The sequence below is a fragment of the Silene latifolia genome, chromosome 1, assembly GCF_048544455.1.
Source record: "Silene latifolia isolate original U9 population chromosome 1, ASM4854445v1, whole genome shotgun sequence".
NCBI lineage: Eukaryota > Viridiplantae > Streptophyta > Magnoliopsida > Caryophyllales > Caryophyllaceae > Silene > Silene latifolia.
Window position 1 is genome coordinate 158,305,419 of NC_133526.1, and position 72,089 is coordinate 158,377,507.

The 72,089-nt window shown below is 39.8% G+C and overlaps 3 protein-coding genes and 1 long non-coding RNA gene across 5 annotated transcripts; 1 reads left to right on the forward strand and 3 right to left on the reverse strand.

Annotated features, from left to right (window-relative positions):
* Nucleotides 1-13,103: 13,103 nt before the first annotated feature.
* LOC141585916 (protein FAR-RED IMPAIRED RESPONSE 1-like) lies at nt 13,104-14,156 on the reverse strand. Its single transcript, XM_074406994.1, has 2 exons — nt 13,886-14,156; nt 13,104-13,645 (listed from the first exon to the last, which is right to left on the reverse strand). Exons 1-2 carry the CDS (start codon nt 14,154-14,156, stop codon nt 13,104-13,106), a joined length of 813 nt encoding a protein of 270 aa, XP_074263095.1.
* Nucleotides 14,157-14,162: 6 nt separating this feature from the next.
* On the reverse strand, nt 14,163-14,735 carry LOC141585925 (protein FAR1-RELATED SEQUENCE 5-like). Its single transcript, XM_074407005.1, has one exon. The coding sequence runs from the start codon at nt 14,733-14,735 to the stop codon at nt 14,163-14,165; it is 573 nt and encodes a 190-aa protein (XP_074263106.1).
* An 8,970-nt stretch (nt 14,736-23,705) lies between these two features.
* LOC141607384 (uncharacterized) lies at nt 23,706-24,159 on the forward strand. The gene is made up of 3 exons (XR_012526909.1): nt 23,706-23,763; nt 23,870-23,983; nt 24,072-24,159. It is a non-coding gene; the product is annotated as an uncharacterized LOC141607384 (long non-coding RNA).
* An 8,353-nt stretch (nt 24,160-32,512) lies between these two features.
* On the reverse strand, nt 32,513-39,223 carry LOC141610936 (TORTIFOLIA1-like protein 2). 2 transcript variants are annotated; one of them, XM_074429258.1, is made up of 8 exons: nt 38,763-39,223; nt 37,528-38,339; nt 36,966-37,160; nt 36,760-36,862; nt 35,573-36,231; nt 34,243-34,953; nt 33,466-33,631; nt 32,513-32,790 (listed from the first exon to the last, which is right to left on the reverse strand). In XM_074429258.1, the coding sequence occupies exons 2-8, from the start codon at nt 38,176-38,178 to the stop codon at nt 32,765-32,767; spliced, it is 2,511 nt and encodes an 836-aa protein (XP_074285359.1). In that variant the 5' UTR covers nt 38,179-38,339; nt 38,763-39,223; the 3' UTR covers nt 32,513-32,764. The 2 variants fall into 2 exon arrangements, with proteins under 2 accessions (XP_074285359.1, XP_074285353.1); XM_074429252.1 differs by having other exon boundaries at nt 38,999-39,107.
* Between the last annotated feature and the right edge of the window lie 32,866 nt (nt 39,224-72,089).

A 72,089-nucleotide genomic window follows, 5' to 3' on the forward strand; every position in this document is an offset into this window, starting at 1 on the left:
TGCATTTAGATTATGTGGCATAATAGTGATAGAGGTATATGCATTAGGTTATATATATGATAGTTGCATCATATGGCATGTAGTTGCATATTAGGAAAAATTTTGTGAAAATGTCTAGTTGGGAAGCTTGACAAGTGTATATAAGGCCCTTGTAGATAATTTTTCTCCTTGAGACTTTGTTTGCTAGAATACTCGCAAGACACCCTAGGATGTGTCATACTAGTATCTTTTGTCCCATGGTCTAAGGCCTAGTCAAGGGTTTGTATTTGTGTCACCTATCCAACCTTATGATATGATATGGACTTGATCCACTTATCTAAGGGACATTGATTGACTTGGTGGTTTGGCAACCCAAAAACACTTTTTACTAATAAGTTTAAAGTGCTCATTTCAAAAACTTTGTGTTGTGGAATCGCTCTTAATTGCCAAAGAGACCTCATAATGTTTTAAATTGTTGATATTACCGAGAAATTTGATGAAGGAATACCACTTCAATGTGCTTTGGTGCGGGATCCATTGAATTGGGCCCCCACATGGTTGTGAATTCGGCCGCCCAGAGACAAAGTGACTATCACCCCAAAGCTATTGTCTAGACGTTAACCGGTTGCCTAATAAGCGATTGGCGAAAGCAAAGGACACTAACAAATGAGGGACAAACCCCATCTCAAAGTTTTGAAATGTGAAATGCGGAATTTGAATTGAGGTTAAGTTTTGAAAGTTAGCCAAATCCACCAAGTTTTGTTTTGATTGACTTGAGCACTCCATTCAAAAAAAATCATTTTTGTTATGTCACCTTGTCGAGCTTGGGATGATCCTTGGCCTTTACACTTGTAGAGAAACCGAGATTTGTCATGTCACATGCCACTAACGTCATAAGGATCATCATTCCACCCCCATCCGATCGCCCTTGACGAAAGCATTTAGCAAATGTGGACGAAAGTACCCTAGTTTAACACAACTGGGAGGTGATTTGTTAATATCCTTTTGGACTTAGTAACTTGCAGAAATAATATCTACAATGGAATGTGTACCCTTAGATTGCTTCCCCTTTAAATGATTTCTGCCACTTAGATGAGGAAAGTGGCTATTCTTTTTGCAGATGCATCCCTTACTTGATCTTGTGTGCTTAAATGATAGGATGCATCGCCATTTTGGCAAGCCCCACCTTGCCTTGCAAGAAGGCATCTTACCTCATAGGTGTCTTGTTGTGAGTTGAAGGGGCGGATTGAGACCTGCTAATTGTCTCACATCGGCTAGTTATTAATAAGGGTCATAGTTTTAGTCCCCTCTTTACTCGAGACGAGCAAAGGTTCGGTTTAGGGATATTTGATATGACTCATATTTGCACACATTTAGTCCCCTAACTAGCCTCGTTTCCATGCTTTTTAGTACTTATTAGGGTCATTTCTATCTTATGTTCCTTGTTTTGCACATTCTATGAGGTTTTAGTGCCCTTTGTGGGGGAGGATGCTAAACCTTGCGCTTATGGAAGCAAAAGCGGAGCTAAATTGATCGCACCTAATGACCAAGAAACAATGAGGATACTAATACTAAAGGCCTAAGTTAACAGACCAAGTAAAATGGGCAATGATGCAGACCCCCACGACTCCTCAATGATCCCCACATATCTTAAGGCAGTCAAGAAGAAGAGAAGCCAAGCTGTGCAACAATCCGGGCGTCCTGATCTCAAGTCGGGCGACCCGAGGCTAAATCCGGCCGTCTCGACGACGGGATGGGCGAATCCTCGAGCAGCACGAGCGTCCAACACAGGCGAGTCGTGAGACTCCTCATGGGACTTGCGAGGCCTTAATCTTCATCTTAGGGACTTAATCATCATTCAAGCCCTTAGTTACCCTAATACTTGTACTTAGTATAAATACTCCATTGTATTAGGAGATAAGCACCAAGTCATTAGATTAGATTAGAAATCAATTATCTTAATTACATCTTAATCCTTTCCTAATTATTATTCAAGAACTTTAGATCGAGTTGGGTAATTTGAAGATTATATTGGGAATTATTGAAGAATTGATAACTCTTCATCATCAATCAAGTTTCCTTCTATTATCCTTTACATTCTATTTGATCATGCTAAGTTGGTACCATTTCTTTACTCCTTACTTAATCTTTGTTTAGTATCTTACTCTTCTATCATGTTCAAGTTTGTTAATATGTTTGACATCATTATTAGCATGCTTTCTATGATAATGAGTGAGTAGTCCCTTAGCTAGGGTTAATGGGGGATCAGGGGAACTAAACATGGGGGTAGATCCATACTTAATCTAATATGTTTTCATAAGATTGCTTGCTTGTTGTAGTTTCAACTTATGCACATGTTAGGCTTGATGAACTGCTTGATTGACAACCTTGCACAAATATCTTACCCATTCAACAATACTTGTAAGATATAAACTAACTCAAGGCTTGCTAGACCATGCATATAGTTGAATAAGAATAAACTAAGTCGACTTGTAGGTGTTGTACAGTCTTGACCGACTCGGCTCCGGGACCCTTCCTAAGAATTGTAAGACATAAACTAACTCAATTCCACTACAACAATAATTTGCTTGTATCTATGTAAACATGTTTGTATGATCACCACCATGAATCCCCTATAAACCCATGATACCCTAGTGCCTTAATCAATTGTTTACCATCCCCTATTTGCTTACTTGCTTTGTTTTGCTTTCATTTCTTTACTTTTCATTGTTTAGTAGTTTAGATAACTATCTCAATCCAAACTAAGTTGTGACACCCGAAGACTTAGCTACTTGCAAATCGGTAACTTAACTCAATACCCATCCCTTGGGATCCGACCTTTACTTACCGCTCTACTAAGGGTAGTTTATCGAGTCTATAAATATTGTTTTGATTGGTTAGATTAGACGACAAAGTTTTAAACCGTATCATGGGTAAGGACATTATTAAAGCACTTTAAAGAATTCTTTGATAATGGCAAGCTTCTGAAACAGGTTAACTGCACCACTCTGACCTTGATTCCAAAAAAGGATAGACCTACTGGTGTGGCTGATTTTAGACCTATAGCATGTTGCAATGTCCTCTATAAGACCATTTCCAAAGTAATATGCAATAGTCTAGCTAGTATCTTGCCTAAGATAATTAGTGCAAATCAAAGTGCATTCATTAAAGGAAGGGAGATAGTATATAACATCTTAATTTGTCAGGACTTAGTGAGATTATACAATAGGAAATCATGTTCTCCTAGATGTATAATAAAGATAGATCTTAAAAAAGCATATGATTCCATGGAGTGGCAATTTATTGAACAGATGTTAACTGCTTTAAAGTTTCCTGAGAAGCGGATAAAATGGATCATGGTGTGTGTCTCTTCACCCTGGTTCACTTTGTCTATTAATGGGTCTAACTTTGGGTACTTTCAAGGGAAGAGAGGTATTATACAAGGAGACACCATGTCTCCCTTGTTATTTACTATATGCATGGAGTATCTGAGTAGAGTGCTAAGTGTTGTGACTGAAAATTTGGACTTAAATTATCATCCCCTCTGCAGGCCTATGAAGTTAAGTCATCTGTGCTTTGTAGATGACCTTCTTATGTTATGTAGGGGAGATAGAGTATCTATTAAGATACTGTTAAGGGCTTTTTCCACATTCTCCTTTGCTTCTGGAATTGAAATGAACTGTGATAAATCTGACATCTACTTCAATGGAATCTGCCAAGGAGAGGTAGATAATGTGCTGAGGATATCTGGTTTTAATGAGGGGCAATTTTCTTTCAAATATCTAGGTATTCCAATTTCTTACAAAAGAATGGTCATTGGTGATTGCACAAGACTTGTGGAGAAAGTTGTGGACAAGCTTAGAGGTTGGGGTGCAAAAAAACTCAGCTATACAGGGAGGCTAATGTTGGTCCAAGTTGTTCTTACTCAACTTCATGTTTACTGGTCAAGGATCTTTGTGATTCTTGTCACAGTCATTGATAGGATTACTACAATTTGTAGAAACTATCTTTGGTCTGAGAATGAACATTATGGGAGGGCTCCTTCTGTTGCTTGGAAAACTTTGTGTACAGAGAAAAAGTATGAGGGACTTGGAATTGTGAATTGCAGGTTGTGGAATCTTACACTGATAGAAAAGTTCACCTTGTGGTTGGCAAGGAAAAGTGACCACTTGTAGATTAAGTGGGGTGACCATGTGTACTTGAAAGGTAGGGACTAGTATGATTATGAACCTAATATAAACTCAAGCTGGACATGGAGGAAAATCTGTTGTTTCAAGGATCAGTTCAAACATGGTTATTTGAATAACCAATGGTGTGACAGTAATGAAGTTTATTCTGTTGTTGCATGGTACAAATGATTGGAGGGGCCTCAAACCAATTTGTTTTGGTATCCTCTAGTTTCGAATAGGTTACATGTGCCTAAACATTTCTTCATAGCCTGGTTAGCTGCTAAAGAGTGGTTGTTAAATAAGGATAGACTGCTATCCTTTAGTGTTCTGAATGATGGGAAATGTGAGATATGTTGCATTCACATTGAAGACCATGTGCATCTGTTTTATCAGTGTGAGTTATTCTTAGATGTTGGGATATTCAAAAGCAATGGCTTCATATTCGACTACCTACGTAGGGTATTTTGGAATGGTGTATTAAGTGCAGGTGCAAGTCGTTGCTGAAAAAAATATAGTATTTGCAGTTGGGGCTTCTTTACTGTACCAGATTTGGAACACCAGGAACATTAGCATAATTGATCATCTGGTGAAGTCCCATGTTCTGGTGATGAACGAAGTGCAGGAGGTTATTCAATCGCGTTTTATGAGTAGAAAATGGCCAACTAAATATCAGTCTTCCCTTGTATTTTGAAGGTGTTAGATCAGCTTAGTTGAGTGTTTTTCATGATTATGTAATGTAACTCAAAGAATGATGGTATCTTGTAATGGTGGTTGTGCCTTAATCTTCATATATATATATATATATATATATATATATATATATATATATATATATATATATATATATATATATATATATATATATATATATATATATATATATATATATATATATATATATATTTAGGATCCGGTGAGAACGATCATTCGGTGCAAACGGTGAGAACGACCTATAATAAGGAAATTACAACAAATATACGGTCTGACTAATTTTCTTAATTGCGCGGTTCATATATATATGTTATACTTTTTTCATTTCTTTCTCTCTCCTCTCATTTTGTAATCCACGTTCTTCTCTCTACCTTTTCCCCAAATCATTTTAAACCCTAATTTTTCCCCCAAATCATCTGTTCGTCAATTTCTGGTGAATCTATTGCCGACGACGATGATCGATTATTACTCGTCTGCCGTTTTCTCGTCTTACTTTCCTTAATCGTTCTATTTCTATGGATTCCGCAAGTAGTTTGGTATGATTTAATCTTCACCTTTTAGTTGTTCATGCCGATTTCCTCGAATTTTGCGTTAATAAGCTGAATTATCCTTTTAATAAGCTGAATCTAATTACTTCGTTGTCTTTGAACTCGTTGTTGCAGGTTCATCTGCGTTACGGTTGAGCTTTCTGGTAATTAGGTATGTATCTTACTGTAGTGATTATTTTTAGGTTTTATGTTTGTTTATGTCCGGCTTATTCTTTGATTTCAGTAGATGTTTACCTACGTTCGGTTGCATGCAGGTTGTTGTTCCGTTTCAATTGAAGAGGATCGTCGTCTTAGTGTATTCTCAAATAGGTATTAATATTTCCCTATTTTTTTGTTCGCTTTTACTTTTTCTTTTTTTTTTCCTTTTTGCTATGTTTTCAGTCTTAGCTTAACATGATTGTAGTTTATGAAGTTTCCTACCTGAAATTTGTGTTGTTTACAACAAGTTTTTGTTGTTTTTTATGTGTATTTTATTGTCGAGCTTTTTTTATGTGTGTTTCCACGTTCTGTCCTTGTGTTTGCCTTTTAGAATTTAGTCTGTGTGTGCTTTCATGTGGTATCATCTAAGTACGTCCCAACGGTTATCAGTCACACTAAGTCAGTTGCTAGGTACATTCATGTGGTATGTTTGTCGTGACGATATGTCCTATGTTTTCTGTGGCATTTTTTTGTATGCTTGGCATAAGGTGTTTTGTTGTGTGTTTCAGTGGAGGTTTTAAGGGTCTAGGTACACTTTAATACGCGTTAACCACGTTTATTTAGTCCATAAGCACGTTATTTTGAGTTTAATAAAATGAATTCATCAGTGCCTTTTTAAGAGGGTGATCGTATCTGAATGTGTTATGCAATGTTTTTGTTTTGTACTTGTAACGTATATGTGATGCCCGTGTGATGTCCGCAGAGTATTTTTTTCATGGATGGTTTGTGTGTTGATCTGGTTTTTTGTACAATATGTGCTATTTTTCTTTTCTTGCTTGAAAATCGTCTTGCATGTAACCTTATTCATGTTTTATTTCACCGCATTACAGTTTTGACTGTCATTTTGATGTGTGATTTCATGTGTTTCCTAACTTGTTAGTTTTTTGTGGTTGTTTTGCGCGTTACAGCAGTGTGTTGTGTGTTGTATAATCGTGAGTTTTTACTGATTTTTTATAAACCCAAGGGCTACATATCAGCTAGGTACGTCCCAAGGGACTGTAGTCATGTTAAATTTTCCTCTAGGTACGTCCTTATGTTATATGTGGCGTGGTGATATGTATTGATGTTATATGAAACTACCTTCCATCTGTATTCTGTTGTCCCTTTCATTTTGTAGTTCGTAGATTGTCCTTTTAAAAAATTATATACCACATTCACTATTTATTTGTACATGGAGTATTACTATTCCGTTTTTTATTTGTATCATCGTATACGTTCTTTGCATTTTACGATTATTGGGTACGCATAATTATTTTCAGTTACATCTTACATGAATGCAGGTGTAATAATGAAGCGATCTAGGCCTGAACCATCTACGTCAGATGTAGGTGGCCCAAGTAATCATCAGGAAGCCCCTAGTACAAGTATACAACAGGCTAGTTCAGATGCTACCGATGATTTCCCGGTATTAAAGACAAGAATGAGTCCCAATCTTCTCTTACAATTTATCAACAAGAGGGTCATCCGATAATCGATTTCGAGATATTCAGGATATGGGATTTGGAGGCATCTTGTGTCTTAAGACCGACATGCTTCCCGGCAGTGGCGATCGGCTTGTTTCCCGCTTTGATCCATTCACGTCTTCTCTCTTAAACGGGCAACTCCCTATTCGTGACGAAGATGTTCATCTAGCCACAGGGTTACCCATGGGTGAGATAGCAATCTCACAAGCGACCCGATTTGAGCAGACTGAAGAGTTTTTAGAGCTGGTTAATGAATGGAAATCCCAATATGAGAGAGTTGACAAAGTGACCAACAGCCATGTCTTGTCTAAGATGGCTGAACAAAGACAAGGTGGGGTAGATTTCAAGAGAAATTTTATTGTGTTTATCGTGTCGGCTTTACTTATGGGAGTTAAGGGTAACGTCCCAAGTATTCGGATACTTAAGTGTTTGAGGGATGTCTCTCTTATACCACATATGAACTGGTGCGACTTCACCCGAAGAAACTTAATTGCAAGTGTCCAATAGTGGTGGGCTGATAAAGAAAAGGAAGACAACGGTGGGTGCAAGAAGATCTTCAGAGGACGTATACTGGTTCTAATCCTCATTTATCTGGATAGGTCGGTTTTCAAAGCTAGAACAGTTGACCGCGTGTTCCCAACACTTTGCACATGGACAAAGGATGCAATATCTTTTCGTATATCAAAAGAAAAAAAGGAGGCTCGTAGGTTTGGTTCCGGGTTCATCGATAACCAGCTTGTAAAGCATCCCGGGTGCTTTGGTTCTGGGTTTAGGGAACGCAGTACCAGACCACAACCTGATGTTGTGATGGAGCAAGATGTTGTTGAGAATGAGAATGATGCGCCCAACAACAATGAGCCTGACAATCACAATGATAACGTGACACGTGTCAGTAATTGTATTGTGAGGATGGCAACTACGGCGAAAGCACTTGCTGCTGCGTTTCACAACTTTGTAGATGCAATCAACAGTGCTAAACTTGTAATGCCGGATTCTATAGTTGTCGGCCAGCTTTCTGCCATGGCAGATTCTCTGCTAGGCGGGTTCCAGTTGACACCACCTGTTATCCCTGAGGCAGGGGTTGGGGCTAATGCAGACCGCGGTAAAGTCGACCCTACTGTTGGTCCCGGTACTGCCAAGAATTCAGATGATCCCGGTACTGCCAAGAATTCAGATGTACATCCTACAGTCCATGTTGCTCACGAGACGGCCGCTCCAGTTGGTAGGTCAGAATCTGATAAACATGGTGTTCGGGCCACGTCATCAGTAGAGGGTGTTAATGATGACACATGATGGAATGACCCTGCCTTTGTGGCAGCGGCTATCGCGTTAAGTAACGCGTTCAATGAACCTGCTGCACCAAAGAGAAGACGTGTTGCTCCTGATTGTCCGACATTCAACCTTTTTCAGTCTCAAGACATATCAGATTCCTATGGTTCACAAGGACCTCCCATCAAACCTGTTGCTTCTCCCCAAACAGAACCTACTCATGGAGTCCCGTTAAACTCTTCTAAGTCGGTTCATAATGTGGCAAAACCAGATAATAAGAGGGATATCATTGTTCCACAAATATTCAAGTCACCTTATGTTCAACGGAATATATCTATGCTTGCTGAGTTGAGCCAATCTGAGAAGGATTTTTCTGACTTGGTGTATAGGGATGGATCTGATGAGAGGTACAACTCATATTGGTTCCTTGTTCTGTATTTTGCATATAATGTTGTGTTATCTGTCAAGCGTACCTATAACATTAAATATCGTATATATACCTCTGACTATTGTACCTACCTGTTATCTTTTTTGTTTCAGTGAGGTACTATTCCGGAATCACCGTTTCCAGCTAAGACGATGTGATTTTAAGACCTTTATTGCCAACACCAAGATAGCTGCAAATGTAATCAATGTATGGGCTAGTATTTTGAATAAGAGAGAGGAAATAAGAGTTGCCTCCTCCCCTTTACGATTATACGCGTTCGTTACTCACAATGTACGTTGTCTTATGCTCTTTTTTTAGATTGATCAAAGGCGTGTTTGCTTTTCCTTGTGTTTAAATTTTTACATTTTTGTTTTTTAATTAGGGAATTATATGTGAAGATAGCACCGAGTATGATAAAGTGAAACTGGTGAGCTTGCAATATATTTATTGCATCTAAAGTTAAATTAGTATGTTTGCCCATTTTTTGTGTGTTCACTAAGGTACATATATGTTTTTCCAAACCCAGATGATGTTTTCTTTCACACTTCGTGAGCCGCTCCTGATCTGTGTCAACTTTATTGCCCGTAAGATTGAGGTCATCCACCCAATGCAACCTAAATCAGTAGACTTTGCTGAATATGTCCATATGGTGGTGAGCATTTTGATTTTGCAAACCCTTTTAAGTGTTCAAACGATGATGCCTAATTAGTTCTCCAAATATGTTTGCTAATTTTTGTTTGGCTTTTTTTTAGAAGGAGTTTATTCGTTCCGTTATGATCCCTCGTTCGAGCAGATTCAAGACAGTACAGTGGTTCAAATGTGAAGAGTTCGTACCCAAGTCACATGCGCTTGATATTGTGGGTGATGGCATTTACCTGATGTGTTACATGGAGATATATAAAGGCTGTCGTCAAATGCTCAAGGCCCAAGTCATAAACGTAAGTTACATTTTTTTGTTGCCTAAATACGCTATATACTTTAGTAGTTACATTATCCATAATAAAAATGTAATATATATTGCACTTTACAAAGTTAGGCCAAAGAATGCAGCTTGGCAAGATCCTTTTAGGCGTAAGTTGAAATATTGTTTTGCTCTCCTTTCAAGTGCCCAGAATGATCTGTCACAACAAGTTTCAATAGCTGCAAGGCATCTTAATGTCAGGACTGGGTACGCAAACATTTCAAATTTAGTATAAATGTTCATGATCTGTTAGTGTTTTTCGATATCAACCAATTACGTGTTTTCATCCATCTTATAAAGGAAGCAACCGGTTGAACAACAAGTGGTATATTCTGATTCGCATCTCTTGGATTACGTGTTCCTTCCATCAGAGGGAGATGCAGCTAAATAGTAATAATATGCTTACAATATCAGCTTGAATTTTTGACTTTTTTGTTTATTCCACATAATGACTTTTTTGTATATACCGTAAATTTGATTTTGTAGTGATGCAGTAGTTGTGACAAACTTTGGGGAAGTAACAAAATAAGGCATGTCCTCTTTGAGGCCTCGGAAATGGGTCGCTGATATGGTATATTTTTATTTTATCAAGACCATATTTGTCTCTTAGTATTTTTATTTAGTACAAAACAACATTTCATTTTTTTCATTTTAGGTAATTGATATGTTCGGGATCTATTCAACCTTACTCAAGCCAGAATTGTTGTATATCCCAACAACCGCACGAGTTAGTATAATTTTTGTAGTCAAGTTTCTCAATTAACATTTTTTAACGAATAATGTGTCATAGAAATATGATGATGTTTTTTGTTCATTGCAAAGACCTTAATCCACAAATGAGATAGAACACTTGGCCGCAATTACATTAAAACATCCTATATGCCAAATGATGGGACGTGTGTTAAAGCTGTAAGTACATTATCTGTTTTCTTTGGATATCTAAAAACTGCATTTTGTCTATTTGAATATAACCCTAGTTTTAGTCATCTTACATGAATTTTTAATTTGGCTTTCAGATGTTTATACCCATTATAGAAGATAGCCACTGGTTTCTCATCGTGTGTGACATGGAGGAGAAGACGAACTATATCTTAAACTCACTACGTACCAAGGATATTCGGCCTGATACAGAGATCGTTGCGGACGTGGTACATATCATTAGTTTCTATCTTTTTGACTATATAATTTTTCTCTGTTTTCTCCATATATAGCACGTTCATTTGTTATTCTCCTTTTTCAGGTTAACAATGTCACTACGATTTTATGCCGTTCCAAAGGGTACAAACACTTTGTTGGTGTTCCCCTCTTTCCATTTGAGACTCTTAATGTTCCTCAACAGACAAACATGTAAGTTCATCATTCTTACTCCTTTCCACTATCATTATCATCAGTTATTTCCATTCAAGTCAGCCTTTAATGTTAATTATTGTCGCTATGCTTGTGAAGACACGATTGCGGTGTCTATGTACTGAAATGGTTGGAGGCTGGCCGTGACCGATCCTTGTGGACAGCTGCGAGTAATTCCAAGGGTTTGCCTTCATTCCGAAGGGCAGTTGCGTTAAGCTTGTTACGATGGCAAGAAAATCAGAGAGAGGTCTTATATTGTTTTCCTTTATTTTTTACCCTCATTTCCAGTTTTACCTTAATACAACCATTTAAATCACGGGTTATCATATTTTAATTATTGTGTGACATGCAGATGTTTTAATGGACGACAAGTGGTTGTTTGGAAGATGTGTGGCTACTAGCAATCAACCAAGGAGTATGTGTGGTTCATTTTATGAAAGGTGTAATGGTGGAAAATAGGACTTGGTATTTGTTGTGTCATGTAAAGGCAAACTGAGCCTATTCAACCGCTATGTCCATTAAACACCAGTTTATGTCATTTTGTTGGATGGCATAATTGTCTAGAATAGATTCCCATGAATGCTCAGATGTTCTTAACTCGGCAACATGTAATGGTAGGGCATGGTCCCTCTTTTTGACCGTCTTTTTCGTGTTTGTGGATTGTCTAGAGGTCTAATGAAAAATGTAATATGATCTTTTGTTCAATAGTTGTGTCAAGTGACCGACTTTTATGCCAATTTGCTAGACATCATTTTGGATAATCCATCTTTATTGTGGTTGGCAGTGTGCAAGAATGGTTGCACATTCTGTTTTTTTGGTTGATGGTTATGTTTCAAAAACTTTTTGGATATAAAAAGGTGGAACTCTGGCCTTGGTTCATTATCGAATGTTGGGCTTATAACTTGTATGCAGGAATTATGTTACTAGTTACGCCATCTTATCACTGACACACACCAATTATATTTTCAGATACGTCAAAATCATTTGCATACTCAAGTATGATATTTCACTTTTCAATTGAACACCTGACTGTTTATTAGTTTCAGGATTCCACATTTTCAACTTCGAATCATCATTTATTAACATTCATGGGTTTTTATCTACTCAGAATACTAGTAGGTACGATTTTCACGTAAAACATGTGCAACAATCATGTTAACATACACGCTTTTTTTAGTTTTCACTTAAAATCACCAATACGTGTATCCGTTTTTGTCGTTGGAAAATTAGACGTCATACAATATTAACTTTGTCTATGGAACTTAAATTCGTGAATCATCGTTTATAAATATTTACGCTATTTATTTTCATATATAATATTGCCAGGTACGCTTCTAATGTAAAAGATGTGCAACAATCGTGTTAATATACACGCGCTTTTATTTTCACATAAAACTGAAATCATAATTTAATGGAAACTAGCTGACAGTTCACGTTTATCAATTCATCATAGCTATAACAAAAATACACAATAACTCTTCCTAACAAAATCTATTAATGATCATCCATAGTATTAACATGTATAGTTTCCATTCACAACTCCGATAGATACACTTTCAGCCTTGACAGATGCACATATAATACTTGAAGATACGCTCATAAATCATAACAAAAATCAAAATAAAAAATGTTCAATAATCCCATATAACAGCTCAAAAAATGAAGTCTCAAATCTTCCCGCCGTTATTCATTATATTTGTGTATGTGATCCGCAACTCTTTTCGTTGTTCATTCCTGAAACGAAAAAAGGCTATAAAACATTAAAGGTTACATATTTGATTAGATACAGCAATACTATTCCTTAATTATGTACCAACTAAACAAATTCAATCGGCTATCAGTATTCTCTAATAATGAATGCACCAAAATTAATAGCGTACCTGTATCATGGTATCATACTCTCCCAGGACAATTTCGACTATCATGGAATCCTAATTCTCCGTAAGCATTGCATTTCCTGGGCGCTTTCTTCTGTTCTTTTGTAACTTGTTCCTTTTGGGACATCATTCTTTTTCCAAACCCTTTTGTTTTTTACTGAATAGGAGGTAAGACAACCACTTCCTTTGGTATTTTTGTTCCTAAGAGCATCTCAAGTTCCCTATTCTTGTTTCTCAGCCTATCACCCGTGTTACTACTACTACTACTACATTCTGACGTACTGGTTTGTGCGCTTATCTTGTCTTTAAAACCTTTCAAAATGCCCAGCAATTCATCAACATACTCAGGTTTTGGTTCAGCGAGCGTCACACACGAGAACACCTCGGACCATAAGGTGCCAATTTTGTGTCGTCTAACATCTAATGAGTTACAATCTTCAATTAAAGTATGTGGCACATTATTACAAATCGGCTGACATGTTGCCAATTTGCTCCACCTACTTAACAGATACTGATCTAGAACATTGTCAAGGCCTTGTTCTTTCAACACGTAAAGCGCATGACGGCACAAAATTCCATGTCTCTCGAACTTCTTACAGGTGCAGTTCACTTTCATTTCGTCAGAGATAGAGTTAACATAGTAAACCTTGTCTTTTTCACGATCAATAATGGGGATGCTGTCACTGGTAGTAACCCCTAATATTTTAACACCACAGGTGAAACAAGCAGCCACCCACTCGTTTTTAAATTCAGAAAACATCACTGGGGTGTAGAACTCAGAAGCGTGTTTTTCCAAAGAGTGGGGCGTTTCTAGATCAGGGAAGGAGTTTTTTTACTCGGCTATTAATTTGGACTGTTTCCATCGTTGAGCGTCCATAGCACTTTCAAACCTCATAAGAAACTCAACCAAAGTTAAGTTTGGGTTCATGAAATTACCAAAAAAGCTATTCTCAGACCTGGACGTGGTTCTCATTAGTCCACCTATAAATAAATCCCTGAAATATGCTGGGATCCAAGAAGCCTTTTTGTCAAACATCGTATCTAACCATTCATTGTCGGTCAGCCCGTACGAGGATATAACTGAGCACCACCGTTCCTCAAACTCAGACGGTTCGATATTTTCTGCCCAAACACAGGAGCACAACTCTTTCATGAAGTTAGTTTCTCGATATAGCGTAGTTCCGATCTTGTCTGGCAGCTTTTTCATGATATGTCACATGCAATATCTGTGCTGAGTTTTGTCCCCGAACACTGTTTTAACCCCTGCTCTTATGCCTCTATCTTGATTAGTAATTATGCACACAGGATACTTATTGCTCATTGCGCTCAGAAAATTCCGAAACAACCATACGAAATCCTCATCAGTCTCTTTCCTTATAAGTCCTGCTCCAAATGTCACACATTTTTTGTGATGGTCAACCCCCGTGAAAGGTGCAAATATCATTTTATATGTGTTCATATTAAACGTCGTGTCAAAAGACGTCATATCACCAAAGATACTGTAATTCTTTATAGCTATAGGGTCAAACCAACAAACCCTAGATAGTCGACCACGATCGTCAACATCAAAATCAAAGTAGTACGAACTACACATGGCTTTTTTGTGCATGAAATTTTCAATCATCATTTGCGCGTCATACCCTTTAATAAATTTCTTCACATCCCTCCAAAAATTTTTGAAGTCCTCGAGTGATGAACCTACATTTTGATACCCTTTCACGTACTCTTTGAACATCCTAAAGCTTTGCACAGGCCCCTTATTCACTATAGAATTCTCAACAATCATGGTTTTATGTATAAGGGTTAATTCTCGTGACTCGGTCAAATGCACCACGGTGTTTGGTGTTGAGAGGAGGTGGGTGTGACCTTCATGAAAGTCAACAATCACATATTGTCCTTTTTCATTTCTTCGAAAAAAAATCTTTGCATTACATAAAATTCTAGTTCTCTGTCTCTTTTTTACCTTCCCTCTAGGCTTACTTTCTCCAAATTTTTACCGCACACACAAAGATTAGTCATGACAACCTCGTCTATGTTTCGTTGCGTCGACTTCCTCATTTTAAAACCAGAATTAGCAGCATAAGCCTTATAGAATTCTAGCCCATCCTCTAGTTTATCAAAGATCATACCCAAAACAGGCTTCAATTCTGGCGCACATACCGGTATTCTTTCCTTCGGGGTTGTCTTGATGATTGGTGAGCCTGCATCTATGCACGCTACACAGTAGAACAGTATGGGTATAAGCAGCGAGTTCAAATAACTGATGCACAACAAATATAATTTTCAGGTACGCTAATTTAGTCAAAAGCACAAACTCAATTAGAAAACAAAAAACCACAGAAATTTGTGCCTGATCGCTGACATATCGTATTTTTCATTACTGACTACTTAACGTAGACGTCAAGATACACCAATCACGTCTAATAATTTCGACATAGGCAGAAAGTCAAATGCTTATTATGACACGAATCGGTATATCCCTTAATTATAATTCTAGATACGCTTCTGAAAAACACAAACGCATCAACTATACTAATGGATACGCTATTCATATACGCTGGTTAATTAAGGGCGGTTTCGTTATTCTACCAGGGACGTTTTCCATATAAGGCAATTACATCAATTATACTAATATACATGCTATTGAACTAAATAGAATATTGTATAGTGTGCATAAGAATCATGATCAGCAAGTGTAATAATCTAAAACAAATTGCATATCAAGCGTACCTAGAAGGAATGGTAATATTTCTTATCCATCAGACTCATCAATAATTTCTTTTGTTTAGTCTTTCGGGGTAAACATACATACTAGCCAAATATATGAACCTATTACCTATCAAGCGTACTGTTCTTATCCATCAGACTCATCAATTTATAATACCAATCAGGCTAATGAAACATGAGCAGCAAGCGTAATAATCTGTCTTCCTATGTTTAAATTAGTATGAATACGCATCAAAATGATCAATAGATACATCAATCAGACGATTTTTAATGAAATAATTTATAAAAAAGGCTATCTCAACTGATTTGCAGATGTACATACCTAGATGAGATGATGACTGCACGATATCATTGCTAACAGCTGGAACAATCGCATCAGTATGTTCCCCCAAATCGCTAGAACTCTCAACATCCATAATTTTCTACGATTAAAATAATTCTGGAATGTCAATGGAAATCACAAAATCGATTGTTCATGCATCAATCACACAAAATCAATCAGAAAAATATTATAATCGTACATCCATTAGATGATCAACGCCATTGATTATGATCAATTTCGTCAATTTTGGCGGCTGTAGTTTGGTGGTTTTCGCGGAATTTTCTATGTTGTTCGCGGAAATATTTGTTTTGATTTGGGGGAAAAGTTTTGGAAACTAGAGAGAGAAAGAGATATTTTGGTTTTTTTGTCAAAACAGTCAGGTTACTCACGTAGAAAATTGGAGGTACGTATCCCGTGTATTTTTTGTTTAAAATCCTACTATTGTAGGTCGTTCTCACCGTTTGCACCGAGTGATCGTTCTCACCGGATCCCGCCTCTATATATATATATATATATATATATATATATATATATATATATATATACCAAAAAAAAGGTAAAGTTCAGTCATTAAATATACCTGAGTGGAAGTGGGAGAGCATTTTGATGGATTTCATTGGGGGGCTGCCTAGGACTCAGAAGGAGAATAATATCATATGGGTTATAGTGGATCGATTGACCAAGTCAGCTCACTTCATTCCTATGAAAGATACTTGGAGTAAAGCTGAGTTGGATAAAGCTTATGTCAAGTATGTGGTGAAACTTCATGGTGTGCCTAAAGATATTATTTCTGATCGTGAATCGAGGTGTATATCTAAGTTCTGGCAAGAGTTATAATCTTTGATGAGGACTCAGTTTAAGATGAGCACAACATTTTATCCAGCTACAAATGGTCAGATGGAGAGGACAATTCAAACATTGGAGGATATGCTGAGAGCTTGTGTGATGGAGTTTGGTGGATCATGGGAGGTGAGGTTGGATTTGATAGAGTTTTCTTATAATAACACCTACCATGCTAGTATTGGCTTGGCACCTTTTGAGGTGTTGTATGGAAGGAAGTGTAGGAGTCCAAAGTTTTGGGATTACAGGGCAGATGCGGTTGCGTTAGGATCTGAGATGATACTGGAATTGGTAGAGCAAGTGCACATTATTCGACAGAAGATGCGTGCAGCACAGAATAGGCAGAAAAGCTATGCGGACTTGAAGAGAAGCGACATATAATTTGTTGTGGGAGATAAAGTGTTGCTAAAAGTATCTCCTATGATTGGAGTGATGAGATTTGGGAAGAGTGGGAAGCTAAGTCAGAAGTATATTGGGCCATATGAGATCTTAGACAGAGTTGGAGATGTAGCTTACCGTTTAGCACTACCTCCAGCTTTGGATAGGGTCCATAATGTGTTCCATGTGTCACAGTTGAGAAAGTATGTGTGTGACCCTACTCATGTACTAGAGCCTGATCATGTTGAGATTGATGAACAGTTTTCTTATGTTGAGGAGCCTAATGAAATCTTGGATAGAAAAGTGAGGAAGACTCGTAATGGTGAGACAGCATTGGTGTAACACCCCCATTTATTCAGGAGCCTTTAGCTAGGCATCCCAAGTAAATAAGAGCGTTACCATCTCGGTTTTCCGAGGCAATGAATAACAAAGTCCAACTCACCAAAGTACTTTAAATTAAAACTTAGCGATTACATGTTTATTACAACTTAACCAACTAGAACTTAATATAAAATAATTACAACTCGCAACAGAAATAAATAAAGTGATTAAATATTCTATGTGGTCTAGACTTCTAGGTAAACTGGATAAGTCCTCACGCATTCCCATAAGCTCCCAAGTTAGATAATCTTTAGTACCTGTCAAATCTGCTCCCCATTATGATTCATCACAAGTGTTCACGAATACACGGTCAACCACGAGGTTGAGTAGGAATAAACGCTAACAACAAGAACATACGATAACCAATCCAATTTCCATTTACATAGCACAACTCCCTGACAACTTGCTCCTTTCCTTGACTTAGCACACCTCCTTTAACAACGTACTCACATTACTTTGGTACCCCTCCCTTAACAACGTACCGTCATTATGTAATAGTACCCCTCCCTCACAACGTACATATTACCATCACCCCAGAGTACAAACTCCCTAAACAATGTACTCTGACTGTACACTACTACAAATACAGGCAACCACAACGGCCCTTTAACAACGCTTATTCACGAAAATCATCAAAACACGTTGTAGAATTTATTCCGCGAATTTTACCAAACTTAATTACAACGGTTATGTGTTGTTAACCGTTGTTATTGGTTTTAACAACGGGTCATACTTAAACAACCGTTGTTAATGAAAAAACTAATAACAACGGTTAATTTTTAACCGTTGTTAATGGTTTGGCGCCAAATTAGTGAAAAGTAATCACAACGGTTATATTAGAACCTGTTTTTAATACGTTTTAACAACGGTTGTAGACTCAATAACCGTTGTTATTAATATTATGAAAATCTTAAGAACAACATATTGCTTTATTCTGCTATACGCTACAAACACAAACACAAGCTAATACTGCTACTATATCATCCTCCATTCCTCCCTGATCGTCTCTCTGTCTTCATCTCCGTCACTGTTGTCACGTCTTCTCTCCCTCATCGCGCGTGTTTATCAATCAGGTATATATATGTTTCTTAGCAACGCTTATAACTAGATATAGGATTTTTTGGGTTATTATCTAATTTGTTGATAATTTAGCTTAATTGCTTTCCTGAATTTCGTTTATTTGTTTGCCTATTATTGTATTTTCTGAATTAGTTGCCTATTATTACGAATGTAGAATAATGACTCGAACTTGGATGATTGATGCAAATATGAGTGACCGCACCTACAAGGATGGTTTAGCTGAATTTTATGAATTCGTTTCGAACAATTTGAAAGGTTCTTCTAGTATTGCATGTCCTTGTGAAAGATGTGGTAATATTAGCTATATGGCTTTTCCGGACGTTAAAATACACCTAGAAAAGTGGAGATTTAGTCGATCCTATACACTTTGGATTTTTCATGGGGAATCATTAGAGGAAGAGAATAACTCTGAAGAAGATGATGTTGAGGTACACGAAAGGCTAACTGATGATCCTGAGTTTGCCGAGTTTTTTGAGTTGGAAGAGTTGGAAGTAGAGAAGTTGAATGTTGGGTCTATAGATAATGAAGAGAATGATGATGAGTCCATTGCTTTTGAAGATGTAGGTGATGACACTAGTAATTGGGATGACCTTAACAACATGTATGAGAAGTTGTGTGAGTCTGAAGCACCTCTTTATCCTGGTTGTAAGTTCACAAAAATGTCGGCTGTGGTGAAGTTGTATAATATCAAGGGGGCAAATGGGGTGAGTGACACGTGTTTCACTAGTTTTTTAGCCTTGATAAAGGAGTTGCTTCCTGATGGTAATGTTCTACCTGTTAAGACATATGAGGTGAAAAAACTAATAAGATGAGTGGGTATGAAATATGAGAAAATACATGCATGTCCAAATGATTGCATATTGTATCGGAAATTATATCAAAACTTAACCAATTGCCCGAAATGTTTGGAGTGGCGTTATAAGGATAAGGAAGGGATCCCGGCTAAGGTGTTGTGGTATTTTCCATTGATACCAAGAGTCATAAGGATTTATGCGAATCCCGATGATGCAAAAATGTTAACTTGGCATGAAACAGGAAGAATAAATGATGGAAAGCTAAGACACCCGGCAGATGGTAAGCAATGGAAATCGTTCGACGCTAAGTATCCCGAGTTCGGCAATGAACCTAGAAACTTACGTCTAGCGCTCGTCCACGATGGAATGAACCCACACGGAAACATGAGTAGCCAACATAGTACTTGGCCAGTAGTGTTGGCTATTTATAACTTACCTCCATATGTGTGCATGAAAAGAAAGTATTTGATGTTGTCGTTGTTAATTTCCGGCCCTAAACAACCTGGAAATGATATAGATGTATATTTGGAACCTCTTCTAGATGATTTGCGATTGTTGTGGGATAGTGGGATAGAAGTATTTGATGCATATAAGAACGAAACTTTCAATTTGAGAGCGATGTTATTGTGTACAATATCCGACTATCCGGCTTATGGCGACCTTTCTGGGCACACAGTTCATGGGAAAGAGGCTTGTCCATTGTGTGGGGAGGATATCGAGTCCGAATACTTGAAGTCTTCTCGTAAGTATGTGTATATGGGAAATAGGAGGTTCTTGTCTCATGACCATTGTTATCGCAAGATGCAGAAAGCATTCAATGGAAGACAAGAACTTCGTCAACCTCCTAGAATTTTGAGTGGGCATGAAGTTTATGAGAAAGTAAAGCATATTGAGATAGATTATGGGAAGAAGAGCGGCTCTAAATTGTCTACTCGTGGGTATAAGAAAAGATCCATATTTTTTGATAAACTTCCATATTGGCCTGACTGGAGGTCGCATTGCCTCGATTTCATGCACATTGAGAAAAATGTCTGTGATAATATTATCAATACCCTTCTCAATGTTCCTGGTAAAACAAAGGATAACGCCGCAGCTAGGGAAGATATGAAAATGATGGGTATTAGGCTAGAGTTGGCACCACAGAAGAGAGGTAATCGTACATTTTTACCGCCAGCACCTTTTACCCTTTCACGGAATGAGAGAAAAGAGTTCTGTGCATGCTTGAATGGAATTAAAGTGCCACATGGTTATTCGTCGAACATCAAAAGCCTAGTGTCGATGCAAGACCTAAAACTCACCGGGTTAAAGTCACATGATTGTCACACTTTGATGCAACAATTACTACCTGTGGCTATTCGTTCCATTTTACCTGAAAAGGTAAGATATGCAATAACTAGATTCTGTCTCTTCTTCCAGTCCATATGCGAGAAAGTCATCGATCCCGATGACGCGGATTCATTGCAGGACCTCGTTGTAACCTCTCTTTGTCAGTTGGAAATGTATTTTCCACCCTCTTTCTTCACTATCATGATTCATCTGACCATTCACTTGGTTAGGGAGATTTTGTACCTTGGGCCCGTGTACTTGAGATACCAGTATCCTTTCGAAAGATTGATGAAAGTCTACAAGGACTATATATCTAATCGGTATCGTCCGGAAGGTTGTATTGCTGAACGCGCTATTTTAGACGAAGCTCTTTCATATTGTTACGCTCATCTCTCCCCTGAGGAGTTGATTGGCATTCCTAAGAATCGTCATAGTGACTGGATGACCGGAAAAGGTATTAGGGGCCGGGTTGAAAAAATTGTGACACGTGAAATGTTGCATTTAGCACACATGTATGTGCTAAACAACGAAGATGAGGTGCAACCTTATATTCAACAACACAAAGATGAGCTCAAATACGATCACCAAAACAAGACCGAGAAGTGGATTGCGAACGAGCATACGAAGACGTTTCCAGAGTGGTTTAGGAATATTGTCTTACGATTATCGATCAAACTGGTGATGACATCTCTCCTAGGTTACTACGTCTTGGTTTAGGTCCAAATGCCAGGGTCACCTTTTACAACAGTTTTGCCATTAATGGATATACTTTTTACACCCGCGAGCAAGATGAGGTGAGCACAATGCAAAATAGTGGTGTGAGTTCTGAATTTGAGGCAATGCACTTTGCTACTTCAAAAGATAAAAAGCCTATTTGGGGAAAATGCCTTTATTATGGTGTTATTCAAGAAATATTGGTACTAGATTACATTGATTTCACAATGCCTTTGTTTCGATGTAACTGGGTTGATAACAACATCCATTGTGTCCGAAAGGATAAGATGAGATTTACGTTGGTCAATCTGGGTAAGGTTGGCAATAATAAGGATTATCCTTTCATAATGGCATCCCAAGCTAAACAAGTGTTCTATGTCACCGATCCTATGGATAAGAAGTGGTCTGTTGTACTGTCTATAAGGAAAAGAAGGAGTAGTCCATCCGATAATGATGATGATGATCGGGATGTCGTTTTTGAGGGAATGGATCGTCTACACTGTGTATCTTATTTCGACGATGTTGACACTGATCATGAGGACACCGAAAGCATCTATATGCGTGATGACCATGGTGAAGGTATTTGGGTTAACGAAGAAACTATGACATCCAAGAAACGTCCCCGATCCTGAGATAGTTCATCGGACACATACAAGATGCATGCATGGTGGTGTAAGTTGTCTTATTTTCTTGATCTTATTTTTTGATGTGGATCTTTGGTGTTGAAATTGCTGAATAATGTTGCAGTATGTATTGTTACAGTTTGGACCGTAATGGAATTACTGATAATTTTAAAAAAAAAAGAGGTTCAACAATAACAACGGTTATATTTAAATTACCCGTTGTTAATACTTTCAACAACGGGTGTAGTACCTCTACCCGTTGTCAATTATTTTTTTTTGACATATTTCATTTTGGCGCAAATTTGGTGAAAATATATTACAACGGGTATATTTTAACCGTTGTAATAAACTTTTAACAACGGTTTACTTTTATTGACCCGTTGTTATTAACATATAACAACGGTTCTTCTTTGAGCACCCGTTGTCAATAGTTTGTCTTAATAAAAAACTAATATAGAAACCCATACAACATGCCATACACAAACACACACAACATTATTATTAGTTCAACCGTTGGTATCCTGAGTTAATTCTTCTCTCTTCCTCGCTTTTTACATTCTCGTCGCCGGCCGTCGCCGCCGCTTTCAAGCCCGATTCCGTTGCCTTCCCTTATCATCCTGCTCGTTCTCTTTATCATCATCATCAACAGGTATGTTCACTTTAATTTTGTGTTTCGTCATTAGGGTTTTAAGACGATCATCTTGTTTCTTTTTCATGCATCTGTTTGTTTTTCGTCTTCTTTGTTATCTTTATCATCCCGCATCATCTACTTTACTCCTCTTATCATGGTTTAGGATTTTAGAAGCTCAATCTGTTGTTTTAAATTTTCATTCCTATTAGGGTTTAGGGTTTTAGATAATACTCTGCATGTACGTTGTTAAGTTGTTCATTTACTATATCATTCATATTTGGGTTTTAGGATTATCATGGGTGAAAAACGTAAAAGAAGTCAAAAGAATAATGAGCCTGGTGATAATAAGCCTGGTGAGAGGGGTGCTACGAAGTGCAAGAAAGTCCTTGCGCTATAGCCGCTAAACAGTAGTTCCCAAATAACATGGAGTGAGATGGGTTTCCCTACTGGTCCAAATGCGGGTCTTTTCTCCAGTTGGATTGGTGCTTGCACAAGACAGTTTGTGCCTATCCATTTAGATGATGTTAGAACTTTGAATCCAAAATTGGCGGAGTTATACTTGGCTCGTGTAAAGGAAGGCTTTATTATACCCGATAAAAGCCATGATGAGTATTTAATGCATAAGGCAGCGGATGTCCACAGGCAGTGGAAGTGTGGCGTTGCTAGGGATTGGTTGTATGTGGACAAGGCAACGGGGGAGATGCGTAAGAGCCCACCGGAAAACAAGTGTCCCACCATCAAGCAGGAAGAATGGGATCTTTTCAAAAAGATGAGAACTACTGAGAAGTTTCAGGTTAAATATCCTCGCCTTTTAACGATTTACCTATCATTTTTTTAATTAATGAGTCCTTTATATAATCTTTTTATTATCTCATCTACTTGCGCTTTTATATAATTATTTGAAGGCCGTTAGCAAAATAAATCGTGCTAACATTTCATGCAAGAAGGGGAAATTCTATGGTTCTCGAGGCGGTTACAGAAAGATAGAAGAGGACCTCGTAAGTAGCATGCATTATTGCCCTGTGAGACTTTATTTATTTAATCACACTTGGACTTGCATTGATACACATTTACGTGTATAAATGTTACCATGTTAATGTGTAGGTGGCAAAGGGAGTGAAAGAGGTGGATCGGCATGTAACTTATAAACATGGGCACACGCCTAAAGGATCCCGGTCGTCGCATGACAAATATGATGAGGAAGTTTTGGCCAACATAGTAAGCATTATTTTATTAAGACGAGTTCATTACTAACTTTATTATTTTAGTCACAAATATAATTTGAAGTTTATTTAATATATTATAGGATAACGTATTGAAAGAGGTAGAAGAAGGGAAATTCACTCCCAGTGGTCGTAATGACGTTCTTGCTAGAGCGATCGGCCGACCCGAACATCCAGGTCACTTGAGGGGCGTCCCGTTACAGGTTGGAGTAACGAAATATTATGGGAAAACTGCCCAGATAAAGAAGAAAAGGAAGACTAAGTCTGAGAAGGCTGACATGGTAACATTTATTCTATTATTTTCATTTAAGTTCAATTCACATGTTATTGTTGGGATAAAAATTGCTGACACATTACATTCTTGGCAAGCAGCTTCCGTTAATGGCATCCGTACTACTAAAGCTGAATGCTGGAGGTAAGCTTTCCGAAGAAGAAGTGAAGATGATGGAGGATGTCATTTCTAAAGGGGGTAATAATAAGGTACAACAGATTGGTCAAGAGGCCGCTACTACCTTGGCAATACATGAGAAGGAAGTATCGGTCAACGAGATTCAGAAGATCGTGTACCTAATAATGCTTCTGAAGTTGTAACAACTAAAGCCGATCAGGTACCTAATACTTCCTTATTTTTCTTTTGTTTTTTTTTTTTGGGGTAAGATCAGGGGGTGTGTTCACTGCCAACTTCTGACATGGTGCCATTGAATTGGTTAATTTTATTAGGTAAATAATGGGTCTGAAAAGGAGATGCAACTTGATGAGAAGACGGTGATGGAAAACAAAGATACATCCCCTTCAAGTCGGTTCCTGTTTTCGAAGGTATGCATGAAGTGTTTAATTAGTTAAATTTATATGAATGCTGAAGTTTGTGCAAAAATCGGCCCGAGACAGAAAGCGTTTTTGCAAAATCTTTGAATCTTTGAAGCGTTTTTGCAAAGATATAATAATGTATGTGTATATTCTTCAAAGCCGTAAACAAGAGGCCGCTTATTCTTGCTGACCCTAATAGAATCGAAAAGCCACATGTGCGTGTTGGCCGGGGTCTCGTAGAAAACAAATCTGCAGCAGCGGAAACTGTAGTTCATGGCGAAAAACTTTTGCCGAATCATAGAATAGTAGAGATAACTACAGTCAATCCAGGCCATGAAAACTTTCAACTGCCTGTCCCAGTTCGTGACGACATTACCATTCTGGGAGATGCGCTTGGAAGTTTCATCCAATGGCCTGATACTCACATCTACTTGGCGAAGATATCTCCGCCGCCTGAGCAGCGGAAAGCAGTTGGGGTTAGAAGAAATACCTTTATATATATATATGTTACATTTTTAATTGTTGAATGTTTTTATATGTTAAATTTATATGTTATTTTTTTTTTTAGGGAACAAAAAAGGCGGCTTTGGCGGATAAGCCTAAGTCCACAGACATGCCAACGACCTCAACTTCACAACAACTTGATGAGGTATGTATTTAATTAACTTCTCCATTTTTTTAAAAATTAACCTCGCTCCCTTTATTTATATTTTGTCTGTATTTTTAAAAAGCATGGTAATTTTGTGTAGGGAACAAAATCAAAGACTCATTCTTTCCCGGACCTGAAAGTTAGGACTTTAAACTCCACACAATATAAAGGGAAGGATTACATGCAAAAAGTAAGAACGGTGGCGATGATGAGACTGCATGAGGAGGCTGGCCATCGCATAGCCACCGAGCAAGTGATAGTTATTCCGCTCGAGGAGGATATTCTAGGGGCTGAGCGCCAAGCGCTTATATCATGGGATCTGCTAGCCGTATGGGCTGGCCTAGACCAGATTGATATATCACACATATTTGTTTGGATGAAGTAAGTTTCTTAATAAATAATTTCATAGTCTAATATTCTGACTACTAGATAGTGTTTTAAATACCGAATTAATACCGTAATAATGTAGGATATTGAAATTGAGAGTGATCCCAGAAGAATATTCCATCCGATCTATACGGATTCCCGTGTGCCCTATGTTTTATCTTTATTTATTCCGGATTTCTCGTTCGAACAACGGGTAGATTATATTGCTCAAAGAATTGGCGACAACCAAGAAGCTGATTTTTGGCGCTTATAATGAAAAAGGGTAATAAACAAATTAATATTACGTTTTCCCCTACAATTGCATTTTCATACCTAATATATGTACTTGTTAATAATGATGATGTCTCTTGATGTAGGACTCATTGGGTGCTAGCGACCATCATGCCGACAAGGAATAAAGTTTTACGTTGGACTCTTTACATCATCAACCAAGCGAGACTTTTAAGCACTTGATTAATATGTAAGTTTATAATACTGATTTATTTATAATAACATTTTCATTTTTTATTTATAGAAAAAAGTTCTTTCATATTTTTGCCCCTAAAAAATTAGTTTCGCCTCCTTTTTTATTTTTTAAAAAAAGGCCTTTAAGAAGAAAAGAGCAAACGAGCGGATCAACCCACGAAAGATTCGATGTTGGCCCCGATTTTATTACGATAACAGGGTACGTGCTCAAATACAATAACATTAAGTGCAAAATCTGTGTTTAATACTAATACAATACCTAAAGTTCAAGATTCCGATGTGAGCCTTCTCTCGTCTGTTTTTTTTATGTAATAATAGGCCCCTCGCCAACCGGATAGCATACAATGTGGATACTACGCTTGTCGGTTCATGTTGGAGATTATTAGGCGAAGATATCTCGTTATTCCACACAAGGTTAGTAATAATTTAAACATGTGTTTATTACTTTTTTAAATTAGAGCTAATGTTGTCTTGCTTTGCTTTGCTATATATACCATGATGTTGCTAATGTTGTCTTGCTTGTTGCTATATATACCATAATGTCTTCTCTTTGTTTTTTCCGCAAAGATGCAATCAACCCGTCACAACAGATTGAGCGACTCAAGTGTAGATATAGACGAGGTAAGAGACATGTGGGGCAACTACGTCTTAGAATATATTTAGAAATGCATGATACTCCGAGTTTAGATCAACTTATTAGTAAATTTTTTGTTGAAGTTAGGGAATGATTAGTTCATGTAAATTCAACTCCTTGTAAGTATATATATATATATATATATGATGCAAATTTCTTTGTTGTGGTTGAATTGAATCTATTGAGTTCGATGAACCCAAATTGTGATTTATCTTTGGTCTTGGTATATGGTGTCTGTTGACATATATGCGGGTTTTTGAATGGCATGAAACAAATTTATTTTTTCAAAACATTAGGAGTTTGTAATAAGAACGGTTACTAAAAAAAAACCGTTGTGAATACCTTTCACAACGGTTAATAAAAATAACACCGTTGTGAATGACATTCACAAATACCCGCGCATAATATTCAACAACGGGTATTAAACAAAGAACCGTTGTTAAAAGTCTTCACAATTTTGGAGGTAAAATTACAACAACGGGTATTAAACATAGAACCGTTGTTACAAAAAATTTCAACAACGGGTATGTACCATAAACCCGTTGTCAAAAGACTTCACAATTTTGGAGGGAAAGTTACAACAACGGTTATACATACGACAACCGTTGTTATATTATTCCCTCCAAAATTTTGAAACACTTTCCACAACGGAGAACACCCAACAACAACGGCTTTTAACCGTGGTGAATACTTTAGACAACGGTTTCACTAAATAAGCAAACCGTTGTAAATACCTTCTACAACGGCCGCTTTAACAACGTCCGCTTTTTTATTTTACAACGGTTTTTACCCGTTGTTATAGGCTGTATCTGTAGTAGTGGTAGCACAGCTTATCACAATTTCCACATTCACAACCAACGATATCAATTGAATCACCTCATCATAATTATTAAATACAACCAACACAATACAATATAATTCTCCCTTCCAACAATTACGATAGTATCAACCAACACAATTCACATATGATCAATTCCACATTAACATAAACCATCCATTGTACCAACATTAGCGAATAAGGGTTGAGTAGGATTTATCCCTACCTGACAAGGAATTCCAATTAAGCAGCTCAAGCAATCCAAATAATTAAAGCAATTCGAACCCGACTATAATTTATTCACAAATCTTCACCTAACATAAATATTATAATTTTTCCATCAATTATTAATTATTACTTTCAATTATTATTTATAAATTATATTCATTATTCAAATTAATTACTTATTATTATTATTATTAAAGGTTTACGATACTTAAAAATCCGACTCAAATACAAACCCGAGTCACCCAAATTTAACCAATTAAAACCTGTCACAAAAACACCCAATAATCACCCAAATACACGGTTTAGAAACCGTGACCAACATCCCTCACAAAGCCCGCCAAACTCGACACCACAAACCACTACAGCCACCACCCAACCCAGCTACCTCCTTCCTGCACCACGACACACCCAACCATCCCCCAACCACCAGCCTTACCGCCACCAGCCACCCTCAAAAAGCCGCCCTAAACAGCCCCACAAATCCCGACACAAACAACCCCAAACACACACACTCTCCTCCTTGCACCACCCCACGACCACTAGTGGCCACCACCATGGTCTCCCTTGACCCATGGTGGTCCCACCATTGGCCACGACCCCTCACGGCAGTCCCACGACCACCCAGAAATGATATAAACCCTTCTAACACACAAACACCAAAATAGCCACCTCCTACAACATCCACCGTACAAACCACCACGACTCACCACCCCAACACCACCAGTAGGACCGCCTACCGTCGACAACCACACACAGTACAAACCCCGTCATTCTTACTCACAACATCTCCTATTTAGACGTCCAAACCGCCACCCACGGTGGTCAACAGTGGTCAAGGTTGGTCTTATTAGAGTCACGACGGTCAAGGATAACTACTAAGGTCATTGGCACTGTTCACGGTGGTCCATACAGTGTATAAACGTTAACTTATATTATTAAGACGATATAAACATAAATTACGACGATCTTTACCTTATATCGCTAATTGCTCCTTCCGTCTCTTAAATCTCCTTGTTTTTCTTTGTGAATTATACTTTCAAGTATCATGGTATTTATAGTCTAAACTTAGGGAGTATATGAGGCTAATTAGGAAACTATTACTATTACCTTATTCTAATTATTATAGGAATTACCAATTATTATTATTACCATTACAAATGATATTATTATTATTATTATTATTACATATTATATTAGCTAATTAAGTGCACGTAATTGATTATTTGACCCAAGAAACTCCGACTTAGATCGAGAGATTGGACAGAGTTAGACTCGCTGCAAATAATAGAATAGTTTTAAATACAGCGAAAGCTTTTTAGTAGATTTTCTAGGGCGAATAGAGGACCGAGAGGACCTTTTCACTGCCCTGCGGATCGTTTTCATGCTGATATATGACCCCCTAACTTTGACCGTTGCATTTTCATGGTGACCCGATGTCCTAGCCCTTTCTCCTATTATTTGAAATCCTTTTTCTACGCTTAATTTCTCTTTACAGTTATATTAGCTAATAAACAAACCAATCAAAACCCGAATTTTGTAACTCATGCGGACTTAGAATTGCGAAACCCTGTGGATACGATCCTGACTTCCTTTACTACATTAGTTTAGGCCAGTTGGTTTATCTTTGATTAGGTGTACAATTTAGCCTGTCAGTTGGTTTAGGACCAATACATTTGAGAGTCTTATAAATCATTGTTAGGCATATACATGTTGCAATTGAGACACTAGAGTGATCATTCACATGTTTAAACAAGTCACATTAAAGTTAGAATAAGAATTGGCAAAGGAATGGCAAGTTTGGAATTCGTGTTCATGAAGGGTCAACTTTGAATGATCATATATCGAGTTATAGACATGCTATTGATGTAATTCTAAGTTGATGAGTTAGTTTATATTCTTACGGTTCCAGCGGTAGGTCATACACTCAAAATGACCAAGGCATGCGAGAGATATGACCTTTTTACTAAAACTGGACCTATAACGCTTATCTCGTGCGCAACGCTTCTAGGAAAGGCAACACCGTGCGCATCGCACCGTGCCTTCCTCAAGTGGCGGTGCGTAACTCCTCCAGGGAAGGTTGCACCGTGCCTTCCTTACCTCGCCTATCTCTTATGACAGCGCCTTGCTCTAAGTTAAGCGATGTTGGCGTATAGACCCTCGTTTCCCACTTTATCTAGTTGGATATGACCTAGACTCTTTTACTAAAGCTTATGGAGGGTATGTTAACCTTATTTAACTTTAGAAATCGTTGATTAAGTCTTATATACATGTTAAGTGACGGTTTTTGGAGGTTTCACCCTTATATGTCATGTTAGCCCCGATTGGCCAATGGATCCATGTTTGATTAGTATGTTACTTCTTTTCTTGCCATGACTCGTTGATATACCTCGACAACCTTGTTCTAATGCTTGTTTATGACGTAGTATACTTCGTGTTCGAGTTATAACTTATTCATTATCGATTCTTTATCAATTGCCAAAGGTGAAATGCTTATCTTAAATGATTACTTGTGTTAAGTCGTTTCCTTGTGAAAATATCATTATGCTATACTTTCTTGCTTGACTTGTTTACGCCTCTCTCGTGCCGTTCTGCCGAGATTTGACTATCTCATTCTTTTTCCGCCTCTTTCATGCCGTTCTGCCGAATTTGGCGTACTCGACTTCCGTTCTGTCAATCGAGTCTTGGATGCGAAACGTTTATCGCATGTCGAATCGGGAAATGTTCATCCCGAGAATCTGGCCAGGTTTAGGCTAGGACCGTATTATATTATCGTCGTCCTACCGGAAGGAAATAAGTTTAAGAGTAGTAAAGGTATTGCATTGCTTTGGATACTTGCATATGTCATATTTCATTGGAATCCGTGCTCGTTATGACTAGTCGTACTTATGTTCTTCTACTTTTGTCTCACATGTTTGAGTATGCTTAAGATATAGTATTCACCTATCATTCTACCATACTTTCTCTTATTATGTTAACATGTATGATCCCATGTTTACTCTATTCAAGTTAATTACATCTTGCTTTGATATGCCTAGTTTGATTACGTTCTTTATTATGCTCATTTTGATATAATGTGGCTGGGGGAACCTTGAGTTACTCCCCACTATGGATGGCAATGGATCCAGGATCCGCTCCAGATCCGCAGGATCCGACCCGCATGGATCGAATATGGATCCTAATTTTTGGGATCCGTTGGATATGGATCCATTACTTATAAAGCGGATCTGGATCTGGATCTCACCACTTAGATCCAGATCCGATCCGCAGACCCGTTTTCAATAAAAAAAAACAAGTTATCAAATTACTCATTTACTAACTTTACAAGTCATAAGTTTATAGTATAAATAAAAAAAATAAAAGTTGGTAGTGCATGACATAACTTAGTGATTGTTACTAGGTATGCCACTTAATTTGGCCACTAACATTGAATTTTGTAGACTCTATGTCACTTCGTAGTTCTAAAAGATGAAGTTAAAATGCTACTGTGTGCGTACAATATGCTACTGACCTAGTTTGTTATTGGCACACTTGATATCGCATGGGTAGTTCGTGTTACTTAACTTATAACACTATTGTGTTTGTTGTTTATTTTGATATTGTCTTAGATCCGCATAGGATCCAAATCCGACCCGGACCCATCGGATATGGATCTGGATCTGAGAAAATTGGACCCGTCGGATATGGATCGGATTTGGATCCAATGTGGAAAATGCGGATCTGGATCTGGATTTAGCCGGATCTAGTCCAGATCCGGCCCGTTGCCATCCCTACTTCCCACTGACTGTGGCATCCATGTTTCATGAATGACAGGTATTAATTGGTGTTTTGTGGGGTGAAGACATGTGTGAGCTAGCGAGTACCGTTGACCATTGGATTTTTGTCTATCATTATACTTAGACTCACCTTTCTAACTTGTTATTCGTGGGATATCTTTTCCCTCCCTATTTGCTAGACTTGGTTTGTAATAACCTAAGATTACTTTTCTTTATGTTTAGTGAACCTTTGTGCTTGAACTTTAAAAGTTTTCAAAAACCCGTGTTTTCCGCTGCATTTCAGTCGTTTATTGTTACGTATTATCGCGGGGGTTTACAGTTGGTATCAGGGCCTACGTTGCTCCCGACGCACACACGTGTGCCCCAAACTTAAACTTGAACTTGACCTTGAATAATGAATGAGAGATGGGTATAACTAAGGACCTGAGTTTATAGTCTTCTTGTATATGCTAATTGGTAGGTACTAACTTGTGTGATTTTGTACCTTGAGAAGATGGTGCGACCAACCAATGTTGAGAATACAATCATGCAAGCCCTCAGTCAAGTTCTCGCGAATCAACAACAAGCCAATGTTGTTCAACAAGACGAGAACCGACAAGGAAGCTTTGCTTGGATTGCAAGCCAACTTCAAGGAACAAGGCTAGGGCCTATGGTGGTGAAGTGGATCCCGTTGAGCTATCGGAGTGCTTTGCAATATGTCGAGTTGAAGCAAAATATTCATGAATGTAGACAATTCTCATTATGAGTAGCAGGTAATCCTAACACAATTTCAAACGCGCTGTAGAAATATATACAAAAGCTGAAGCAAATCAATGAAGCAAATCATCCTTAATATAATGCTTAAACAACAATCCGCCCAACAAAAAGATTTTGATAGGAATGATTTATGTGGAATTTACAAGCAGTTCTGCAACTGGTAATCATCCAAGCTGTGGTACAGAACAGTCGAACACAAGATAAAAAGGACTCTAACCAGCTTCGTACAGTAAGTCTGCAAATCTAGAGAACACCATCACTTAGCTGACATTCAAGGACATTTTCCCTGCAACAACAGCAGTGTAGGGGTAAGAGCGCCGGATGAATCATTCTGAATGACTTAATATAGAAACTGTATTGACCGAGTGTTGCTTCATAGTTTATACAACGAAGTAGACATGCTGAATATTGAGCCTGTTTACTCCCTGGTTATTTTTGGACCTTTCTTAGGCAAGTACAGCAACTAAGCCTTATTCTCAAAATAATACAGTATGAGAACAGGTAATTAACATGAACAGGTAATTCCCAGTTCTGCAACTGGGAATCCTTTTTATTTGTCATGTATTGTTAAGTAATAATTGCAGCGTTTTTCAATTCAGACAATAAGATTAAAGAAATACCAAGTAATCAGTCATGTTCTGAGGCTATTTAAGTCATTTAAGACAGCAAATGTACATAAAGTTTTGTGGCAAAGAATTTCTAGACTATCATTATAAGGATACAGAGTACTATGTATTTGACAGTACCAACTTGTTTTAAAATTCAGATGCTTACAGGATCATGTAGTGTTTGAGCATGTTGAAAAATACGTACTCCGTAGCACACAAGCAGTTCATAAAGTTTGTGGCAATGAAATTGGAACATTAGACATAATATTTTTTTTGACATTCTTTAGGAACCCAACTTAAAAAAGGCAGGTGGTTAAGGACTTGCGTCAGTAAATTTACAAAAAAGGGCTTACCCCAGGTTTGTTGCAATTTCATAGCCAATTGCGCAACCAATCTTCTCTTTGCAGGATGCGCAACTTCTGCATCCAATGCATCCTGAACTGCTGATAGAACTTCTCTTCTCACTTTCAGAGGAAGAGGAATGCAGTTTGGTCCGTGAATAGCACTTAATTCTACAATCTGAGATTGCGACAAGGGAAAGTTTGTAATCCAGTGCTATCATTAGAAAAGCAGAAAACTTTGAAATTGTGGCAAACTGTTTCTTTAATTGCACATTCTTCTGCTGTCACATGAAATTCCTGTCTTGGAATTGCTCTGTGATACTAGTAGCACCGCAATTATCATTGAACAAGAACTAAGAAGCAGTCTAAGCATGACAAATTTGATCAGTGAGTTAACTGGTTCTTGATTGCACCTGCCCGCATTTAGATTAAACTCCAACGAAAAAGATTGATGGAGTTTACCTTGGAGGGAAAATTTGATCTTTGTGTTAAAACTGGTATAAAGGTCATTTTATGAAAGTAAAACTCAAGGATGCACAAATAGTTGAGTACTACTGGTGATCAAAGATTAACAAACAAAATTGTACTCCCTCAATTCCCATGGATTCTAAATATTTGCTTTTAGACCAATTGTTTAATAGATGAGAAATATGGAACAGACCCACATGGTAGTGTTATTTTGCGTTAATCCCCATTCAGATAGAAAAAGTGGCAAACTGATTTAAACAGACCTAGATAGGAAAATTAGTAAACCATATGAATGGACCAGCAAAGAAGTGGTTAGTTTACCTGCTGCAACCAAGGAATTGCTGATTCAAGAACTCTATGTTCCAATAAACATGATGATATAGCAGTCAGAAGACCACTGATTGTTCTGTTAGATAAACTATCCAGAACAGGACCAGTTCCCTCAATGAGTTCAATTAGAAGTAATTGATTGCCTGAACAGAGAGCTTCTTGGTAGGCCGATTCAAGGTCTCCTTCACATACAAATCCCTTAACACATTTCCATATGTCCTTCTCGTTCATATTTATGTTTTCCCTGGCACTGCCTCGTGCAACTGTGGTAAAGACGCTGTCAGAATTTCTACTTTGGTGGAATCTCGTCTCATGTTGATCTCGCCTTGGCCTTTCATGAGGTACTTTTCCAATTGAATTTCTGTTCATCATTGACAATGGCCGTCTCTGAGAATCCACGCTTGCGTTGGTAGAACTGATTCTACTTCTTACCACAGTTTTGTCGTCACAAATTCCTATACTACTTGAAGCTTTTACAGATGGTCTTTTCTCCTGCATATCTACAGATGGCCTAGGAGTAGAATTCATAGAAATTGCAGGAGAAGGAATTCTTTGGCTTTTACCAACATATCTAAAATCTGCAGGATCCATAAATTTGGGTCCCTGAGCAAGATCATGTGATATTCTATCAACAGCTTGTTCCAAACTTGAAACCTTCAACTGTATAACAGACAGGCTTTCCATGGTAGTGGTGGTGAATCCCTAAGAATCATAAAAAGTGTAAGCAACTTCGCACAAGTCACAACAGACGCTTGGGATATTTTTTTTTTCATCTTTACCTACACTCCATATTCACCACTATCACCAGGTCAATCGGCATTTAAGTATTTTCCTACAGCATTATGGCAAGGTAAAGCGTCGGGTGTTAGTAGCCTTGCTCCTGTGCTTGTAAGGGCAAACCTTTTCATAGAAGGCTTGATATGTGGTAAATGCATTTCATGAATAGCTTTAAGGCATGTTCCTCAGAGAAATTCTTTTATTTATTAAACGAGATCTTAAGAAACAAAGTTTAGAATTTAGATCCTTGCAAAATTGCCATTACCCCAGTGTCTCAAGAAATCCCACAAATGGCGAGGTAAGAGGCGGTTTAGATACACGCTAGTATGCTACTCATGTGTTAGCTAACATGAAGGTTCCCAATGACAACAACATATCGACAATTGTGTCTAGAATTACCTTGATTGACTGCTACATCACAATCAAAAGCAGTGTCGCCAATTTAGTTACAAACTTAAAATCCTAGTTGAAGCAAAATGAAAAGGAAGAGAACAAAAGAAAAGAGTTTGAGCAAGACGAATAGAAATTTAAGACAGTAATATACCTGTAACAGATCCATCAAGATGGACTGCTTCTTTTCTATTTCCAAAAGTTGTTTTCGAATAGAACCTATCTCATTTTCTGTCTGTGAACAAGAGAGACGAGCAGGATGGCTCTCTTCAGCTTCTGTTATAGTAGAATCAAGACTGGTGCGATTTCTATTCTTGGGCATATATGATTGTATTCTTGCAGCTTTTGGTTCACCTTCTAATAATTGAACTTCCCCAATCGACTTCACGAGATCATCGCCATAGGAGTGATGATGAACAGCTGCCATAAATTTGTTTGTAAAGTTATCAGACACGTGATTAGATGAAGATGATACGTCTTGCTTGTCATCAATAATATCATATTCGTTTCCAGTGTCTTGCATGCTCATGGCATCCACTGTCACAGTTTCTTGTGTCTTAGTGCCAGAGCTACTCTCAGATCCTTCATTCTGAAGATGTGGAATACTGTTCATCTTTGAAACCGCAAAATCTATGCGCCATTCACTGTTATTGGATCTGTTACATGTGTCTGCAAAACTTGGGCTTCCTAGTCTGGTTGAGAAGGGTGCGCTTTTCCTGACCATGTTGGTTTTGGATTCTCTAGTACCAACATCTTTCCAGATAGAACTACTACCACTAACAAGGTCACTGCAGTCATCTTCGCATAAATTATCTGCAGTATGTTCAATCCACTTTAGATTCTGTCAAACTAGGACCATAATAATAACAAACAAAAGGCTGAGAAGATAAAACTGGCTGTAATAGTTCAAAACTTCCGATGTCATTAAACTCATTATATGCCACTATAACAGCCAGCAATATTTTTATGGAGTGTGAAAACTGAGAAGCGATGTCAATTCGACTCTTCACTTCGTGGTCATACACACATACACATATCCGACAAGTATCTCTACCTGACGCTTACCAACAGGCTATGTTAATTTCATTGACTTGCTAAAAGTTACTCGTACATGCCAAAAGGCTAATAAAGCTTACAGAACTGTGTTTCCTTAAGTCCTTACTCCTTAACTAATTTAGAGAACAATTTTAGAGAATCTGAAGACACAGACTGCACAAGATTACAAGAATACAAGAAGGTTTCAAGTCGGCTGTGCTAATACGAGCTAAAAAACAATTCCTCAGTGGGGTTAAATCTAAAATTCAAGTATTAGATATATAGAATAGGTCATAAAAGTCAAACCTTTTACTGAGGACACTGTATAAGAAGGATCAGGCATATCCTGCCCTTCAATATTTCTCCACTGACGAAGGGCCTGTGTTACTGTGTCTCTGACTGGTTTGACCTGAGTTGAGTAGATAAAGATCAGTCAGTTTGCTTATCAATTTAGCGTACAAGCAAGGGAAAAGAAAAGGGGAGCCCAATTTTGATAAGCCATCTCCCCTGACCTTATCGAATCGACATGATTCAAGTGCTTGTACACAGGATTCCTTGAAAGGTGCTAAGAAAGGACCCCCACTTGAACCAATTTCTCCCAGCACTAATGAAGCTGCCTTCCGAGTTGTCCAGTCAGAATCCTTTAGGGTGTCTTGGATGCTGCGAATTGCCGTGAATAAAGCATTATCTGATAGAGCACCGCCAGCCTAACAGAATAAGGAACAAGCATGAAACATCACCTAACAGCAAGTAATTAATATAGATCTACAACAATAACAGTATCCCATTGCCAGGGTTCCCGTATAACCAGGGCGCATTTACACAAAGAAATTGTTTAGTGAGCTGTTTCAAACACACTTCTACATTTCCAATAAAGCAATTACACACTTTCTTCATTATCAGGTGAAGGGAGAATAAGACACAAATGTGTGCGATGTTATCTTAGCATCTGATGTGTTCTCAAATGGCTGTTTCGTTGACAGTACACAGTTGCTCACACCATGGAAGAATGCAGTGAAGCATTTTAAGCAGTAGAGCACTTGTATACAAGGGAGATCTAGGAAATATATCTACCTGAATAAGACTTTTGTTCAACTCGAGGATTGGTGGTTTGGCCATAAAATGTGGATTTTTAAGCAACTTCATTGTTCGCGCCAACATCTTTTGCAAGATTGAGACAGGAGGGTCAATCATACTGTCGATGACTCTAGCCAGGCACATTGAAGCACCAGCTTGAATATGCTTATTCTGCTCACCTAAGGCCTCGAACAAAGGCTTTACGAGCAATACAAACACATCATCACCTCCAACTTGACTGTTTCCAAACTCCATTGCCAAAATTCCCATTGTCTCTACACATGTCTCCCTTACAACCGAATCCTGATCCTTGAGTCGTTTTACAATGGAAGTAACCATCTTTCCTAGGTGTGGACCCATAAGAACCCCATGGATTTTGGATAATACACCCATCATCCGAATACACTCCTTCCGCACAGCAGTCTTCTGCTCGGAATCAGAATCCAATAAACATGACAAAAATGGGATAATTCCATCAGGGTTCAAACTTGCAGCTGTTTTCTGCAGGTCCTGAACTCCAATTTGGTAGGTGTCGCGATCTGCAATCTTATTTAAAGCAATCACTACTCGATGCTTAAGCTGATACACAACTTGTTGAGGATTAGCCTTCCTGGGCACTTTCGATCTGACCTCAGTTTTTGCCTTCATCTTCCTTATTCTTTCTCGTCTTAAATCTCAGACTCGGAAATAGTAAAAGGGAAATGTGATACACCTTAGATCAACAGTAGGGAGCTCGCTAACTACAATGACATTGAGCCATTGATAGGTCTAAAGAAGAGCAAAAATGACCCTTTGAAACCATTATTGTGCTGCATGACATTAGACAACAAACACAACACAATCAAATACTCTTGGATTTCCAGCTGTAGAAATGGATAAATGACACTTTGATGACTAAACAGACTAGGTCTTATACGTTCATTTATTTGATTAATTCAATTCTTAATTTAATTCAAATCTCTTTTTTTTTTCCTCTAATTTACTTTTAACAATTCAAACTCTGTATGAGGCACTCGACATGTCGACAGCTTAACCCTGCAAGCTGATCAGCCTAAAACAAACCCGAAACCAACTTCCAAATCAAATACTCTATATATATAGCACCTAATAATATGTCTCACACACACACACACACACAGACACAATGCACAAGGGAAACTAATAAGCAAATACGAGGAATTACGACATATAGCACCTTACACCTAATAAGATGCGAATGTAGGCAACCTTACCCCTAACCTAATACAACTTCTAAATCAAATATATTGCGCCATACGACATTGGTAGTCTTTATTATTAGTAATTTAGTATTAATAAATGAGGTAATTAAGATACCAAAGAAGCGTTATAGAGTGTAGAAGAAAAAGGGCGATAATGGTAGAAAGAAGAAGAAACTAAGTAAGATCAAGTAGAAGGTTGAAGTGCAACAGAAATTTGAAGAAGAGAGTAGAGTATTATTATACAGTACCAAGTATGAAATTCAAAAGTTGAAATGATAAATTAAGTAAGGAAGAGTATAGGGAAACTGAAAAGTGTGGGACAACGAGAAGAAGACGAAATTCGAGACGAGAGAGATTGATTCGTGTGTTTTGGCGCTCTTCTATTTTATGCCTTTTTTGAATTTTGTAACATTCTTCTCCAACCAACCATCATCAACTCATCTCGGTCTTCTAACGTTTTGAATTCTCTTCTTACCAATTGCACTGCAGAAACTATTGTTATCAGAATCCCGATTCAATCCTAGTATTCTATAATTTTACGATCTAAAAATGTTTGACGGATTTTAGATCTTACGAATCTCTCATATGGTTGTAGATTCTTACGAATCTATTCATTTGAAAATTTTAGAAATAGGATCAAAATACGATCCTACGTCCGATTCCTCAGTAAAATATATTAATTAATTTTTTTTTTATGACGACATCGTAAGACCCAAAATTTTGTGTAAGTTATAGAAACATATTCATATAATGATACTAAAAGCATTAATTATCAATATTTTATGGATAATAAATATTAATAAAAACTCCCTTCATATCAGACCAATGGTAACACTTACCTGATACGGCCGTACCACACCAATGGTAACATTCCTTATTTGGCCCACAAAAATACCAAGTTATCCTTATACCTTTTTGATATTTACACAAAATGTCATTACATACCCCACCTATCAACTCACACTTAAACCCACAATTACATACCCACCTATTTTTTTTCCCTCTTTACCCCATTTTTTATCATGTTATCATTGGTCTGGTATGAAAGGATATAAATAAGTGTTTTATTATGGCCAAGATGGAGAGAAAATCAAATATGAGAGTAAAAGAAGAAGTGATTTCATATGAACTAAGTATGTTAAGTTCATTTATTTGTAATTAGTCGACATTTATCATCGTATTTGGGACTAAACCGGCATGGTATGTATAAACCTAGGATGATTATAAAATGACTAAAATGCTTGCAAGAGTAAATAAATGAAGAAGATGGTAAATAAAAGAAATGGGTAGTCAAATACCTGTCAATTTGAAATACCAACAATATCATCGTCACACGGGATAAAATCGTCATGGTATGAGTAACCAAGGGTGATTTTGGCAATGGTCAAAAATATTTGTCGTAAAAATGAATTAAATTAGTAAAAACCGTAAAAAAAAAAAGGAAAGAAAGAAAATGGAAAATTGTGGAGGAGTGATGAACTCAAACACGTTTGAGTTATGACCTGAGTAGCCCATTGGGGCGCGAGTCTCCTTGCGTGACAAGGAGCCTCTGTCTCAGGCCAAAACTCGGTTTAGGCTCAATCATTCCATGTTTTGATTCGTGTTATGCATGATTTATGTTTATAAAGTCCTGAAAACAGTAAAACCATGAAGTGGGAGAGTTTGTTACACCCTCATACTTACACGTTTGGTTGCTTGATGAGAATCGACAAAGTGTTAAACTCGTTACTCGTGAGTCGGAAAACTCGATTTAAAGCCAATTTGTAAGAAAGAGTATTGCTTTTAGTGTTGATTGAGTATAATTCGTCGAAGTGGTTGGTCAAGTGTTCTTAATGCACGACGACGGTACCAAACAAAGTGTGTATGGCTCGTATTTTGGATCGGTAGGTCCAAAACACGTGTCGGTTTTTTACTTATGAAGTTGGGTCTAGAATTTTAAGGGAGAAAAGAAGAGGCGGACTCTTGCGTACCCTAGAATGAGGCATAATGAGGGGTATTTATAGAGGATTGTCTAGTGTTGGTTGCTTTGGGTGCGTTTTTGGCGACGTGGCCTGAGGGGTGGTTGAAGAGGCGCGGGCCTTGCTGCGTGACAATGGGACGTGTTGTCCCCTTCACAACTTGGATTTTTCTCTTTGTTCCATCTTATGTTTTGGTTGCTTATGACTTGTGGTCTATACCAATGTACCATGTACATTAGTATGTAGATGTTATTTGGGGTGAGGTTTTCTTTGTGCTTGACTCGAGTTTGATCTGTGTTGAGTCTGGATTTGAATTTGAGTCGGTTTTGGACCCGGTGCCGATTTTGACTTTAATTAGTGTCATTTCGATGCCGTCATCGTGCATAAAACATTCTAGATATTTTTAGAATGTTTATATATTTTCGAAACGTTTTTTTTTTGAATTTTCCGACGCACTGTCATACAAACCGTCAATTAAACGCAACGATTTCCGAAATATGTTATAGTCCGATAATCATCGGGTGTTTATTGGGATTCTACTGATACCGGGTATTTATAGGTGGATGCAACAACAAGGAACGAGATACTGACGTTCATGGATGCTTCTAGTGAGTTTAACCATATAAAGATGCACTTTGCAGACCAGGATAGTACTATATTCATTAATGACTGAGGCATATATTGCTATACTATCCTGCCATTCGGTCTAAAGAATGCAGGGGCAACCTACCAACGCCTGGTCACACATGATGTTTAAAGAGCAAATTGGGGACATAATGAAATTCTACATTGATGATATGGTGGTTAAACCAAAGAATACACAAGATCACGTAAAACATTTGGAGATAACATTTCAAATTCTGGAGAAGTACAACATGAATCTCAACCCTGCAAAGTGACACTTTGGAGTCTCTGCGGGGAAATTTCTAGGCTACATGGTGACAAAAGGAGGCATAGAAGCCAATCCTGTACAAATTAAAGCTATACTGGAGTTACAGTCACCCAAGTCTGTCAAGGATATCCAAAAATTGACATGCAGGATTGCTGCCCTGAACTGATTTATATCCAGATCTTCTAAAAGGTGTAAAACATTTTAGAACCTGCTCATAAAGAACAAGCAGATTTAGTGGATGCCTGAACACGAAGCAGCCTTCCACGATCTAAAGTTATACCTCTCGTCTCCACCTTTATTACTCAAGCCAGAGAACCCTTGTCACTATATCTCTCCATAACTGACACCACATTAAGTGTAGTCTTGGTAAAAGAGCAGGAAGGTTAGCAAAATCATGTTCTCCCTAGTCAGCATATCTCTACATAACTGACACCGCAGTAAGTGCAGTCTTAGTAAAAGATCAGGAAGGTTAGCAACATCATGTCTACTATGTAAGTAAAAGTCTACTAGATGTTGAAATTAGGTATGGTTTACTTGAAAAGTATGTTCTAACTTTGATTATGTCGTGTGCTAAACTGCGCTCTTATTTTGAGTGTCACCCAATAATAGTCTGAACCAACCTACCCATTAAATCTGTCCTGAGGAGGCCTGAAATGTCAGGAAGGATGGTCAAGTGGTCTGTCCAGCTTAACATCTATGATATCACCTTTGAACCCAGGACAGTAACTAAATCACAGGCCTTAGCCGACTTTGTGGTGATTTCAGCCATAACCTAGAGTCAGACCTAGCCAAAAAAGGTAAATAGTTAGACAATAAAACCTCAGACCGGGAATGGATCATGTTCACAGACGGGACATCCAATGTACGGGGCACATGGTTAAGATTATTGTTAAAATCGCCACAAGGGGAGATAATAGCTGAGGCTGTGAGTTGTGAATTCAAAGCTATAAATAATGAACTTAAGTATGAAGCTCTCATAGCAGGACTTAAGGTAAGTATAAACCTCGTTGTTTAGCATTTAAAGGTAAAAAGTTATTCGCTTTTAATTGCCAATCAAATAAAAAGAACTTATACAGTAAAGGATGCAAAAATAATTTTATATTTAGAATATGTTAAAAACCTCTGCGCTAAGTTTCATTCATTTGATATTGAACAAATACCAAAACACCTGAATACCCAGACTGATGTTCTGGTCAGCCTTGGTTCAGATTTCCCTCCTGCAATTTTTAATTGCCAATCTAATAAAAAGAACTTATACAGTAAAAGATGCAAAAATGATTTTATATTTAGAATTTCTACGTCACCGAGCGTGGCTTTCCGACTGCTGCATGTCCACACATTGACATGTAGGTGGCACATGTCCACAGATTGGCGAGTCCGCTGGGCAAAACTAGGACACTTGTGTCTTTGCGATCCCTAGATGGTGAAACTCGAACGAGATCTTGGTTGAAGTGCATTAATTGATATTATGGTCATAAATCGGGTTCTTTGTCCGGGCCCACAACCTAACCTTTATCGACCAATTGGCTCGTCCCATCGGCGTGAGTTTTCTCATCCCCGCGTTTCGAATCCTGATTGCATCAAGCATACCATTGGCGTTACCCCATTTTGTTTCGTCAAAGAGCATTCACTTCCTACGTGCACGAGGCTAGGGCACCAACCTTACACATTTTGTTTGGATTAGCATCCCTCTCGAAAATCGTGGATTGATCGCTTGGTGTGCAACCACCCATATTAAGCCAAAACCCGTGTCAGCATTATGCATAATATAATGAACTGTGAGTGCTTATGTGCTATGTGATCATAAGTCCTTCCGTGTCATTTCCAAACTTTCAAAACACATTTATGCGCCATCATAATGGCCATTTCAAACCTCGGTCTTTCGCCGACCGTTGCAAATCTTTTTCATGCCGTCGTAATGACGATTTTCAAACCCGGTTTTTACAACCGTTTCAAAAACACCTTTTCATGTCGTCGTAATGACGATTTTAAAATATACGGATTTTAAACCGTTTTGCACCGACATAATGGAATTTTGCGACGACATAATGGCCCTTTCAAAACCTGAAAATGACACACCATTTTCGAGGATTTCCAAATCCCGAGGACAACACACCGTTCTCGAGACCACAACAATTTCAACCCTTATCAAATCTTAATTTTCAAAACACACGGTTTTGAATTTCAAAAAACCCATCTTCAGAAACAACGCATCGTTTTCAAAGCCGCCGACTTTAACTAAAACCGTCTTTCGAAAACAAACCTAAGACGACCCTTTTCAACTAGCCAACTCTTTGAAGATCCTTACTCTTCGAAAGCCGTCCATAAAGCAACAAATGTTTCTTTTTGAAAATTTCTATTTTCGAAAATTTCAGTCCATCACTCCAATTTCGCCTCGTATCTACCGAGTCAAAGCAAACGTACTTATGGGTCTTTACATATGAGTCGTCTCACCTCGATACCCATTCAACGGCGTCACGCCATCACGTTGAACGCGAGTCAAAGTCTAGTCAACACCATCGCACCATCAATCGAGTTAGCACCGAGGCACCACACACGGTTGCCCTCATCTCGTTGAGTCCAAGTGTCTTTCCGTCCTTTGTGATATCTGCGTTTAGTCGTTGAACCATGTCGGATTGAGATGTAACATGAGCCATTTTTCGCCTCAGAACCATGGCCCCATCTTCAGCTTCGTCCAACAACAACAACGATGACAACAATAGAGATCTCACAACTGCTCAGCTAGCCAGCCTCCTCACAACCCTTAAGGTCACTCTAGACCGTGTCAAGACCCGTATCGACACTCTGTAAAACAAGGAAACCAGAGAGCATAACACTCCGCCATTAACTGAAACTGAAATTTTCTTAAGCTCTTAGAAGAGCAACTCTTGGCCCGTGGGAACAACATTCACCTCGAAAAAAATCGAAGGTTCGAGCCCGTCGGGGGATCAAGTACCTGACAACTTCACATTAACTAATGTGCCTAAGTTCAAAGGAGTGGAGGACCCACTCAATCATACATCTGTGCCTTCAAGGATTACATGTCCATCAAAGGGGTCAAACAAGAGCTCTTTACCCGGATCTTTCCATCGTCCTTGGAACCGATTCCCCGTCAATGGTACTATTCCCTCGACCCAAAGAGCATTAATACTTGGGATGACGTTCCGTTGAATTCACTAAGCAATACTGTAGATACCTCATTTCTGCACCTCCCGCAAACCACCCGGTGATGATTGGGCCGCATGTTTGGTACACGGAACGATTTGTGACAGTTCGTAAGTTTATCGTCAAGTGGTCGCTCAAACACGTGTTTCTACCTCATAGTCGCCATCTACGCGCCGATACGGTCGTTTTGGCAGTAATTAGAGTACATTTGGAGTCCGGGTCAAAACCGTCTTCATTTTTCTAATAACCGTTTAAAATGCCGAGTCAGAATGTTCTAGAACGTTCCGGATATTTCTATTCCATATATTTTCCAATCTTTTGATCTTTGGTAACATATATCCCGAGATTATCATATAAAATATTAAGAAAATAAGATTAATCCGCTATTACATAATAGAAACACGGAAATCTTTCTTCCGTAGGAGGAAACCACTGAGGAAAAGACGCAGTAGGTGATGCGCCTCTTCCAAGAGACGCAGTGCTTGCTGCGCCTCTTCCTCAGTCCTTTTCTGCGTATTTTTCGTATCTTTTCGAGATTCACTTCCAAAGTTTCTCCGAAAACCCTAATTTCCTCCGTGTGATTAGTATAAATAGAGACCTTCGGTCTCACATATTTCTCACGCGAGTGTCCGCCCTTCTCTTCTCCCTTTGCATTCTAGACCACGTTCTTACTTTTTGGCGTCTACGTGCTTGAACTTTCGACCACGTAAGCTCATATCCTTCTGAGTACCAGCCTCGTTTTGAATGACCGACCAATTTGACCTAATCCACAATCAATCAACTTAATCAATCTTGTTCGTTTTCCTCTAAGAGGGCACTTTCGTCGTACATTCGAGTCGAGCATCACTAAACGTTAACTTAGTTCATCTCGCTTCGTCAAACATGTAAGTCTGAGGGTGTATAATCCTTATTTTATTATTGTTATTTATTTTTGTAATCATTAATGTAAGATTTACGTCGAAAATATTCTTAAAACCGATTTGTAAACCCTTGTTTTAAACCCTTTTTACGGATTATCAGGAGACAGACGTCGAGAAAGGACGCAGCAACTGCTTCGCCTCTTAGAAGGGACGCAGCACTTGTTGCGCCTCTTCCTCAGGCTGCCGCAGTTCCTGCTTCCTTTCTTCTTCCTTCGTCTTCTGTTCGTCCTATTATTTTGTTTCGTCTTCAATTGTTCATTGTTCTTTTAACATAATAATTTGAGTATGATAATTTTAACATGTAAATAAATCATTAATAACTTATCATCATTAACATCCCGACTTAAATTCCTTATAATCCATATTTGTGGGTTTTCATCATTAAAATAAATTCGGGTTTTTAGAGGTTCGATTCATCCGTCTTAATAACCTGTTTAAACTAATCAATTTGTTTAGTTTGTTTAATTCTCATAATTAATCTTTTAATCTCGTAATAATTCATCCTAATTAGTTTTTATCCATGTTTTATCGTTTTTATGACCTCAATCACATGTAAATAATATGTTAAGCACTTCCATCCGAGTCAATTATTCATAATCAAGCATTAAATTTACCTACGAATATTAACGAGATGCGATTCTCCGGCTTCACGGCCTGAAACTCAACCCAGAACAGACGCAAAGAATCGCTGCGCCTCTTCCAAGGGACGCACTCTCTTTTTTGTTCCTGCTTGATTTCTGTCCCTGAAATCCCGTTTCTGCCTTGACTTAGTTTATTAATTATGTATTTAATTTACTATTAATCTTATTATCACCTAATAATCTGTTTGTTTATTTGTTTATTCTTTCTTTTCCCAAATTATCCGTTTTAAAATGTATTTTCGACATAAATCAATTAATCCGATGTAATTATTGTAATTTTCTTTATTGTATTTTTATTGTATTCCTTCTATTGTATTGCTTGTATGCTCTCACATGTAATCAACTTAAATTCTCACTTTGACTCAATTGTATGATTAAATTACGTGTTCACCGACTTAGTTAATTCTCACATGCTAAGATTAAAATAATTGATGCTGCATTGCATGCATATAATCGACAACATATCGAGTATAGATAATTTCCCTAATCATTAGTAGAGGCCGCTATCGAGGCGGGCGGGATTAGGTGTTCGATCAAAAGAGCTTCCTAATACGTACCCTCACCCCTTACTCCAGATCTCTGTGAACATCCGTGTTCATTGGCATCCACGAGAGTCATTCTAGACATAGAATACTAAGGGTAACGAGTTCTTGGTGTTCATGTCACTACTTTGTGTCTTGACATGACACGAGGTATTCGAACGGTTTCCAATTTTCCACAATAAATTGGTGGCGACTCCATAAATGCAACAAAGAAAAGCTTACTTCGCTTTTTGCCCCCGTGGGCCCGCGTCCACAGTTTGGCGACTCCGCTGGGGATAATACACTTACGTGTAGCCAAGGGTGAAACTTGAACAAGGTTAGGGAATAGTTTGTACAAGACAGTTGTCGATTTTGATAACTTGGTCTTCCTAGATCATTTTATTCGGCCTTCCTAGGCCCAACCCAACCCATTCGACCAATCGTCCCGTCTAGACGGTCCAAATTCTTATTTGGGCCTAAGAATAGATAGTGATTGACGTCATCCATACCATGGTACCTACTCTTGTTTGTATCAAGGACTTTCAATACTCGAGGAAATGGACTAGGAATCAGCCTTACTCTTGTTTGGTATGAGTCTCTCCACAGACCCTGGGTTTGATTGTTCGGTATGGCAACCCACCTTTAAGCCAAAACCCTTTTAAATGCATTCAGCATTCCGTTATAATGCCTGTATAAATGCTTGTACCATATGTGACCACCATTTCTAAACAAAACCATGACAATTTTTGTAAAAATCAAAATTTCTTTCAAAATGTAAAAATTTCGAACATAAGCCCAATATTAGCGCAAAACCAGTCAAAACTCTGTCCAATTGTCGAGTCAAAATCCGGGCCTTAAAACCCATTTCAAAACCTTATTTCGAGTCCACCCCTACGACTACACTACAGTTGACTAGGACCAACATTTTCAAACTTTGTCATTTCTTCAAAAAGCTCACTTGACACAAGTGGCACACTCTCACTTCACAAGTCAAACCTTTTCTTTGAGTAAGTGTGCTAGAAAGGTCGATCGTGTTTTGATTCGTCGTCGATCTCTTATTCAGTTTTCAAGATGCTTGGAACTAGTCACGTAAGTGTCAATGGACAACCACCAAATGGTAATGATCTAATCCTAGCCGCGCTCGCTCGTCTCCAAACTAGCCAAGACCAAGTGAATAATCGCCTCAACACGATCGAGGGCCGAATTTTTGCTGTAGAAACTAGGTTGCCTCCTGCGGAAAATGAAATACTTCATGATTTTGTGAATGACTTCGCGCATGAAAATCGACCACCTTTTGTCGGAGCACAAGAAGTCAACCCTCCCATAGATCCGACTGCAGCTGAGAAGCGACTCCAATACTTGGAGGAACAACTGATGTTTCTCAAAGGGGATGATATCTATAGGGAAAACAATCGCAAGTATGAGGCCGTGAGCTCCAAATTGCCAACCAACTTCAACATGACGGATATCCCGAAATTCAAGGGACATAAAAACCCTTTGAACCATATCCGTGCTTTCAAGGATTACATGTCTATCAAAGGCATTAAACCCGAGATGTTCCTAAGGATCTTTCCTTCATCTCTCGACACCATTCCTAAACAATGGTTTTATTCTCTAGAGCATAAGAAGATTGCCACTTGGGATGATGCCGCGATTGAGTTCGCTAAGCAATATGCGGATAATGCCGAAATCCAAGTCAACATGCGCACTTTAGAGGTTCTTACCCAAAATGACAAAGAAGGTTTCACCGACTTCCTAAGTAGGTGGAGCAAGACTAGTACCCAACTTGTTGAATGTCCAGATGAAGCTACCCTCGTGGAGAAATTCGTGGACAATCTAAAGCCTATCTATGCGAGTCATTTGAGGTACCAAAACATTAAGACCTTCAAAGACTTAACTGTACTAGGAACAAGGATCGAAGATGACATCCGTAAAGGGCTCTTATCCAAAACGGTAGGTCGTGGATATCAAGGCTCAACAAGTCGTTCTTATGGCTCTACTAGCAAGACTGATGAAGTTAACCTTCTAGGGCCATCTAAGAAAAGTACCCCACCACGAAAATTCACAAATATTGGGGACACATACTCTAATGCTCTAAAGAGACTGATGAAACAGGGTAAGCTTCAACCCATAGGCCCTACACCTGAACCAGAAAAGAAATCCAAGTTCTGGGATGAGAATTCGTATTGCGAATATCATAGGGGCAAGGGACATGATACAGAAAAATGCTACAAACTAAAAAATGTGCTTCAAGACATGATTGAAGACGGTCGCCTACCAATACCGCCTAGAGGCAAGCCTAACAATACTCAGAATCCTCTTGGAGTTCTGATGATTACAAGTGAAGAATCTACCTTAGATTGTTCACACCTCATTTCTCTAGTCGAAGATGAGATCTATGCAATAGAAGAAGAAGGGAACTACTCTACCATTTCCCCTACCATCACCGACTTTATAGCATGGGCAAAGAGTGTGAATAGGCAAGTCTCAGAATTAGAAAGTGTAGTGGCAACCCTACGTGATCCACGTGGAACACCCAAAGAACGTGCGCCACTAAGTTTCTCTCAAAATGCTACAATGCAAGAAGTAGTAGCCGTGGTTGATGAACTAGTCGACCAAATTATCCAATTGAAGGCCGAGATCATGAGGATGAAAGAACTTGCTACCATCAATGGAGTGTGGGCTGACGATGATGAAGACGAGTATCTCACTGAACACTACTTAGTCAAAGTTAATGAGGAAATAGTCCAAAATAGTGAGGATTAAGATGTAGACCACCTTACTCGTTCGAGATGTCCATACCAAAACATTTCTCAAAATGGTCCCATAGCAAATGGTCCAACCAACGTTGTCACATCAAATGATATCGAAGATACCTCTACTGACCATTTGCTAAAGCAACTACAGAAGACAAAGGCTGATCTTTCAGTCTGGCAACTAGTTGCAAGCTCATTCCCACATCGCCAGGCTTTACTGCAAGCCTTGGCCAAACTGACTGTGGCACATAATTCCACACCCGATGACGTAGTCAACTTGGTCTTCCAAGAATCACTTAAGCTAAGTAACCCTGTTACTTTCTCAGATGAAGATTTACCACCTTTTGGCGCTAATCACAACTTGGCTCTTTACATCACTGTCATTTGCTTGAAGAAGAATGTGCCAATGACTTTGGTAGATGATGGCTCGGCAGTTAACGTTATACCTTTGAAAACGGCATACAAACTGGGCATGAAAGAGTCGGATTGGACCCCTACCAACCAAGGTGTTCGCGCATATGATGGTACACGACGAAAAGTGGTAGGACTTGTTAACCTAACCATAGCCACATGGCCGATCGAACGAAAAGTCAACTTCCAAATAGTAGACATTGAAGCATCCTTCAACATACTTATGGGAAGACCTTGGATTCACGCTTCCAAAGCGGTAACATCCACCCTCCACCAGAAGATCAAGATCCCACTAGATGGTAAAGTGGTGACAATCACCTCATCACCCATCAAGGCAGTAATAGAAAAGAGATCAAGTAACCAAGTACTCGCGGATCCAGTGCATGAACTTGGGGGCTTCCATAACATATACGTCATATAAAGCGAGTTGGCACCTTTATATTTCAATCCCTACTCCAATTTGGTGGTCAACCACATACTCAAATCCCAGGGATACTTCTCAGGAATGCCTTTGAATCCAATCCGAAGGAACACCTTTGCACCCTACAAAGAAGGCAACTCGCAAAAGATACCACTTGGATTAGGATACAAACCCACTAAAGAGGAAGCTCTCAAGATGCTCGCCCAAGTTCAAAACCGTAAGAATGTGGGAATCCAAATGCAACCCTATCTCCCTACCCTAAATGGATACTTCTTTAGGGAAGGAAGTCAAGAACTCTTTCATGGATTTCCCGAACCTTGGCACTATCTCGAAAGGAAGTTAGCCGGAATCGAGATCTTTCGCGATTGCTACTTCATTCCTCTAGGAACAGTTCCTACCGTCAAAACTCGTCAAGCACCTTGCTTAGACGAACAAGCTATTAGCCTACTATTTGGAGAAGATCGATTTATTAGAGCCGCGCAGGATGAGATCATTACCATGATACTTCAAGATGATCATTTCAACCCTACCACATTGATCACAGAAACCAACTCAAATCAGCAGAAAGGATGGAGAAAGTCGATCAAGTGGACGAACAATCAAGGAAGACTCTTCAAGCTCACCACTGGAGAAGGAGAGATGTTCAAAGGAGAACCAGAAGATGATGAGTTCGAGTCAGAGTCAAAGTCTAGAGAAGTCCCTAGAGAGTCTCCTCCTGTCGCCACTCCCACTCCCCTTATTTCTCCTAGCTTAGCATCAAATAGTAATAGTAGTTCTGGAAATGTCCCAACAGCTGTCCCTTTACCGCTACTGACTACAGAACAGATGGCTTCTTTGTTTCAACGTTTCTCAAATTTTAATATGAATAAATCAGGTTCTGCTTACTCTTTGTGTTATTCTGAATGCAATTCTGTTTACGATGATAATGAGGATGACCCAGACTCAATCGAAATACCTTCCTACATAGCCAAAGAAATACTACAAGAGGGGGAAGGGGGACCAGTAATAGAAGATACCGAACCCATCAACGTAGGAACCGAACTAGAACCCCAAGAACTTAAGATAGGGACGACCTTGAGCCCCGCCAAGAGGGCCAGTTTCATAGACCTCCTACACGAGTTCAAAGACGTTTTTGCTTGGTCCTACAAAGACATGCAAGGAATCGACAGGGACATTGCAGAACATAGGATCCCGATTAAACCAGGTTTCAAACCCGTGAAACAGAAGCTTCGAAGAATGAGGACAGAATGGGCTCTTAATATCAAAGAAGAAGTCGACAAACAATTCAAAGCCGGGTTCATCAAAGTTTCCGAGTACTCAGACTGGGTAGCTAACATAGTACCCGTACCCAAAAAGGATGGGAGAATCCGGGTTTGTGTGGATTTCAGAGACCTAACAAAGCAAGTCCCAAGGATGACTTTCCTCTACCACATATCGACATTTTGGTGGATAACACAGCAGATCACGCGCTACTATCCTTCATGGATGGATACGCAGGATATAACCAGTTCAAGATGGCCATAGAAGATATGCATAAGACCGCCTTCGTCACTCAATGGGGCACCTATTGCTACACGGTTATGCCATTTGGCCTAATCAATGCCGGAGCTACATATCAACGCACCGTAACTATGCTCTTACATGACATGATGCATAAAGAAGTTGAGGTATACGTAGACGATATGATTGTCAAGTCCAAGGATAGAGAGGGACACATTGCGAACCTTCGCAAATTCTTCTCAAGGCTACGAAAGTACAACATGAGACTCAACCCTCAGAAATGTGCATTCGGGGTAACATCTGGTAAACTCCTGGGATACGTTGTTAGCCAACGAGGAATAGAAATAGACCCTTCCAAGATCAAAGCTCTAATCGAAATGCTGCAACCTCAAACAGAGAAAGAAGTTAGAGGATTCTTAGGTAAGGTGCAATACATAAGTTGATTCATATCGAAACTCACCATGATTTGTGAACCTATCTTCAAAAAGCTAAAGAAAACAGATCACACCATGTGGGATGATGACTGTCAGAAAGCATTCGACCGAATCAAGGAGATACTAGCCAAGCCACCAGTGCTCATGCCACCTCAACGAGATCAATCTCTTGGTTTATATCTCACGGTAACTGAAACAGCTATGGGCGCCATGCTAGCCCAAACCGTAGAAAAAGAAGAAAGAGCTATCTACTACCTTAGTAAGAAGTTCTTGGAGTACGAGTGCAAATACACACCACTCGAGAAGACATGCCTCGCTCTTGTGTGGGCAACGAAGAAGCTACGCCATTACATGCTTAGCTACTCCGTCAAAGTATACTCCAAAATGGATCCTGTCAAATACCTCTTCAAGAAACCCGTTCTCAATGGACGCCTCGCAAGATGGACCTTGATGCTCTCAGAGTTCGATCTCAAGTATGTACCCCTGAAAGTTATAAAAGGGCGCGCCGTTGCCGAGTTCTTCGCAGAAAATCCCATCAATGATGCACAAACAATAGACACCTGGTTATTTCCGGATGAGGATATACTCCAAACTGATGTAGACTCCTGGGACCTTTACTTTGATGGGGCATCGAACTTGAGAGGATTTGGAATAGGAATGTTGCTCATTTCTCCTGAAGGCGAGCATACACCAATATCTGTCAAACTCGACTTCGAGGTGACAAATAACGCGGCAGAATATGAAGCTTGTCTCATCGGATTGCAAGCAGCAGTAGGTTTAGGCATCAAGAATATTCGCGTACGTGGAGATTCATCTTTGATCATCAACCAAATTACGGGATCTTGGAAAATTCGAAGCGAAAGCCTAGCACCTTATCAAGCCAGAATAGACCAAGTTGCCCAATTCTTCGATCAAGTAACCTACCTACACTTACCTCGAGAAGAGAATCAATTTGCAGATGCTCTTGCAAAACTTGCATCTTTGATTAACATGCCAGATAATATGGTAGAAATGCGTTTATGCATCGAACGACGGTCAGAACCGGCTTACGTGCACCAAATTACAGAGGAAGAAGAAATTACAGAGGAACCTTGGTTCCAAGCAATCCTGAACTTCAAGCTCAATTGCACCTATCCACCAGATATGGACAAGAGGGGACAGCGTGCTATATGCTTACTAGCTTCCCAATACGTCCTCATGCAAGGAGAATTATACAAAAGAACGCCTCTTGGTGTAATCTTACGTTGCCTTGATCATTCACAGGCACAGAACGTGATGGAAAAAGTCCATGATGGAGAATGTGGCCCTCACATGAGTGGACCAATGATGGCAAAGAAAATCACACGTTTAGGGTACTATTGGACCACACTGGAATCCGATTGCATCAAATATGTCAGACATTATCATAACTGCCAGATATTCGGGAATGTGAAACACGTCCCTCCTTCATTACTCTACACCATGACATCTCCTTGGCCATTTTCTGCTTGGGGAATCGACATCATCAGAAAGATCACACCAAATTTAACAGAGGTCACTGTTTCATTCTAGTGGCTATCGATTATTTCACCAAATGGGTAGAAGCGGCTTCCTACACTAGTCTCACAGCCAAGAACGTGGCAAAGTTCATACAAACCAACATCATCTGTCGATACGGTTGCCCACATGAGATCATTAGTGACAATAGGTCACATTTCCAGGCTGAGACTGAGCAATTGCTAGCCAAGTACAAAATCAAGCATCACCACTCCTCGCCATACAGACCACAAACTAATGGCGCGGTAGAGGCGGCAAACAAGAACGTTGTCACAATCCTCAAGAAAATGATTGACAACTATCGAGATTGGCCAAGCAAGATACCATTTGCCTTATAGGGATATCGCGCATCTGTTAGGATGCCCACTGGGGCCACCCCTTTCTATTTGACCTATGGCATGGAAGTCGTGCAACCAGTCGAGCTCGAAATACCATCTTTGCGTATTTTACTCGAAAGTCAAATCCCGGAAGCCGATTGGAAGAGGGATAGGTATGAAGAACTCATCCTCCTGGATGAAAGAAGATTGCGCGCATTACATAATGTGCAAACATATTAGGCACGTATCAAACGAGCCTTCAACAAATGGGTTAAGCCAAGGAACATCAGAGAAGGAGACTTGGTCCTCAAATCAATTAGAGCTCTTTTACCTGTCGATCCACGAGGAAAGTTCAAACCCAACTGGGTTGGACCATTTCTAGTCAAGTCCATACTTCCAGGGGGTGCGGTTAGGATCACAGACTTAGATGGGAATGAATTTGCCAAACCGACAAACCTCGACCAATTGAAACGTTACTATGCCTAGAATAGGAACAAAACTCGCCTCGCGTAACCCCACGTGTCGCTCCTGTGGCACGAAATAAACGGCCCCTGGCCAAGCTAAATAAAGCTAATGTCACCTTGCTCTTGCATTTTGACAATTTGTCATCCTCATATCATCAAATAAATTGAATTGCACTTTAGGAGTAAGTAAAAAGCTCATGCTTATTTTCTAGTTCGCTACAAGCTCTTGCTTAGAACAATTATTCTTTTACGTTTACTTGAACTACGCGCAAGGGTTTAATTTCATTTTTTAAATGAATACGTAGGCAATCCTTCACAGGATATAACCCATTATTTTAAATGTAAATAGAAGGACATTTGCATATGCATTTGGAATTCGACAAGAATAATAATAGAAAATCCCAAAGGTTTCATAACCAATCAACCTCTTTTATTTCATTTCTTTTAATAATAATACGCTACATAATAGAAATAAAAAATTAAAAAATAAAAAATAGGCTAGGATTCTAAAAACCCCACCTTCTTATTACAAACAATAATAATAATAATAATAAATAATAAAGACTCAGGCTATTCTTCCATTTTCCCTTTGCCTTTGTCATTTTTATCATATTTTTTGTCTCGACCTCGAGCCGGACGCTCTTGCGCCACTTCAGACCTAATCATCAATGGTCTCTCTCGTGGTCTTGCCTTGCCATTCTTGTCAACCACCTTTTCCAGGCAGGAGAAGTCTTCGGTTTCTTCGAAGGATGAACAACTCGAAACCCGGCTTCTTCCTCTCCCTCAGTCAGATGCTTCTCTTTCTCCTTCTCTACATCATGAACCTTGTAGTCAACAGGCTCGCGCTTCCTCAATCTCTCACGCTCCTCTGGAGTAGTAGCTCTCCTCCACTACAAGTAGGAATCAGATACCCATAAAGCACTAACAGAAGAATTCAAGAACCACATGTTTCTTTGAGCCCATTTGATGGCCCATTCTCTTCGGCTCTCAGTGGTAAGGGCCATAGCGGTCTGCGGGACGGTATCAAGCTTCGGAATCATCTGCTTCAATCCAACTTACCTCATCAACCTCTCCGGGAAGATGTATATCATAAAATCCAAGCCAGGAATGCACACCGATCGGGTAGGATCCAAGGATGATACTCCAGTGACAGATTTGAGATGCCACCATGGTACGATCCATCTAATCAATGGACCATCATCACTCTTCAGCTTGTTCTCCCAATAGTTGCAGACTCGAGTGAAATCCACCATGTAAAGTCTAGTCCTCATTGCAATTGAGCGAGCATGATAAGCAGGAACATTAACCGGGGGCTCGATCAATCGAAGACGCTCCATAAGCCAGACCTACCAAAACAAAAAAAACAAAAACGAAAAATAAATATAATAAAAAGCTTCGTTATGTTACCTGCAATATGACGGGACTTCCTAAATAAGGAAGGTCGCGGTTGGCTTTCCTGTTATCTAACCCCCAATAGGATCTCTCCTAAACACAGGCAAGTTGGGCTCCTGCGCAGCTCCATTTGCTCGATTAAGCTCAACTAACGAGGGTCGCCTCTCAAATCCTCATCAACATGCCCTTGAAGAACATATACATGAAGTAGGCAAAATCCGAATGCCCTTCGCCTTGCAACATAGGAAATGGTAGGATCTGCCCTGTTTATGAATCGATCGATGAAGTCCAACATGCGCACTCCTTTAGAGGTCACAAGACGGTCAAACTCAGCTCTTGTCAACCCAAGAAAATCTCTGAACTTATTCTTATACCCTTGATAAGTAGAGAGTATAGCAGGCAAATGCTCCGGGTCCCAACCACCGATTGCAGCAATTTTTTCGGGAAATGGGCAAATATCGCCTCCAGGAAAGGCAAATACGTGATAATTCGGGTCCCAATAATCCAGACAAGCATCTAGGAAAGGTTTGAATACCTTGACCAACTTCAAACTCAAGATCGATCCAAAATTATAGGCGCCCATATCGTGTTTCTCCACATTAGAGAACTCATTTGTCCACTCTTTCAGACGGATTTCAAGAGTATTCATGATGTATGCTTAATTAGAGAGCTTTTAAGACGAGAGGAAGACGGAAGAATTATGTGAATAAAACCTCTCTCGACGTCTATATTTATACTAAAAGCTGTTTCCTAATATCTGTCAGGACAGACATACTGGGGAACAGGCGCAGCACCTGCTGCGCCTCTTCAAAGGGACGCTGCTCCTGCTGCGCCTCTTCCTAAGCCTTCTTTCTGTGATTTTCCGCGTTGGATCTTTCCTAATTCCTCCAAGAATAATTTCCTATTCATACGGGCTATTATTTTGATAAATCCGACAAATTACCATGTTGCGCGTTTCCTAAATTCCACGGGCACGCATTTCGAGGCAATATCGGCATTTTCGTCATTTCAGCACACTTATACATTTCTTTTTTAAATTTCTTTTTTGGGGAATCATTTCACCAATTTAGATATTCATTTTCAAACTTACACATTTTCTTTTAATTTTCTTTTTAATTTTTTTGGGAATTATTTCACTCCCCTTCCATTTCACATTTCAAACATATATGTTTCTATTTTTTCTTCTTTTAGGGGGTTACCCTCCCTACCGTTCGGTCATTTTCAGTAAATTTTTTGTATTTTCGAGTCTTTTCCTTGCGCTAATTTAGGCCATGTGTACAAATATGTGTTTTATGTGCAATCTCTGTGTACATTTCGGCAGCATGACGGGGTAAACCGTCATCTACCAAACCTGTTCAAAGCTAACCTGCAGGTACAAACAAGGCAACCCAACAACAAAGGCACTAAGGCCATCATATACAACCAAAAAGGGAATATGTACACCAAACTGGGGGCTCGAGCCCGAAACAAAAGGCATAAAGTGCAAAATGAAGGTTCCAAAATGTAGAAAATGTATAAAGTACAACAACAAAAAACGACAAAGAGCAACAAACTACAGCAGGTCGCCGCCTAGCTCAGTGACTCTCGCCTCGAGAGCAACGATCTCGGCGTTGCGGACCTCTAGCTCCCTCAGCAGGCGAGCTGTCTCCTCCCGGGACTGGGCAAGCTCTCGCTCCAGGTCACGCTCCCTCTGCAAACGACAAGAATTGGCTCATGTCAATCATTTCAAACATAAGGAAATTTAGAAAATTCGAAAATGAAGTAAACGGAAGGTTCATACCTGACGTCCTCGACCGCCAGCAAGTGCCTCGATGGCAGTAGCTCGTAGCCGGTTGGCTACCCTCCACAAAGCAACGAACCGGGATGGCGCAACCTACATTTTAAGGATCCTCAATAAGTTTATAGGTTTAAACAAATGTATTCTTATACGAAAGCTGATTAAATTAGGGAGCATACCCTCCGAATCAGATGCTGCCACTCGTCTAGACCAGCATCTCTCACCACCGCATCAAAGTCGCGAAGCTCGGAGATCGTCGTCATCCCCGTCGCGTCAGTGTACTCGAGGGTCTCGGGGTACGCTGGGGGCTCGATGCCCGCCATCTCAACCTCCTGCAAAATTCAAATGGTTTTCATTAATTGATGATCATTCATCATGTTTTCATGTCAATTGAAAGGGAATAAAACACTTACCACGACTGGCAGTACGCCAGCCTCCCGTAGAGGAACGTCGAGTAGTCCTCACCAGGAAGAAGGAGGGCATCGCCACCGACGCCAGCTAAGTCAGCCTCCCTCTCAGCATCGGAAGGCTCCCTGAACATCATCCGAGGAGGATTGATGGGAACCGTCAAGACATCTCGGGAGCACTGACGAGCCAAGCGCTCGCCCAAGTACCACACAGGACCCACCGACGTCCTCAAAAGCAACCGGCTCGAGCTCCTAGGTCGAAGGACCTCAGCCACAAAAGGAGGAGCACCAGTGTAGTCCGCCCAAGGCTTGGGCACCCACTATGAAAAGCAAACAAGAGGTCATTCATATGATCGGTTCCGAAAGGAAGCAATGAAAAGTAAACAAAGAAAATTTTTTCGAAGATACTCACACCATCCAGCTGCAGAGCGTTCACCTCTCGCCGACAGGCGTTGTAGAAGGAACGCTGACTCTTCGTGCGACACATCACCCAATCCCTCACGACGGGATAAGCTCTCTCCCCTGGCTCCGTCATCTTGGGCGCGAGGCTCGGAAAGTAGGAGTACACCCACGCCTGTAAAACAAGATAGTTAATGATGATCTTTCGTGATTCGATAAAGAAATGATCTTTCATGAAAATAAATGGAGGTTCATACCTCTAGCAACAGTCCAGGGCCAACAGTGGCAGGAGAAGTCCCCTTCTCTATCAACTCCGGACGAACCATGGCCCTCATATAGCGAATGAGGACCGCAAAGCTAGCAGTGACCCAGTCCCAACTGCCTAGGCCACCCAGGTCAGAAAGGAAGGGAAGAAGCTTCGTCGACAGCCTGTCTCCCTTGTCTCCGAGCTAGATCAAAGACAAGAACCACCAGAGCCACAAACGAGCTCTCTGCTCGGCAGTGCAAGGAGGAGGAGCCGTCTCCCTCCCATTGATCACCACCATCGCCGGTCTCTTCCCAGCAAAATAATCCCGAACATAGGAACTAGGCACCAACCCGGGCACCGCGGCAGCCTTCGACATCAAGTTCCAGCCGATCAAGCTCCTAGCCTCAACCGAGTCTACCCTCATGGCTGTCTCCGGCCATGCCACCGCCTCAGTCCCGCACGGCAAGCCAGAAATTATGCCGTAGTCCTCCAACGTGACCCCAACCTCACCGAAAGGCATGTGAAAGGTAGAGGTCGTATCCTAAAACCGATCCAGGAAGGCTCGAACCAGGCTAAGGTTAGCCCGAATCTTCCTCCTCGTGATGTCTCTCCAAGCCTGTACCAAGGCACCAAACGCTTCTCGCTCGATGATGGCCCGCTCCTCTGCTGACAGTTTCTCGTAGGCCCCCATCATCGTCGTGTAACCCGAGAATGACTTGATGTTCCCGGCCCCCTATTTTGATTCAAAGCAAGAGATATCTTTAGCTCGAATGAAAGGGAAAAGGAATAGCAAATAGAAATGAAAAAAGATGAATGGAAGAGTGATGAGTTCGAGTTCGAGTTACCAAGCTCTTCACCGTCCTGTAGGACAAGTGACCCTCCGCAGCCCAGATGAGGTGCCTGCTGTCCCAAGTCTCAGCCTACTCTGGTGCTCCCCTCAGCTGGTGACCACCTCGTCCGACGTTGGCCCGCCTCGGGGCCTCCTCCTCCTCAACAACCTCCTCCTCGACGACCTCGTCCTCAACAGCTGCCACTGCTGTAGTGTAAGCCTGCTCTAACGCCTCCTCAAGCATACGAGAAGGGTCAAGAGCGATGTCCACATCCATGGGAGCTCTCCGTGACATAGAAGCCTCATCACCTGCAAAATTAAAGTGAATTTAGGCCGCGTCAAGTGACGACAAGCCTTAATTAGGGGATTTTCGAGTTTTCGGAGCTCCGAAATCGCTCTTTTCTCGCCATCTTTGGCCAATTTTCCCATAAACCTGTCCACTCATGCGGTAATTCGGGTCAAGTCAAGCCTAAGTTGAAGCCTAGTCATGGGTTCGAGTCGAAATTTCGACAGCATTTCGTTATAACGGCGATTATGCCCTAGAAAAGTGTCCTGGAAAAGCTGTCACAAACCAAAATTCCGAAATGGTAGGAAGTTTACCCATCATACAAGGATTCCAAATACCAAATTGCATCGCAAACGGGCAATCCTAAGGCTATTTTTGAAGCAATATACGGTTTAGCTGTGAGACCGTCTCAATTTCACTCAAAATGCTCAAAACTCAACGAAAATCCAAAATAAATACATGGTTACGATCCTTATACTACCAATTATCCATTTGAAAGGTCAATTTTACAAGGCAAAACCATTTGGGGGAAAAGCCCCAAATTTTCGACCTTTTTAGGGTTGGAAACCCTGATTTTGTCGATCCAATTTGATCAAATACGGAAGATTAATACAAGATTAATACACATACCTCGATTAGTCATGGAAAATTCAAGCTTTCGATCAAATTTTAGCAAGAAATGGGTGAAATTTGAGAGAATATTTGAGGTTTTATGTTTTAAAATTATGAAGACAATCCCGTGTTTCATCGAGTTTTTACTCAGAAAAGCCACACTTAGGAAAAGACGCAGCAGGTGTTGCGCCTCTTCCAAGAGACGCAGCTCTTGCTGCGCCTCTTCCTCAGTTTCCCTCCAAAGGAATTTTTGAAGATTCGTTATAAGTTCGTTATTCGTGGGCCCATCTTTGGTGCGCCTCTTCCTTGATGACACACATCGTATATTTGGTTCATTTGACATTTGTTCTTCGCCTGGACCCGCATTTCCAAGCCAACTGCAAACTGTCGTAATATTTATCTTTTTACGAAGACTTTGCTTGCCACAACGAGCGAATATTCTTTGACAGGTGTTTCGACACACCTCTATTTTGTTCCCCTAGCGAGAGGACACGGACAACCAATCGCCCCTCTCGAGACATGGAGATCAGTTCCCGATTATGTTCCCCCAGCGAGAGTACACGGACAGACATTTGCCCCTCTCAACACGTGGATATCAACATCGATCCCAAGCTCTTCCGAAGTTTGTTTGAAGCCGACCCAAGCAGATTTCTCCTAGCAGTTCCTGACTATGTCCTGCTGCTTCATCCAATATCGCGTTTTATTTCCCCTTGGAGTTTCAAGGAACTTCAGGTATGCTCTCTTCTTATGGCTGGAGAGCCTCCTTACGTAGTCTAATGGACTTTAAACGACCCTCCCCGATAGTCGACAGAATCTAAAATGTTCCCGACGACAGGTCCTTGGCTCAGACTCCTTGAACCGCCTCGCGTCGCCATAGTCGTCAGGTTGTAATCTTCGATTGACCTGATGGCTATACTTTGACTTTCGCCTTGTCCAAGCCTCAGTCAAAGTAGGGGCTCTGTAGATACCTCATTTATGCACCTCCCGCAAACCACCCGGTGATGATTGGGCCGCATGTTTGGTACACGGAACGATTTGTGACAGTTCATAAGTTTATCGTCAAGTGGTCGCTCAAACACGTGTGTCTACCTCATAGTCGCCATCTACGCGCCGATACGGTCGTTTTGGCAGTAATTAGAGTACATTTGGAGTCCGGGTCAAAACCGTCTTCATTTTTCTAATAACCGTTTAAAATGCCGAGTCAGAATGTTCTGGAACGTTCCGGATATTTCTATTCCATATATTTTCAAATCTTTTGATCTTTGGTAACATATATCCCGAGATTATCATATAAAATATTAAGAAAATAAGATTAATCCGTTATTCCATAATAAAAACACGGAAATATTTCTTCTGCAGGAGGAAACCACTGAGGAAAAGATGCAGCAGGTGCTGCGCCTCTTCCAAGAGACGCAGTGCTTGCTGCGCCTCTTCCTCAGTCCTTTTCGCCCCCGTGGGCCCGCATCCACAAATACGCCGACAATGTTGAAATTCAGGCCAACACTCTCACCCTTAAGGTCCTAACCCAAAATGACAAAGAGGGATTCACCAAATTCCTAACCAAAGGTGAGAACCCAATTGGTCAGCAAACCAAGTGAATAATCAACCTTGGTGGAGAAATTCGTCAACAATCTCCGTCCGGTTTATGCCAACCTACTAAGGTACCAAAACATCAAAACCTTCCAGGATCTGCAGATCCTCGAGACCCGTATCGAGGATAACCTCCTCAAGGGCGTCTTGGCCAAAACCACGGGTCGAGGCTATCAGGAGTCTACATCAACTGGATCTCGTCCTTACGCTTAAGCAAACAAAATTAACGAGATCAATCTCCTCGAGCCAACTGCAAAGAAAGCCAAATGTCCCCAAAGGACATTCACCAACTTAGGATCGACCTACGCTAGCGCCCTGAAGAGGCTCATTGAACAAGGGAAACTACAACCAATTGGGACTACTCCGGACCCGCCTGAAGCAAAGAAAACCCGCTTTTGGAACCCTAACGCCTATGTCCAATATCACCAAGGCAAGGGCCATGACACAGAAACTTGCTTCAAGCTGAAGCACGCTATCCAGGACATGATCGAGAAAGGAGAACTACCCCTACCTCCACCAGCAAAACCAAACAACAAAACAAACCCTCTGGGAATCCACGCTATTTTTGATGATGAAACAACTCTGGATTGCTCGTATCTCATTTTGCCTATTGAGGACGAGATAAATGCCTTAGGAAAGGACACCCCGGACGAGATGTTCATGTTCAACGCCGCGTCCATCCTCTCCATGTTTCAGCAAATCGAGAAAACCACAACTAGTATCTCGGAGAGGATCACCCAACTCGAGGATGCTTACCACCGTCTAATATTCAACCCACCAACACCTGCACCGCGTTCAAGGGAGGGTCCCCCGAACACCTAAAACTCCCAATTCCAAAATGGACTACTTCCACAACCATTCTGGCACGCACCTCACAACATAAACCACAATAATCAACCTCACAATAATCACCTTCACAAAAACTATCCGCACAAAAACTTTTCTCACAAAAACTATCCTTCGAGGAATACCCCTTCAAGGTACACTCGCGACCCTGAAATCAACAGCATTTGGAGAGATGACGTCTACATTGTCTCGGGAAAGGACAAGCGAATCAAAGAGATTGATCACCTTACTCGATCTGGACGCCCTTACCAGGACCCAAACAACACAACAAACAATCCGCCAGCAATCAATGACCAAATCGTCTTGGACGTTGACATTCAACCCAGGGCTCCAGAGAACTCAATTCTCAAGCAACTCTAGAAGGCCAAGGTCAAAATATCCATTTGGCAACTAATCGCCACATCCTTTATTTGAGCACCGACAGGCTTTGCTTCAAGCTTTGGGGAAGCTGACAATGCCTTCCACCTCCTCACCCGAAGAAGTGGTAGCCCACATGACCAGAGATGTCCCTGACTTGAACAACCCAATCATCTTCTCCGATGTGGATATCCTTCCCTTTGGAGCCAACCACAACTTGGCCCTGTACATCACCGTGCAATGCTTGAAAAATAGCATACCCATGGTCTTGGTGGATGACGGATCTTCAGTCAACGTCATTCCTCTCAAAATAGCTCATAAACTAGGGATCAAGGAAGCTGACCTAGTCCCAACCAATCAAGGAGTTCGCGCCTACGACGGTACTCACCGTAAGGTCCCAGGTCTTATCACCCTAACCATCGCAACATGACCCTTGGAGAGATAAGCCAGTTTCCAAGTAGTCGTCATCGATGCATCATTCAACATGCTTCTAGGGCGTCTTTGGATTCATGCTGCCAAAGCCGTTACATCTACCCTTCACCAAAAAATTAGGTCCCCTTCAACGGGAAAACAGTCACAATTCCTGCATCCCCAATCAAAGCTGTCATAAAAAAGGGGATAGCCTCTCAAGTCACTGAGGAGATCGACAACGAAATATGGAGATTCCAAGCCATGAATGCCTTAACCGACGAACCAACACCTTTTGATTGTGATCCATTCTTAAGCCTCACGATTAAACGCATCTAGATGCGCCAGAGGTATTTTCCGGGCATGCCTCCTAACCCACTGAAAAGCACCTTGCCTCCCCTGAAACAGGTCAAGGTCCCCAACATCCCTTTCGGACTAGGCTACGAGCCGACTGATGAAGACATATGGGAGATGGGTCTCCTCATGAAGAAGCGCAAAAATCAAGGAGTCACCCTCCGCCCATATTACTTAACCCTCAATGGATATTTTGTCCTCGAAGGAGAGTATGAACTTTACAACGGTTTTCCTAAGCCAATCTAGGACCCCATAACAAAGGTCAAGCATCCGGGTATAAAAGTCTTTTAAGACTGCTACTTCATCCCTGACAACAACACCAATGTTGCACGATCAAGTTTGAATCGACCCCTTGCATAGACGGGCAAGCTGTGAGCCTCCTTTTTGGAGAAGACAACATCAAGAACCTCAACTACAAGGACATCATAAGCATAGCTCTCAAAGACAACCAGTTCGACCCTACTGCCTTATCTCTGATGCTAACCTAGAGAAAGTTATCCAAGGCTGGAGGAAGACTTTCAAGTGGACCAATCGTCAAGGCCGTGTTCTCTAGATCACAACAGGAGAAGGCCCCATGTTCAAGAAGGGAAGTGAAGACGAGACCGAGTTTGAGTCTGATGACAAGTCTGAGTTAGAGTCTATCTTAGGTCTTAATACTCCCGACACCCTTGTCATAGTCCCTTTTTCACTATTTTATCACAAGCTTAAGGCTGTCTTAGAGGCTGAGTCAACTAAAGTCACTCCTACTCCCGTAGAAGGTAGCAACCCGAAGCTTGTCCCAGGGGCCACCTTCTCTAATGCGTCACCTCTGACTCCCCATGAGATGTCTGTCCTCTCCGAGCGTTTCACTCAGAATTACTTAATGAATGCTAAGTTTGCTTACGACTCATCTCAATTTAACTGCAATGCAATTCTGAACGAATATGAGGAATTTGACTTGAGTGACTACCCACCTCACCTAGCCAACGAACTCGACAAACGCGAACATAGAACACCCATCATTGAGGAGACCGAACCCATCAATGTAGGGACCGACAATATACCTCAAGAACTTAGGATAAGGACCACCCTTAACCCCTCGTAAAGACAACAATTCATCGACCTCTTCCACGAATACAAGGACGTATTCGCATGGTCCTACAAAGACATGCCTGGGATCGACAGAGAGATTGAAGAGCACATGATACCCATTAAGCCCAGAGCTAAACCCATGAAGCAAAAGTTGCGCCGGCATGTGCTCTGAGTGGGGCCTGCAAATCAAGGAAGAGGTAGACAAGCAATTCAAAGCCGGATTCATCAAAGTTTCTGAATATTCTGACCGGGTGGCTAACATAGTCCCCGTACCCAAGAAAAATGGTAGAATTCGGGTTTGCGACGACTTCAGAGACCTGAACAAGGCAAGTCCAAAAGACGACTTCCCTCTACCGCACGTTGACATCTTGGCAGACAACACCGCCGAGCACGCCCTATTATCATTCATGACTGGGTATGTTGGGTAAAACCAAATCAAAATGGTTGAAAAAGACATGCACAAAACTGCATTCACTACGCAGTGGGGCACATATTGCTACACTGTCATGCCCTTCGGCCTAATCAACGCCAGAGCAACCTATCAAAGAACCGCCGCCACTCTCCTACACGACATAATGCACAAGGAAGTGAAGGTGGTCGGCAAAATACCGAGGTTTGAAATGGCCATTATCACGGCGCAAAAAAGGTGTTTTGAAAGTTTGAAACGACAAGGAAGGACTTATGATCACATAACACATAAGCACTCGCAGTTTCATTATATTATGCATAATGCTGACACGGGTTTTGCCTTAAAAGGGTGGGTTACACACCAAGCGATCAAACCTCGATTTTAGAGAGGGATACCAATCCAAACAAATGTTTAAGGAGGGTGCCCTAGCCTCGTGCACGAAGGAAATGAAAGCTCTTTGACGAAACAGAAATGTGTAACGTCAACGGTATGCTTGACTCAATCGGGATTCAAAACGTGGGGATGAGAAAACTCACGTCGAAAGGACGAGCCAATTGGTCGATAAAGGTTAGATTGTGGGCTCGGACAAGGAACCCGAATTATGACCGTAATATCAAATAATGCATTCAAACCAAGACCTCGTTCGAGTCTCACTATCTAGGGATCATAAAGACACAAGTGTCCTAGTTTTCCCCAACGAAGTCTCCAATATGTGGACATGGGCCACCTACATGCCAAGCCAGTCTGTGAACATGCAGCAGTCTGAAAGCCACGATCGGTGGCGTAAAAATGCTTTCGACCGGATATCTTTAGATCGGTTGGTTTCGTCTTATCAAGGGTCTCAAAACGATGTTAGAGATGTTCGGAGTCACCACCAAGCATTTGTGGGATGCTTGGAACCCGTTCAAATGCACTTTATACCTAGGTCAACCAAGGCAAAAAGCGGTGTTTGACATAGGTACTAAGGATAAGGAGTCGTTCCTCTTTAGCATCCTATCTCTAGAATGACTCTCGTTCGCCCTGGATAAGGTCATCCACTATCCAAAGTTTCTGAGTAAGAGGTGAATGTACGTATTGGTAAGCCCTTTAATCGGACTCCCAATCTCGCCCACGGTAGCGCCCTCTACTGATCGATCTTGGTTGGTTGAATGCAAAAGTTGATAAAACGGGTAAATGTATGAATGCACATCCACAAGTTTGAACCTAACATGTGAGCTTTATATATCGATTGTTTATCCAAATATCAAGTAATTGATGTCAAGTTGGATTTATTGTTGATTTGTATGCAAGACGGAAATTAAACATCCATTTACCGAGTTAGGTTTATGGTACATAACGTGATCCATTTGTCTTAGAAGACGTTTTTCAAATACAAGGTAAAAGGGGCAGGCTTGCCATCTGATCCATCTTGTATTCGTGTCAACCAAAGTCGAGATCATTCTAGACAAGTGATGGAAAAGAAGCAGGACCTGCCTCAGGCAGCCTATTGAGGCGCGAGTCATCAGGCGATGTAAAGGGACCTGTCCTGATTTGAAAACTGGAAAACAGTTGGCCTGTTTGGGCGCGAGACAGCAGACAATCTAAGGGATGTCTTCTGACTATTGAAAATGTTTGTAAATTGGTTTGTAAGAGGGTATTTGAACCCGTCTTTGTCGAAAAGGTCGTTTAGACCGCTTTTATGCCAATATGAAGAACGAGACTTGAATAATCATCACTGTATTGACGATATTTGATGTCGGGTTCGCTTTTGCAAGCTTGACATGAATAGTTTCAAAAAATGTTTATTATGAACTAATTGTATTAAGTTTATTATTTTGTAATTAGTCAATGTTTATCATCATACTCGGGTTTAAAATCGGCATGGTATGTGGAACCAAGGATGATAATGCATGTATGACTAATGTGGTTGTTTTTAAATGTAAAGAAATGAATAAAAGGCTTTAATATTCCTTTTAAAATTTAATTAACCAAATATTATCACCGAAACACGGATTAAACCGACATGGTATGAAGAACCAAGGGTGAAAATGATTTATGGTTAAAAAGTTTATCATAAAAATGATTTGAAACGGTAAAAATTGGTTGTGAAATGAAATGAAAAATGGAAAGAATGAACTGAAACACGTTTGAGTTCTGACCTGGACACCCCATTGAGACGCGAGGTACCTAGTGGTGACTAGGACCTTCTATTTCCGGTCAAAACTTGGTTTTGGCTCATTCGATCCGTATTTTGGACCATGTTATGCATGTTTTTAGCATGTTAAGGTCATTAAAAGAGATAAAAAGATATGAAAGAAGAGGATTATTACACCCTCATACTTATATGCTAGGTTGAAGACGAGAAATCGACGGAAATGTAAAAACTTGTTAGGTCGGAAAACTCGATTGAAAACCGTTTTAGGAATGTAATGAGTGTTTAGTTTAGTTTAGTGAGTGTGTAGTTAGTCGAGATGGTCGGTCAAGTGATTTAATACACGATGACGCTACCAAACAGTGTGTATGGCTTGTATTTTCGATCGGCAGGTCGAAACACGTGTCGGTTTGGGACTTGAGAAGTCGAGTGTAGAATTTTAAGGTAGAAATAAGGGGGTGGACAATCGCGTACCTTCAAATGGTGGTATTTGAGGGGTATTTATTGAAGATTGAGTGGTTGTGTGTGTTTTGAGAGACGTGGCCGCATGGGCTACTCGAAGAGGCGCAAGCCATTTCGCGGGTCTTCGAGCTGTCTTGTCACTATCACGCCTTTGAAATCATGAGTTGTTTTATCCTAGGTTTTGGATGGCATGATTGTAGTACTTGAGAATTCAAGTATACCGGGTATACTTAACATGGAAGCTTTGTGATGTTTGTTTTTTGTGTTTGACTCGGTTCGACTTGTTGTTGGAGTCAGGATTTGAATTTTTGAGTCGGTTTTTGGTCCGGTGTCGGTTTTGACTCTAGTTAGTGTCATTGTGACCCCGTCGTCGTGAATTAAACACTCCGGGTACTTTTGAAATGTTTTGAAAGTGTTTTGTTTTCAAAATCGTCTTGAGTTTTCCGACGTATAGTTATACAAAACTGTCGATTAAACGTGTCGATTCCTAAGTATGTTGTAGTCCGATAATCATCGGGTGTTTGTTGGGGAATCAACAGATACTGGGTATAACAGCTAGACTTATATTTTTGTACATTATACTTTGCTTTCGGGCGTGAGCTTGAATTTTGCTCTGTATATTTACATTTTGCTGTGTATATATGATGGCCTGCGAGCCATTTGTTGCTGCTGAGTGTAAAATCTATCTTACCTGCAGGTTAGCTTGGAAACAGGTTTGGCATATTGACGGTTTACCCCGTCATGCTGCCAAAATTCATGTAGAAAGACACAAACTAAAGAACATGTAGCAAAATAAAATTGGCCTAAACAGCACAAAATGCAATTTGATCAAGTCAAAAAATGTATAAATGAAAGTATGAAAGATAAAAAAAAGTGCCCCGTAGTGAGCAAAAATGGCTCGACGCGCGACGGACAACGAGAGTGTTTTCCCCTAAAAAAATATGGAAAAAAGTAAGTGTAAAAAGGTTAAAAATAATAATAAAACAAAAAGCGAGGGAGCGAAATGATTCCCAAAAAAAATAAAAAATGAAACGAAGTAAGTGTGCTTGTGACGAAATGTGAAATGACGATATCGGCTCGAAAATCGAGCCCGTGTTGGAATTGGATTCCGCGGAAAAAAGGAGTAGAAGTTTGGTAAAGAAAGAAAATTTCCGAATTTACCAAACATATCCCTATAGGAATAGGAAACAATAACTAAAACCGGAATAGCAAAGATCCTCGCAGGAATTAACAGATAATAAGGTTGGGGAAGGGGCGCAACAAAAGTTGCGGTGCTTCCTGAGGGCATAGCTGTTGCTGCGTTTTCTCTTGAGCTGGTCTCTTCCAGAGCCGAGTTATGAAAGGACGAATAGTATAAATAGAGGCCTCGGGTTAGCTTCTATTATCACAATTCTCCCTTCTATTATTCCATAGCTCGTCAAATATATAAAATTTCTCTCAAAATAATTTTTTTAAAAAAATGGATGCTTTTGAATCCCGACTCAAAGAGTGGACCAATGAGTTTTCGAACACGGAGAAGCATAAAATGAGTATTTTTGGATCGATCATCGGTTACAAGCAAGTAAAAGTGGTAAGACCATTTCTTGATTCTTGTCTTGAATATTGGAACCCCGATTATCACGTATTTGCCTTTCCCGGAGGCAAAATTTGTCCTTTTCCCGAAGAATTTGCAGCGATTGGAGGATGGGATGTGTGTCTCGTGTGTTTGATGTGTGTGTCATGGTTCCCTAGGCTAAGAATTGGTATATTTTGTATGATTGGCATGATTAGTTTAAATTAATTATGAAATGATTGATGTAAATAAAAGTTAACTGAAATATATGCAAAACCCGTGCACTGCATGAGCCTATTCTATTTTTTGTTTATCACATGTCGTTGTTTGTTTATGGTTTTTATTGTAATTATTATTGTAATCTAACCCATGTTTGTCTTGTAGTGTTTGAGTAAGCAATCTCTTTGTTTTCTCTTTGCTTGTTTCTTTATGCTAGAATAGCTAATGAACGCACATGTTAAATAACTTTGACGAAGTCAATTTGTATTAAGCTTTACTTTTAATTGCTTTCACATGCTAGGGTTAAATATGCATGGTTGCATATCGACAAATACTAGCTCGATTAAATTGGTCATTGTTTGACTAAGTAGAGGCCGTTGTTTACATCGGGCGGGGGTACATGGGTGTTTTATTAATGAACTTCATCACGTACTTTCACACGAATCTATTTCCTATAAAACGGTTTCTGAGTTTTTATTAAAACTCGGTGGCGACTCCAAATGTTTTGAAAACCCCCATGGATTCAAATTCTCACATCCACAGTCAGCCAAGGAGTGGAGCGACTTGACGGGCAGGGTTGGCCATTTTTGACAAATCCCCACGAGCTGAACTGAGGACTAGCATGGCGATGGATTTCCTTAATGGATCAACACTTCATTTAAGCCCTTAGCTACTCTAAACCTTAGTTAATTAGATTAATCTTTCCTTAATCATTCAATAATTTATCTTAGATCTACTCTTGTACTTGAAGATTTCTTGGGTTTTTATTAAAAAAGGTGACAACTCTTTATCTTGATCGAGGAATTCTTCTATTGTTCTTTATTATTTTGTTCATCTCTTAAGTTGGTATAATTCCTTGATCTCTTCTTAATCATTTGTTAATCCTTTGTTAATTACCTTGTTTAATCGTTATGTAATCCTGTGTTATGTTGTATGACAACATTATTATCATGTTAATTGATGCGTGTCCTAAATATGTTGTTTTACGCCCTATTTTACACGCATTTCAGAGCTCATTTATGTAGTTTATGCTACTATTTGCCCCATTTCGTCTACTTTCGTATTTTTATGTAATATTGCAGATTTATGCGGAAATGAGTAGAAATTTAGCTAAATCCATCCCCGAGTACCTTGCATTGCATTTGACGTGAAGTATTTACTCAAGGAACGAGCTTGGTGCGCATTTCGAGGCCTGAAAGATAATTTTATGAAGAATTAGAAGCGGACTATCAGCTAAAGCAGTCGATCGACTGGCCTTCATGGTCGATCGACCAACGCATGACTTACAGGAGCTACTGTACACTGCAGTCCAGTCGATCGACCGGTCACAGTGGTCGATCGACCACACCGCTAATCTGCGTGAATTAATAGAACGAGGAATAGGAAGCCCATTGTGTTTTAGGTTTTGAGAATAAAGTTACGTGATATTTCTATATAACGTAACCTGCTCATTCAGAGACAATCATCTAGTTTTTATTATCAGAAATTCTTTAGGGTTCATAGCTTAGAATAATTTCCTTCAATAAAAGTTACTTTCGCTTTCGGTATTTGATCTTTATTCCTGCAATTCTTCCGTTCGGTATTCTTCTGCTCTTATTTCAGTTTACTTTATTCGTTCATAGTATAGAAATTGCTAGATTAGTTTCCCGAAGCCAAAATTATCGTTTTATGTTATTTGCTTGTTTAATTATTTCAACCATGAATTTAGTAGTTTTATTCGTTCATATGGTTGTTGTTTTTATCATAGTCATGAGTAGCTAAATACCCTGTGCTAGGATGTAGGGAATCTGTAGAAGTAGGCGGCTTTAGAATAGTACAACCTAAATTGCGCCACGGTCGATCGACCGCACACACTGGTCGATCGACTGGCCACGTGAAGTTTTCCTTCGTTTTAATTAATTTAATTCCTATGTTTGACGAATCGAGTGCACGCGACTAGTTGAATGCCTAGGAATTGACCAACCCAATAAAGATCGAAAGATAGGGAAAGGAAATAGCCTACCTAATTAAGACGACTAAATTAATAAGATCGAGAGATGAGTTAATTTAGCCTTT

Coding starts and splice junctions, on each gene's coding strand:
- LOC141585916 (XM_074406994.1), bottom strand. CDS start 14,156: ATGAAAAAGCTGCCAGACAAGATCGGAACTACGCTATATCGAGAAACT. Junction 13,646..13,885: donor GTCTGAGAATAGCTTTTTTG/GTAATTTCATGA, acceptor TTAAAATATTAG/GGGTTACTACCAGTGACAGC.
- LOC141610936 (XM_074429258.1), bottom strand. CDS start 38,178: ATGAAGGCAAAAACTGAGGTCAGATCGAAAGTGCCCAGGAAGGCTAAT. Junction 36,232..36,759: donor TACAGTGTCCTCAGTAAAAG/GTTTGACTTTTA, acceptor AACATACTGCAG/ATAATTTATGCGAAGATGAC. Junction 33,632..34,242: donor CAATTCCTTGGTTGCAGCAG/GTAAACTAACCA, acceptor TCGCAATCTCAG/ATTGTAGAATTAAGTGCTAT.
- LOC141585925 (XM_074407005.1), bottom strand. CDS start 14,735: ATGATTGTTGAGAATTCTATAGTGAATAAGGGGCCTGTGCAAAGCTTT.